Source organism: Juglans microcarpa x Juglans regia, chromosome 3S, assembly GCF_004785595.1.
Source record: "Juglans microcarpa x Juglans regia isolate MS1-56 chromosome 3S, Jm3101_v1.0, whole genome shotgun sequence".
Taxonomy (NCBI): Eukaryota; Viridiplantae; Streptophyta; class Magnoliopsida; order Fagales; family Juglandaceae; genus Juglans; species Juglans microcarpa x Juglans regia.
The window spans coordinates 3,861,450-3,933,538 of record NC_054599.1 but is presented as its reverse complement, the minus strand read 5'-3'; the positions used below and the strand labels follow the sequence as shown (position 1 = coordinate 3,933,538).

Here is a 72,089-nt window from a genome sequence, read left to right as displayed (position 1 = left end):
ACTGAGCACAGTAATCAGGAAATATCCTTCTAGATTTTAAACACACGACCTTAGAATAAAGATGCAAAATTATTGGCTTGCGATTGTCTTTTGTTTCTGTTCCAAGTCAACTCCAAAAAAGGAATATTATAAGCAGGACTAATCATAAAAAGAAATGTTTCTGTTAGACTAACTTGTGGCCGAGGCACCTTGTTTAATCCTGAGTAATGATACACATATAATCGTTTTTACGACTTCTTATAAATTTTTTTTATCAGTAACTTCTTATAAATTATATTTTAGAATGAGGGTATTAATATAATAAATTGATTTACTTTTATAAGTTCTTTTATAAAAATGCCCCACTTAAAACATAATTGTGGTTGTAAAAATTATTATGCCTATAATTTTTGTTACCTATAATAACTACAAGGCCAGAGTGAGAGAGAGAGAGAGAGAGCATGTCCATTTGTAAATGGCAATCTCATTCATTTCTTTTCAACTATGAAAGGAAAAATATATACAACTTTCTTCTTTCTTTCTTTTTGCACAATAAATACATGTATAGCCAACATATATTCCAGAGATGTGGGATATCTGACAGTGAGGGAAGAAATTGTCTATGGTGCCTTGTTATCATCTGTGTCGAGCTCAAGACCTTCTGCAGCTAATAGCCGACTGAAAGCCTTTTTCTTCTCTTCCTCTGCTTTCTTTCGCATCAAATCCCTTTTCTTCAGGACAAGTGTATGGCGCCTAAGGGTGTTGGATAAATACTCCTCGGATGCCTTTTTTTCCTTGGCCAGGATTCTCCTCTCTTCTTCAGGATCAACCTGTAGTTATGGTATAATTTTTAAAGATAAATGCAGTAAAAGGTGGCCAGGAAACATGGGTTCAATTAGTGAAAAGATAGATTCATTAAAGCTACTATTTCAACCGAGAATCACTAATGGATATTATTTTGGGATGTAGCCAAACTAATATGGTGCCATATGATGCCTATAACTATATTTTCATTATCCACCAAAACTTTTAATGTTGCACCATGTAACAAGATTTATTAAAAACTTTCGTCTGAATTCTAGTTTCTATCCACTTGTGGATAAATTTCGTTATGTTGAATTGCCACAAATTTATCCATAGAGAGAGAGAGAGAGAGAGAGAGAGAGAACAAGAACAAAGACCTAGGCAAATGAGCCATGAGAAGATAAATGTGAAGCCTCGATTTAAACACTTTCTGGACATATAGTTCAATTCAATACCTTAGAACGAGAAAGACGGCGAACATGAAGATTTAACTCACGCTGTTGCTGCTCAGCCCAAGCTTGAATGGCCATATCACCCCGCTGATCAAAAGCTCTTCTCTTTTTCATAAGCCACTCCATCCATGCTTGAGATGCCTGATATAAGAGTGAAATGAAAAACCATTACTAAAGCAGCTGAATTAAATGATAGACTGAATAATCAATTTTTTTTGTTTGAATAAAAGACAAAGTCCATTTGAAGACTGGAAATCCACAATATCTTGCAAGCTTAGTGGTGCACTGAATTGAAGCATAACATTGAACAAGAACAGTTCAAGTTAAACTTAAACTCGTTATGTTTTAGCACCAAAAAGAAAAATTCGATAATGTATTTACATGGTTTATAGGAGAAATATTCCAAATCATCTATTTCAACCGAGAGCTTAAAATCCTTAATCATTACCGCACAAGAATTTTCTGAAGCATAAAAGGGAAAAGTTATAAATATATGCATATATATATATATATATATGCATGTATATGTACTGTTAAGAAACTAAATACCTTTGAACTCACCTGTTTCCTAATACTTCAAGCACAGAATGCAAACAAAAGCTTAAAAAACTCTTAATGAAATTTTTCAAAACCAAAGCAAAGGCTGAATAATTTAGATTAATTGTGTATCATGTGTGACAAAACTGCAAAATAATAATAATCAAAGAGTTTACTAATGTACTGATCATTCTTACCAAAAAAATACAAAAACAAAAACAAAAGAGCAGCATGTGGATATTTGTTTTCAAAAGGGAAGTAAAATGTACGAGTCATATTAGTTAACAGTACCACAACGAGGGACTCATTACAACAGCTCTATTGGATCTATGTGCATGCTCCAGCTGGCTTTAGCGTGAAACTAGAAAATATATAATTCATAAGTCATTGGTTTGACCCATTCTCATGGTTAAGTAATGGCCCATAACTCCTCTGGTACTGTTTCTTTCACAAAAGTTATTGTGGAGACAGAGAGATCCTCCTGTACCATTTCTTTCTTCATAGTAATTGATGCAATAGTTGTGAGTGTGTGCAGTTACTATATTCCATACAAGCTGGGAAGTAGTATTATGCTAAACTAATTATAAGATAGCATTTTTGCAAGGGATGGAAGTAGCAACATAAGATTCATAAGAAAGACAATCACCAAGTATATAAAATAATTAAACTCAATATAACAGTTTAAAAATTATGACAAGTATTTATAAAAAAAATCTTGAAAAAGCAAGCTGAGCAATGACATATATATATATATGTGTATACACACACACACGCTATTACACATTATTCCTATAATACTGAAAATTTTAACTTTTTGAAGTCTGAAGTAAACTATGATCTGACACCGTGACAAAAATAGAAATTTCAAATCTCACCTTCATTGGATTGACTCGGTTATCCATATCATATTTCCTCCGCTCCTCATCATCTATGAGCAACTCATAAGCAGCTTGAATCTTAATAAATCTAGCCTCAGCCGTTTCCCCCTCCTCAAGAGTCCCTTTACCGTCATAGACTTGAAACAGGAAGATAACTGGATCAATACAGTGCCCAAGACTGGGGGCCAACTTTTACGCAAACGCCAATACACAACAGCTAATAGGAACTAAGCTTCAAAGAACAATCATGCTACGTCCATAATAAAATGACATAAGAAACCCAGATATAATGCATATGGAACTTCCGAATAAGTGAAATCATGATAAAGGACAAACCATCTGGATGATAATTTGGCCAAGCGCCTGTAAGCGAACTTTATCTGTTCTTCATCAGCATCTCTTTCTAACTCTGTTTTATAAAATAAAATTCAGGTAGAATTTGTCAACCACTCATAAACATAATAATAGAATAGACAAGCCAAAAGGTGTAAATATTACCTAACAGCAGGTGAACTCATATAAAGAGCACATTCACAAAGTTTTCATCATATGTCTATACAGCTATACTTCTTAAACGGATGGAACTTAGTTTTGTTGAGTTTTTGCAATGATGTTATCCATCCTTGTCATCAATTTTTCAAAATCTAATGATATAATAAGACATCCGAATTTCAGCAACTGATACATGCATATATATATATATCAAATCCATAAAAGATGTCATCACCTATGATCACGATCAGGAAACTTATAACAGAGTAACTGACTATTCCTTCGAACTCCATTTCTCTATAATGAAAGGAAGGAAGCACAATCAGTGTATGAAGATTTCATTTTTCTTGTCCTCTTTCAGATAAAAACCTTATCACATCTTTGAAAAGAACCCGCCATCTTGATAGGGTGGGGCAGTGTGTAGATATTCATAAACATGCATTCAAATCAGTATCAAATACGTATATATCTGTCATTTAAATATTTGGGTATTAATTATTATTGTTATCTGATATCCAACGAGCTCACTGAGTATATAAATAAAGCGCCGTTGTCTGTATAATTTCATCAAAAGAATCTGTTAAACAAGTTTTTTTTTTTTTTAAATATTTTCTTTTTAATAGGGTAAGCAAAAAACAAGATAATTAATTACCGAGAGTTTCGTACGGAGAGTTCTGATCGGTCCAATTCGAAGCCCTAACCAGGGTCCTCCTCTGTCTAAGACGAAACCAGGGCTCAGTCCCATTTGAACCCAAGGACTCGAACCAAGGAGAGAACGACAGCGGAGACGAGAATCGAGGCTTGTGATTAGGATTTCGAAACGAGGCCCTAGCTCGAGCTCGCTGTTTGCAATTTAGGAAGAAAGAGAAGACGACAGTGTGGGGCCGACAGATTGTTCTCAGATTGCTCATGTTTCTCAGAGTCTTGAACTCAGATATCACAGTAAAACGAGAGATTGAGAACCCACCCGGAATATAATAAATTAGGGTTTCGTTTTGGGCATTTTGTTTACTACAAAATGCTGATTATTTAGCATCCTAGGTTGAAGACGTTCAGGAGCTGTAGATATGCATGTATGTATATGTATATATGTATGTATGTATGTATATATATTAATTCCTATTTTATTTTTTACTTCCGTGCATGTTCGTTCAGTCTTTTTTATCCTTGCATTTCTCCATTTGTTTCCGTGTGTTGGGATTTTTTTTATCCTTGCATTTCTCCATTTGTTTCCGTGTGTTGGGGTTTTTTTTTTATCTTTTCGCTAGGTAGATATTTAGATGGATTTGTTTATACACTTGGATGGCTTTTCATTTGGCCTTTTGTCTATCTATTGTATTTGGTTTTCTCTCTCTCTTCCTCTAGGTTTTTATCTTCTCCTTCTTTGTCATTCTCTGCGTAGGGCTCTCTATATGAATTTGTTTGGGACATTTGGGTTGTTTTTCATTTTGTCTTTCTGTTCTCTGCATCATATGGCTCTCTGTGTGGGTTTGTTAGGGACGTATTGCTTTCTCTCTGTGTAGGTTTGTTTGGAATGTTTGGCTTGTTTTTTATTTTACCTTTTCGTTTTCTGCGTATGACTCTTGGTGCTTATCTATTTCTTTGCTATGTGGGTTTGTGTAGGACGTTTGTGTTTCTTTTCATTTTGCCCTTTCTGTGATGCTTGTTGAAGAGCAAGGATTTTTTCGAAAGTTGCGATTTTTTGTTTTGTGGATGTTTGGTAGGTCTTTTCGAAAGTTGCAATTTTTTATGGGTTTAAAGTTGTGGTTTTGTTTCAGTGTGGATGTTATTGTGGGTTCAAAGTTGAAGTTTTTTCTTACTGATTTTGGAAGAGTTTGAAGGGTTTCGAGTTTTTTTTTTTGGATGTCTTGTGTATTTTTTAGGTTTTTAGTGGTGCATTTTGGTCGGTTTGAAGGAGTTACAGAGTTTAGAAGGGTTCGAACATGTTGTTGTTTGGCTCTTCCGGGGACTTCCTGTGGGTTGAAGGTTGCGGTTTTGTTTCGGTGAATATGTTGTCATTTTCATTTGTTTTGCTTTGATCCCGTGGTCAATGATGTACTTTGTTTGATTTGTTTTAGTTTCAGTAAAGTTTACATTTTTTGTTATTTTCAGTTTGATTCCGTTGTGGGTTCAAAATTGCAATTTTTTGTGGGTTAAAAGATGCAGTTTTGTTTCGGCGAAGATGTTGTTGTGAATTCAAAGTTGAGGTTTTTTTACTAGTTTTTTTTTTTTTTTTTTTACTATTTTTGGTTATGCATTTTGGTTGGTTTGAAGGAATTGCAGAGTTTGGAAGGGTTCGAATGTGTTGTTGTTTGGCTCTTCTAGAGACTTTTTGTGAGTTGAAGGTTGCAATTTTGTTTCGGTGGGATGTTATCCTTTTTGTTTTTTTTCCCTTTGATGTTGTGGTCAATGATGCACTTTGTTTGATTTGAGGACTTTCAGTGGGTTGAAAGTTACGGTTTTGTTTTGGTGGAAATGTTGTCCTTTTCTTTCTTTTCGCTTTGATCTCGTGGTCAATGATGCACTTCGTTTGATTTGTTTTATTATCAGTAAAATTTACATTTTTTGTTATTTTCAGTTTAATTCCGTTGTGGGTTCAAAGTTACGGTTTTTTGTGGTATTATTGTAGTGCGTTGCATTTCCGTGTTCTTCCTGTATTTTATCCGTGGTATTATTGTGATGGTAGTTGAGTGTTGTTTGCGAATTTGATTTTTGGTGTAAGTTTTGATTCCGTAGTCGATGATGTACTTGTTTTTTTTACATGAATTTTTATGAAAGTTATGGGTTTTGTTGTTATTGTTGTTTGTAGATTTTATTTTGGGAGGAAACGTCGATCAAATATATGATTTTTTTGCTTTTATGTTTCGTTTATGTAATCAAAATTTGTTGTTGTTTTTCTTGGAGTTTAGGTAATTGTTTTAATTGTGGTTTTTGATTTTTTGATTGTTATATATATACTTATATGCTTATTCTATTAGTTTTATTAATATTTCTATCTCTTTTTTATTTCTACTTTTCTATTATTTTAACGTGAATTTACGAACTACAATATTTCTACAGTAATTTTACTGCTTCCTTTTTTTCCCTTTCGTGCATTTTACTCTGTATTTTTTTCTCGTTCATTTCCTATATGTTTCTGTCTGTGTAGTGTGGGTTTTATTTTGAATGGATGTACCAACATTTGGTCAGTGCATTAATAGTACTCTGAGTCCGTCGGTCACTGTTGATGGATTCGAGAATTGTTTTTTGGAGATTTTTTCTTAATAATTGTGTAGATATTTTTTATGCAGTTTTCAAGATTTGTTTTTTTTTTTTATATATTCAATTTAACAGTTTCTTAGTTTCTTGGTTCCTTTTGTTTTGTTAGTTTTACTATTCTTTTTTCGTTTGGTTGGTGATTCTCATTTCATTTTTATATGTAGGGGGACATTCAGTTTTTGAGATTTCAGTTCCCAAAACAACTTCTGAAATATTTTTTTGTCATTTTCTAGAAATTCCAACCATTTGAACTATTTGTCAGCTTGAGAGGATGGGTTGAGTCTTTAGGTTTTTGTGTCGCCAGTGTATTGGAAATGAGAAAAGGTGATCTGATTTATATTTTCTATGGAAAAGTCTTTTCTTGTTTTATTACTTTTCTTTTTGTACGTCCTTCCTTTTGGGATCTTTACTTTATGTCCACACTTATATAAACCGTTATATATCCTTTATCATACACTACCTCGTTCTTTTATTCTCTCTCGATGTTTTCTAATATTCTTTGATCGAGTGTTTTGTATTAAAAAACAAAGATTAGACTTGGAGTTTTGAACTACAGTGTTGTTACAGTAATTTCTTCCCTCTATTTTATATTTCTGTGCATTTTATACTGTCTTTTATGCCCTTGGATTTATTACAGTTTGTAAATACTTGTAGTTTTAATAAATGAGACCACAGTTTATCTCTGTTCTTTTTTGATATAGCTTCTGTTTGAGATCACGAGTTATTTTTGTTGTGTTTTTCATTTCTTATATTTTTGCATTTGAATTTTTTTTTCTAGTTTAACGTTTAGTTATGTTGTTTTATTCAGATTTGTAACTCTGGTTATTTGTGTTGTGTTTGTACCTTCTGTTGTTAAAATTCCTCAATTTTTTTTGTCAGTTGTCTATTGTGCAGAGTTCATTTCTAAATACTTGCAGTTTTGAAAAACGAAGTCTTATTCAAATTTTTTTTTTTTAACATTCCATTATTTATATTTAAGGCCACGGTTTATCTCTTCTTTTGTGATATAGCTTCTATATGAGACCATGAGTTAGTTTTGTTGTGTTTTTCATTTATTATATTTTTGCATTTGAATTATTTTTTTCATAGTTTAAATGTTTAGTTCTGTTCAGATTTGTAAGTTATTTGAACATTTCTTGCCTTTTTATGGTTGAAGATCTTTGTGGATGTTTCTATACATTTTTGTTGTTTGGCATCTTTGTATTGTTTTGTTTCGTTCGTGTTGGCTTAGTTCTGAAATTTCTTTCATTTCTTATCTGCTTTTGATTGCTCTAATTTGGTTATCTTTGCTGCAAGCAAGCTGGAAGTACTGTTTTTGTAGTCTATTTGTTTAGATTAGATGTTGTTGTTACGTTGAGATTAATGTTTTTGATGTAGATATTTTAGTTTGAATATACTTGAGATCTTACGGTAGACATTATGTTTTAATTTTAAATGTATATATTGGAGTAATTCCTAATTTTTTTTTTTTTTTATCTGTTTTGTTTCTTAGTTTCTGATTTACTATTGAAATGATTTTTATGTTTGTATATATTTAAGTTTTATTCCTTGGCATACTAAATTTAAGTTGTTGTTTTTGTCTAACATAGTTAGAAGTTTTACTTGGCTGAATGTTGGAGTTTTTATTTTTTTATACTCATTGTTCTCAACACGGTTTATTGTTGGGTTTGTTTGTTCAGAACAAAATATTGTTTCCTTCTTAAATACTTTTGAAATATTAAAATCTTTTATATTATTTTTTTTTAATTTTCTATCCATAGTTATATGTTGCAAATATGTATTAACATATTACATAGTTTGTCTTTGTTTTATAACTTTTTATTATCAATAGTTATAAAATAATATTTTACCCAAAAGGCATTGCCTTTTGCATAAATTTTTTTACTTTTGCAACTTTAACTTGCTAATAACCAATCAGAACTTTCCATGCCTTTGTGTGCTCTTTCATTGATCTCCTGCATATTTGGATAGGTAAATATAATTTTAGACATTATTATCTATGCCTCAGTGATATAATTATAATTTTACTAATCTTTCAGTTAGTTAATGATTTAAGTTGTGGTACTAACTTATGATGTGCTGGTAAAATGTATAAATAATCCAACTCTTATGCTAGAAGAGAGATTGTTTATCTTGTATTTTTGTGTAAAGGATTGGCTTGCATGGAACAAAATCTAGCTGCAAGTGTTTAGAAGTTTAGGATGTTTTCAATTAATATGTTATCAACATGTAAAAAATCTGTTTGGTAATGTTTTTTACTAAACAGATTTGTAAATAGAAGAAATATCTATTTTATTATCTATAAGAAGCTTACATTATAATTGAAGAGCTAACATTATAATGGAATCAGTTAAAACATTTAGGATGTTCCTCCATTACAAGAAGCTTGTATCTATTTTATTATCTATAAGAAGCTTGTATCACCAAAATATTTTTTCCTACTTAAATGTTTGACAAAACATAGTCAAACGATTTTCATTTAGAGATTCATTTTCCTGCAATGGAGGAATGTTCTCAATATTTTCTGTTATGCATTTATAATGACTTTTAGCAATTATAATGATTTTTGTTGCAATGGAGCAATTGCTTCTTTTGTTCAATGCATTTGTAAAGTTATATATTTAGTTTCTAGTAATTTTTCTTTTTTACATCCCAATGTACTGAATGGTTTTATTTTTCTTATTTTCATTTGTATTGCTAAATAGTCAATAGTATACAGCTTATAAAAAACAAAAAAAATTATTTAATATTCAACTTTTTTGAGTTTTGATTATAATTTTGATTTTTTACGTAATATTTTTTTATTCATTTCTATTTCGGATCAACAAATTACTCCAAAGTTATATATAAGAAAGATCTATACGTTGTATAGATCTGATACAACGTATAGAGTACAGTTTATAGGGACGTTTGTTTCAACAAAGCGCCTTTTCTTTTTTGTTTTGAACTGCCCGAACTGCTCATGGAATCATAGAATCTTTTGGTGTTTGTTGAACAAACATATATTTTTTCTTAAACATAATTTCATGAATTTTAAAAATTGTGATGGATTTTCAAAATAACATTAGAATCAATTTCTCATCGTTAAAATTGCTGTGCAAAATTGATAGGATTCAAATCGTATTTTAACATTTTGTACTCAACCAAATTTCTATTATTTGAAAAACGAATTATGAAATTACTATGTAATTATTATCTTTTATTGTGGGTTTAAATTTTACAACTTTACTTGCCGCCAATTTTAACAACTTATTTACTATTATCAAGGCAAAGCAACTCAACGGCTTAGGACAATTTATTTAGAAGAAATGTGTTGATCAGAATTAAAAATTAAAACAAATTCAAACTCAGTATATAGTGAAAATTGTAACCATCTGTTTAACACAATATACTGCTATTGTTTGTTGTTATTTTTAACAATACTAATTTAACCATCCAAAATAATTATTCAAAAATTCATTTAAAAAAAACATGGTCAATTTTATTTTTAATTTTGATTTGCTTGCATTATTAGACAATGTTAACAGAATTTTTTGTAACAATGTTAACAGAATTTTTTGTAACAAATCAAGTCGATGTGAATGCCAGAAAATTGTTGTATAAAGAATTCTCGGAGTTTTACGTTTAGAGCCAACAATATAAAATGTGGACTGTTCGAAAGAAACAAATTGTGATAGATCAAATTGTTACAACAAATTCTTTTGAATGAGAAATGTATTATCTGCGGATATTACTAAATAGTATTTTGGCCCATACATTTCATGAAGCAACTACCATGCATGGTTCATTACAAAGAGATAATAGTTTAGAAAAATGCTTATATGACGCCTCTCTCTATCAGATGCCTTTCAATTTGATAAGACTACTTGCGATAATTTTGTTTTATTGTAATCCCACCAATCCAAGAGATTTTTGGGAATGTTTTGAACAAGAGATGTCAGTTGATTTTTAATTAATTGAATATTCTTTATTGAATGTTAGAATAAAAGTTTTGCGCTCCATTTTCACAATACTTGAATCAATGGGTAGAGATATTAATTTGTTCCATCTTGTTGACCAAAACATTCATTTTAATGAAGATGAATTTTTGTCTAGAGAAATTGATGATGAATTGGCTGTTCCAATCACGGAAGAATATATTCTTGCATCAACACTACTCAATAGTTAACAACAGAATGTTTACAATTCTATCTTGGAAAAAGTTTTGTCAAATGAAACCACTGCATTCTTTGTTGATGGACCTGGCGGAACAGGGAAAACATTCATATATAAGGCACTCCTTGCGATAGTAAGATGAAAACAATTAGTAGCTCTTGCAACTGTTTCATCTGGTATTGTTGCATCAATTTTACCTAGTGGTCGAACTGTACATTCACAGTTTAATATACCGTTAGATGTTAACAAAAATGTCATATGTGGTGTTAGTAAACAAAGTGGGCTTGCAAGACTACTACAAAGTGCAAAGTTAATTATATCGAATGAAGCTCCTATGTCAAGAAAAGAAGCTATAGAAGCACTGGATAAAATGTTGAAAGACATTAATGATTTAGAACTATCTTTTGGTGGAAAGGTGGTTGTGTTTGGTGGATATTTTCACCAAATTCTACTTGCGGTTCAAAAAGGCACAAGACAACAACAAATTGATGCTAGCTTGGTTTCTTCCTACCTACGGCCAACATTAACAAAATTTCATTTGACTGAAATATGCATGTAAGATTATATTCAAACTTTTCAAAATATATATTGGAATTAGGCAATGAGATGCCACCAATCACAATTGATGAACATGTCAAAATCCCTGCAGCCATGTTAATCCCATATGAAAATGATGTCATTTCTTTGGATCATTTGGTGGATGCTGTTTTTCATGATATTTGTGATTATTCAGTAAATATTTTAACCATGATGAATCGAGTTATATTGATACCAAAGAATAGTTATGTTGATGAAATAAACACTCTGTTAATTCAGGAATTTTTCGGGAAGCTAAAACGATATTACAGCTTTAATGAATCGATTGATGCATCTGAACAGATAGTTATGGAAGATTTCTTGAATACTCTAATACCAAATGGATTTCCTCCTCATGAGTTATTACTAAAACAAAATTGCCCAATCATGTTACTTAGGAACATTAACCCTTCAGAAGGATTATGCAATGGAACACGATTTATCTGTCGCAATTTTGATCGTAACGTCATTCATGCAGAAATTGTAGTTGGTCGTCACATTGGGAAAAAAAAAATTTATTCCAAAAATCTCATTCTTACCAAATCCTGATGAAAATAGAGGTTATCCATTCAAGCGAACTCAATTTCCTGTTAAATTAAGTTTTGGAATGAGTATAAACAAATCACAATGACAAACATTGAATTTTGTTGAAATATATTTACCTCATCCAGTTTTTTTCGCATGGATAGTTATATGTGGCTTTATTAAGAGCTATGACTATTTTTACAATCAAGATTTTAATATGGCCAATCTCAACTAAAGAATCAAAAAGCAATTGCACAAAAAATATTGTGTATACAAAATTATTAACTTTGGCATCTTCTGATTGATATTATACAGGTAATCAAATAAAATTCTAAAATTCATTTTTAACCACTACTAACAAATTAGATGTTCATTACACTTTTTTTTTGTGTGTTACATATTTTACTAATTTCTTTTTGTCAATCAATAAAAAAAATTCTTTTTCTATTCCTTTTTAGTCTGCACTTTAATTAACTGTATATCTTATATCCTATACTTATACATTTAATTTGTTTCTAGGTTATCAATTTTCAACACGAGGACTATTTATACATCAATTAAAGATATTTCTCCAGCCACAAGGAACTGAAAAATAAAAATACTTGTGGCTGAAAAATCCCCCAAACGAACTGGACAAGACTCACCAGTGAAATACCAAAACTTGACATTGGTCGATCAAGAGGTACTTCACTTATTTTTGTGATTATCATTTTTTTTTACAATAAAAAAAATCATTATATTTTTTATATATATCTTTTACCTTCTATATAATTATATTTTATCATAGAAAGTAATTATTCATATTTTCTCATATGATACAGGGAAATCGTGTCCAAGCAGCGTTGTTTGGTAAAGATATTGATTCGCGGGATTATTCTTTGTAGATTTTTCGATCATATTATATTACAAATGCATATGTTAAGCCCTTAGATCCTAAATATAGGATTGAGGGTCATGAATATCAATGGATTATAAATTCTAAAATAATCATTGAAGAAGTGTCAGAGAATGAAGGTTAGGTAGGAATGCCAAAGTACAACCTCATTTCTATCGAAGAGTTAGATCCTTATAAAGACTCGATTGCAAAAATAGGTAATTTATTATTTTCTTTTGAAATTTTTTATTAACAACAAACTAATAAAAAAAATTTATTAGTTTATTGTTACTTAACTACATACATTGAAGATCTAAACTTTTTTTTTTCTCATTCTTAAATTAAATTTTCTTTTTAATTTTTAAGGGCGGCAATTAATGATTCAATGCTTGAAAGTATTATTGCAAAATCTTTGAAATATCCATCCACATCTTTATCATTGGTTGATGTTTGAGAAATAACACAAAATTGTGATGTTGCTGCGTTGTTGAAAAGTTTACAACCAATGGAGGTAAAATACTTTTCTCAATGCCATGTTTAAATTTCTGTTCATTCTCACTGTGTAAAACATTGTTTCTAATATAATATAGAAAGCAAAATTCTAGATCAAGGCAAAGATAAACATCACCAGCTTGCGTCAAATATTCTTTTACATGTCATGCATCAATTGTAACAAGGGAACTGAGCATGACCAAAATGAAAGCTTTCTTTGTTATCACTACAAACATCAAAGTGTTGCTCAGCCACAGTATATATTCTTCAAATTCAACCAGCAACAACACAAAAATTTCAATGTTGTCTCAATTGGTCCTGTTCAATATGGCCCATAACTACAATGACGATGGGAAAAAAACATATTTATAACTTATCATGTTATATACACTAGGTAGGAAGTAACGCACGAAGCACGTTGCCTAGTTGGGTGAAACATTTTTTTTTACAAAAATAATATGGTTTTAAAAAAATGATTAATAAATAATTTAATGAATGAAAATAAAAAATAAATTTTAGCAAATATAGAACGTCATCATTTATCTTTTCTTTGATGTCTCGATTTAATTTAAGGGCAACTTCTTTTTAAAAAAGTGATCAAGGATAAATTGACATGACATATTTTATATACACGGGTGGGTGTTCAACAATAATGATTCTAGATGATCAATAATATCCTTTCGAGTTATATGTTTATCTTAATTGGTAGTGACAATGCTGATAAATATTGGAGCCTTCCAACATGTCGGCCATCCTTGAGGGGAAAGTAGAGGTAAAATAAAAATCAGAAAGAGAAAGTGGTAGGCTTTTGACGATAGACTATAGTGCACCTCGTGTTGCTATCCAGTCCTCTCTCTATAAATCACAACATGACCAATTGCTATCTTTCGCTCAAATGCCAGACGCTTTCCCTCGTCATCTGCCTTTACCTCAACAATGATGATTATGTAATAACGGTTTATTCAACATACAGTTGTTGGATTCCACATATAGCTATTGCACACAATGTTAGAATAAAATAACTATATCGTCCACATGAATTAAAGAAAGTGAACTATTAGGCCGGCCCTGAGAGTTCTGTCCATAAGTGCATTTTATTTTATTTTATTTTTGTATGTTATTTTTTTTCTCTTTTTTATATCATTTTAAATATTTTTAAAAAAATTACAAACTCATTAAAAAATAATTTTTTTAACTAATAAAAAAAGTAATAGCGCCTTTATCTTACAAAATATTAAAATTTTCAATCAGATATAGGTCCGGCACCTTAATCTAGGTCAGGTAAAGTAGATCGATCGTGGTAATCAAGGTCAAGTTATCATGAGAAGAGTGAAATGTCCACTTTATTATTAATAATAATTTTTTGTCTCATGAGCATACATGAGAAAGACAACCAATGTGTGGCGAGCGATAAGATAATGTTTTGATGGTTTTGAAGCCCTCCACTCCAAGATTTCACAAGTATTTGTTTAATAACTTAGTAGCCATATGTATTAATATCGAAAGAAAGAGAGAAATCAAAATATTAATTAATAAATGGAGTACAATGAGTTTACTAATTCAGTGGCCGTATGTATTAATATTGATAGAGAAAGACAAAGACAAAGCTTCTATTAAGTGGTCCATTTAATGGGGTACATAATGCATGTAAAAAGACAAAAAAAAAAAAAGCCATAAAAAAACTTACCCTTGCAATGATTTAAATGCATGGGTGATCATGAGTGTAAACAGTAAAGTCCATGGGTTGCAAAGATATGTATCTTCATTTTCATAAGCTTTTACAAATATGACTAATATGATTATAAAAAACAAAGCAGGGCATTTCTTATAGCTAATATGACTAATGTAATCTGGCGGCTCGAGGCTATAAAGCTTTGTCGGGATATGAGTAGGACTCATGGCGCCTGCTGCACTATTGAACAAAAAAATGCAGCAACCCGATAAATATTACAAAATCTAGAGCTGCTTGGATTTACCCTCTTGTTTTCTTGTTATTATTGCTTAGATCATGAACCCCATTTTAAAAAGTGAAAAATAAATAAATAAATATATATATATTTATCTGAAACAAATCACTAAGTATAAAAAAATAATAATAATAACAAAATTTGTTGAGATCCAATTAATACCCAACTTTGGGTGAGAGTATCATTTTTCATTTAATAATACATACTTTTTCTATTTAATTATGATAGTACATAAAAAGAAAGTCATTTTAACTATATTATCTGCTTAATTGTTTTTAAGCACGTTGGATACTACACAAGCTCTCAGGTTTGGTTATCATTTCATTGTTTTGGCAAATTTTCTATACATTCAAGAACATCTTTGGGCAACTTCAATATTCATGGCCCCGCTCTTTGTATAAAAATGGATATGTCAAAGCTACTTTTCTTCATAATTAATTTTAAAATGATTACTTTTTTTCTCTTAAGCTATGCCTAACATTTTTATGTGTGAAGTGTAAGCTTTTGGTCCCAATTAGCCTTTTAATGATGTCTATCAAGCGATTTAATTAAAAAAAGTGACATTGATATCCAACAAAAAAAAATTAAAAATATACAAACTTTAACATATAGGCAGACAATTGCTCAATTACTTTCGCTCTAAGTGATTTTTTGAAGTAATTATATTCTTATTTTTTGTCATTGGATATTTGATAAAGAGATTATTTTAAATGTATTTTTTTAAAAAGAGAAATGATAGTTTCGTAAACCTCGTACATTCCATTTAGAAAAAGTAAGCAAATTAAAATATATAATAAAGATACTTTCATCGCATTGAGAAGGTGATGACCAAGGATTAAAGTTGTTGTAAGGGTTGATTGACAAGCATTAAAGTTTTTGTATGGTTCGACAACATTTATCTCACTCGTAGCAAACTTATTTGACCAAATCAATCTGCTGCAATACCGTATTTTATGTCAAGACGACTGTAAAGCTTTGCTCCATGATTTCGATTAATGATGTTGGAGTCTTCGGAGGCGCACAATCGTGATTATACCCCACGGCCTCTAATTGCGTTGTTTCTTCGATAATCTCAATGGCAGTGACCGGTCGAACCAACCTAGTAATCCCTTTGCAGAACCAAGGGACGTGCATTATGGCTGGATTGTGATGCATCTATCTGGGTCGGGGACAAGGAGCTTGGAGATCAGTCGCTTCGACTCTCACGAAAACCAAAGGGGGAACTTGAATTGGGATTTGAAGACTTTGCTATATATTTTCATCAGATTCTCATCCTGAAACGGAAGAAACCCATTTCAAAAAAATCTACGCTTTGTAAAACGAAAACCCAAAGCACACAGACCAATATAATTATCATTATAAAGAAAGAATAATAAAAAAACACGAGCAAACAAAAAATTACAAAACAGATAGAGGGATAGGAGACAAAAGAGCGGCAAACCCATGGGCTGAGGAGGAGAGAGACGAGATCTCTCTGTGGCAGTCTCGTGCTCACAATTTTGAAGACCTATGGAACTGTTTCTCTGATCCATATGAACTCTGCTTCTGATTCTGCTGCTTCAATTTTGGTGAGTGGTTCGCGTTTGGACCATTTACGCATAAGAGATAAGGGTGTTGGGGGCTAGATCGCACGGTGCATCTTGCTGTGTGGGTGATGGCGACACTTTCATGGTGGTTTGAGCCAAACCAGAGGCTAGATCTGCTCCAAAAGGTGATTTTCAAGTCGATGGGTCTTCCTTACGGCGAGTGCGTGATGCCACCCCATCAACAAAAGATCTGTAGGAACAAAAAATAAATAAAGAACAATAACAAAACGATGGGGAAAAAAGAGAAATACAATGAGATTTGTTCAGATATGTAGGAAATGAATAAGATCTCTCCATTTCCCTACCGATCCGTGATGGACAAATAGATAAAGATAGGCAAAGAGCAAGAACATGCGAACGAGAGAGAGAGAGAGAGAGAGAGAGAGAGAGAGCAAAGCTTAAGAAAGAAACAAAGCAAATGGGTCAAAATTTAAACATGCGAACAGAAGAAAGCAAAATTGATAGATAAAAAAGGAAAACAACTAAAACATGACGGCAAAACTGGAACAAATAAAATGGTTAAAATTTTACTGTAGATTCCTGAATCCTAACCAGCAAGTTCTTCATAGTCGATCTGGGCATTTTTTGTGAAGACTATAGAGAAAAGAACCTGCAAAAAAACTGCAATCCTCAAACCAAGATCAAAACATGAAAAAAAAAAACCTACAATCCTCAAACAAGCTTCAACGGCATGAAAAAAAAAAAGACAGGTAGCGTGGTTCAGTAATAGAGAGAAAAAGAGGGAGGAAAGTTAGAGAGAGATTTGGAAGATGGGGTGTTAGGAGAGAAAGTTTTGTGAGAAAGTGGTGAGGAAATGAGAGAAGAAAGCAAATCTGATGGATAAAAGACAAATCGATAAAAGTGAAGAATCAGAGGGACAAAAAGAGGAAACGAATAACGGAAAAATAAACAAAGCTGACGGAAAAACAAGACAAATGGACGAAAAAACAAGAAAAATCGTTATTATCATTATATAGCCACTTATATAATAGAAATATATATGTATATATATATATTTGTCTCTATTATATAAGAACCTATCTCGCGTGAACAGTAATGAATGGTAACTTTCTTGTTTTCCGTGTGTCGTCTGTATAGTATATGTACTTCTTTCTTTATTCTTTTGTGTCCGTTATATAAGGATATAAATGTCTTTTTATTTAGTATGTCTTTTAATTATGGAAAAGGGGATGGATTGTGTCGGTGATTTTATGTACCCGAATGCTTGTATCAGTGTAATTTGTCAGTGATTTTATGTTCCCGAATACTTTGTCAGTGTAACTTTTTTTTATTTACTTCTTTTAGTCAGTGTATCATTTTAATTATGGTAAAGGAAATTGCTTGTGTCAGTGATCTCTGTATGCTTGTATCAGTAGGAGAAGGAAATTTCTTGTGTTAGTATCTCTCTATGCTTGTGTCAGTATACAATTTTTTTCTTTTTCTCTTCTGCCGGTTGCATCAGTGCAAGCGTATAGGCAATTGTGCCAGTTTACATCCTTAAATATTTATAAAAGAACCGTGGTTGCCAAGGAAGAAGGAAAAAAAAAATCACAAATAATTAAAAATCTAGATCTAGAAAACAAATAAACAAAACAAAGAAAACATTAAAAAAATATTGTAAAAAAAAATAATCAAAATCTAAAAAACAAATAAAAAATCACAAAAATCATTAAAAAAATATTCTTAATCAGTGGGTATAAAAAATCTTCATCATTACTAGAAAAAATAAAATCAAATTCATGCATGTCTTCTGCCCGTTCATGGTCTTGTTATTGGGTCAGTCTTCTACCAACACTTTATTTATCTGATACTCCAAATTGCACTTTCCTGCAAAGTAAAATAAAATAAAATAAATGTCAGAGAGATTTTTAAGAAGAATACATCTAAGTGGGTAAAAAAAACTTTACAAAAAAAAATTGTGCCCGTTACTAAAAAAAAAAAAAAAACATATGCATGCATGATTTCGAGAGGTTTTTTTTTTTCCATATCTTGTTTGGAAATTTTTCTTTTCTCATGCCTGGTTTGGTTGGTTTTGCAGTTTTTGATTAGTTTTGCAGTGGTTTGATTGGTGATAGAACGTCTGGGAGGAGAGGAGACATTGCACTTTAAAAGATAATGTATTGTGTTCATCTTTAGGAAAGTTCTGAAATCTTTAGTGTTTTCATCTTGTGTTCTTTATTTGCTTCTATATATTGTTCCTCATTGCAGGTGGTTTTTTGGAAAACCCTTTCTGCATTTTTTACTTCTCATCTCTTCCATTTTTTCTTTTATTAGTTTTTAATGTTTAATGCTGATTTTTACTAGTGATTTCCTTTCAGTTTCTTTCCCAGTTCTTCTAAAGTGTTCTTAGCTAGGAATTTCCAAAACTAGAACTTTTTAGTGTTTGATCATTTGAGTGCATGGTTGTTTAGTGTAGTGTTTTTTTTATGATTGTTTAGTTTAGTATTTTTTGACTTCCTTTGTTTTTGTTCTTTGGTTACTGGTGCTTAATATTTTCTGTGGATTATTTTTGGTGGTTTGTTTTCAAGTCTTGTTGGTTAAGGGCTTACAGAGCTGGAAGTTCTAGTTCTTATCTTTGTAAGTGTATGGTGCTATTTATTTTCTCGCGGCATTTTATTTTATACTATTTTTTTGGCTTGGTTGATACTGTGTTCAAAATATACAATATATGCGAAAATCTAAATGGAAATCATGTTCTGTAAGTATTTAAAAGGAGTTTGACAGATAGGTGGAGATAAAGAAAAGGCATCTAAAAACCATATTTTTTATTTCTTTTTTCTTTTTTTCTTTTATTATTTTTCTGTTTCTGGCTTGGTTGATACTGTGTTTAAGGACACTACTGTTTTCAAACAAAATATACAATATATGCAAAGATCTACATGGAAGTTGTGTTCTGTAAGTATTTAAAAGAAGTTTGCCAGATAGGTAGAGACAAAGAAAAGGCATCCAAAAATTATATGTTGTATTTTTTTTTTCTATTTTTCATTTATTATTTTTCTGTTTGATACTACTGTGTTTCTAGCTTCGTTGGTCTTGTGTTTAAGGACACTACTGTGTTCAAAAAATCAAACACAATATTAAGTACACATAACCTAACAGAATTTGTGAATGTATTGGAAAAAAAAATTGGCAGATATGCAAAGATAAGGAAAATGCATCTGAAAGCCTTATCTACAAAAGAGGATATGTAATAACAGATAATATATTGGTGATAAATCAAACAAAAATTACTAAAGAAATACAAAAAAAAAAAAAAAAAACACATTGGAGCACACTTAACAGATAACTGGTTTAGTTCAAACCTAACACAATGTACAGTATATAGAAAGATCTAACAGAAATTGTGAAGATGATTTCTTCAAAAAAAAGTTTCAAAAAAATTGATAAATGCTCAGATTTATAGTAAATGAAGATGATTTGTTCATTACTCTACATGAAGAAAAAAAATAGCACTCAGATCTTGGAAAAATTAAATTACCAATTACAACAAAAAAAGTTTAAAAAAAAAATTTCTTTCAGATCTACTAAGATCTGTAAGGAATGAAAATGGTTTCTTCATTCGCCTACACCGAAAAAAAAAATAATCTCCACATATATGATCCACATATATGAAAAACAAAATAACCCGATAGGAAAGTACAACAAAATTAGAGAAAGAGAAAAAAAAATAAAGATCAAGCGAAAAATAATAATAATAACACTAAGATTTGAACAAGATCTCTTCAAATATATGAAAATCTGTTCAGATCTATAGGAAAAAAAAATAGAAATAAAACAAGTTAAAAAAATCTACATCAACTCAGATCTGTAGGAAATACCTCTTCATTTACCTACGGATCCATGATGGAAACAAAAACATAGATAGTTGTGAAGAGCAAATGTGGCCAAAAATATAAAAAGTGAGAGTGGGCTTGAGGGAGGTAGACAGAGAGCGATATATATCAGACGGAAAGGGAAGAGACGAGAGAAGGAGAAGAAGAAAGATGAGAAAAAGAAAGAAAGAGTGAGTGAGAGTGAGAGTGAGAGAGAGACAGAAAGATGATTTAACAGAAATTGTGAAGATTATTTGTTCAAAAAAATTGATAATTGCTCAGATCTATAGCGAATGAAAATGATTTGTTCATTACTCTACACGAAAAAAAAAACAACACTCGGATCTTAGAAAAATTAAACGAACAATTACAACAAAAAAAGTTAAAAAAAAATCTTTCAGATCTACTAAAAAAAAAAAAAATCTTTCAGATCTACTCAGATCTATAAGGAATGAAAATGATTTCTTTATTCACCTACACCGAAAATATAAAAGTCTCCACATATATGAAAAACAAAATAACCCGATAAGAAAGCATAACAAAATTTGTGAAAGAGAAAAAAAAAAAAAGATCAAGCAACAAAAATAATAATAACACTGAGATCTAAACAAGATTTCTTCAAATTTATGAAGATCTGTTCAGATCAAGAAAAAATAGAAATAAAACGAGTTAAAAAAATCTACATCAACTCAGATCTGTAGGAAATACTTCTTCATTTACCTGTAGATTCACGATGGAAACAAAAATATAGACGGCCGTGAAGAGCAAATGTGGCCAAAAATATGAAAAGTGAGAGTGGGGTTGAGGGAGGTAAAGATATATATATATATATATATATATATATATATATATATATATATATATATATATATAAGATGAAAATGGAAGAGACTAGAGAAGAAGAAGAAGAAAAGTAAGAAAAAGAAAGAAATATTGAGAGTGAGAGAGAGATGGGAAGAAGGATCCGGAAGAAATAGTGATGGGGCACATGTGTTTTTATCCCATTAAGATATGAAAAGTGAGTGGGATCTGGAAGAAAGAATGGGTGGGCTGGGCTTCATGGCAAAATACGGGCCTAGATAAACTAGGCCGACTTTTCTTTTTCTCTTTGGGCTTCAAATGAGAAAAAAATACATTGCTAACCAATATTGCACACCACCAGAATAATCTTTAATTATTAAAACTAACAATAATAATTTTATTAATATAATTATAAATCTTCATAAAGTGCGAAAATATATTTTATTAATATAGATATAATGTTTTCTAATGTATTTTTTTTATAGATTTGTTACTTTTGCTCTTATTTTACTGTTTGTCAATCCGGTTGTTATCAATTTCCTTTATTTGTACTGTTCTTTTGTTTGTCCTCTACTTTCTGGTATGTTCTCTTCTATCTTATCTAAAAAAATTTTATTCAATTTTTTTTATATTTATATAAATGCACCTATAGTCAAGATAAATTGTGACATTGTATGTTTGTTGTATGAATATTTCCTTTCCTTGTGATATTGATTTCTTTTAATAGATTTGTTCTATTCTAAGATTTACTATCTCATTTGCTTCATTTAATATGATCTGTATGAAATTTTTTAGAATTAATTATTTGCTTCACTAAAAATAAAATAGAATGTAGGAAACTCATTGTGAAAAAAGGGCACAGATTGAATCATAGATAGGGGATTTATGAAAATCAAACCTAATGTGCAACAATACAAAGATCTACAGGGAATCATGTTTGCGCATAAAAGAAATTTCCATACAAAGATCTACATTTTTTCTCATATGTCTTAAATTATTGATTGAAATCAACCTTTTTATGAAATATATACTATTTTTTTTAAATTAATTATTTCATCAAATTAGACAAATATGATTTACACGTTGTTCCGACCTAATATTTATATATAGACACACGCACACAGACGACAGACGCATTCTATTTTAGGACTTTTTTGTCGTCTTGTTCTTCTGAAATGTTTAATTTTTTTTGTTGACGGTTTGGATTCCTTTGTAAGATACGCCTCAATATTACCGTTTTGCCCATTTCCTCATCACACTGCAATAACAGAGCAGAACTCCCAACGAAGGATTGGTTGTGTTGTGTACATATTGGGATGGATCTTCTTCATCTTTAAAAGAATTAACTCCTGGGTTTCTTCAAACCTCGTTTCGATGTTTCTAATGCTTGCATGTAGTCCTCTCTCTCTCTCTCGTTTTGATCCGATTTATTGCTCTTTCAGAATACTTATGGTGGGTGCTGTTTGAGCCAGAAATGGTGAATTCATTCCGCAATGGGTTACTGAGATATTAAGGACGGAGAAAGAATTGGAGAATGTTCCAGATTTGGAGGGGTTGACAAAACTCGTTTCTTGTGAGTGAGAGTTATCAGCCCAAGGTGCAGTAGGCTCAGGCAAGAGTAGAAATCGAACTGATGCAGAGGCAATGCCGGCGTGATTCCGTTAAAGACAGATTTGAGCCTTCTAGGGACTCTACTCTTTTTAGTTGCGCCTATGATAGAGTGTTGATTAGTATATGTCTATTCCATGTTCTACTAAGAAAAATAGAAAAAAAATCTTGTTCTGTTCAACAGTTTCTCTTCTATGTTTGCTGAATGACCAGCATGCTCGCAACTCTTGTTCTTGTTTTTCGTTTTATTCAATACTCACATCATAGCTTACAACACGCATTGTAGGGAAACTCGGATTTCCTATATTCTACTTGATACACAACCTTGAAAATTATATTTACACCCTATCAAGTTATCGAAACTGATTTGAAACAAAAGTGCGATATTCATTCCTTTTGCAGCTGAGGGTGGCAACAACAACCTATATGTAGTGTTACCTAAATTAGGTGATTCTAGAGGTGCTAGCTACACTATGCAGGTTCACGAGGACGAGCAGCCCAAAGTGAACTGAGAGCACGAAGACGATGAAAGTACTCCCCCAAGGCGAGCAAGCCTCGAGCTGTTTGGTGGGTTGTTAGGATGCGAGACATTTGCTGCAGAGTTTGTTGCCGAAGATGATCTGCCTGTTTTGTAGAAGAGTCGAGTGAAAAAGTCAGTAATTCAATTAAAAAAGGTACTGCACATATAGAAATGGTAATCATTACAGAAAGTCTAGATACAGAAACCTTGATCCTAAACCTTGAATATCTGTTTCATCATAGTTAGATTCTCAACGCAGGTTTTGCTTTCCCCGAATGATTAAACATAATTGAGCTATATAGTTAACATTATCGGTGGATGAATATATAGAGTAGCTTAGGCCTTGTTTGGATATTTGAGATGAGAAATCTATGTATAGTAATGAAATGGTTTGAGTTAAAATATTTTATGAGGTTTTGGAAAAGCAAAGAGAACAAGTTGAATAAAAATATTATAAAGTTAAAATATTGTTAAAATATAATTTTTGTTTTGGAATTTGAAAAAATTGAATTGTTTTTTGTGTTTTGTTTGGAAGTTTGAGAAAATTGTAATGATTAGGTAATAATGAGATGAAAAAATTGAAGATTTGAAATTGAAATTGTAATGATTAGTTTTTTGATGTTGAGATGAGATGAGATGGATCGGGACCATCTCAACATCCAAATGTGGCCTTAGTCTAAGAGCCCAAAGGTCTGGCAGTTCTGTATTCATTTAAAGACCCAATAGTCTCTCACATCTTCAAGAAGCCAAGCTTGAATTTACGGAAGCTTTCTCGACATAGTGAGTTAGCTGTGCTATATCCAATTCAAATTTCTGAGGTAAACTAAAATTATTCAGCACTGCCATCTTTAATATTACCTGGTTCACAAATCCCTCTAGTGCTTCCAACTTCTCCATTTCGGCAGCCATCTGTGACCCATAATTACCTGCAATTACTGATTGAATTCCTATGCTCTGGGCCAGACTCTGCTGGAGTTTTTCCATTCCTTGTGAGAGGGCGTCTTCTGCTTGCTGAGATGACTGTCGGAGGTTGCATACATTCAGAACTTGTTGATCAGTCATAGGCTCAAATTGTGGCCTGATGATCTGCCAAAAAAATGAATCAAAGTGATGTAATCATATCAGATGTGGTGAAGCAATTCAGCATAATATCAAACTGTTTCTACTTGGCTAATGTATATTCTGGAACATCAAATAGTCAATGATAACACAACTAAACACTTGTTAAAAAGAATTGACGGGAAAAAAAAACTATATGCACAACTCATGAAGCTACAAAGTAAAGTGGCATGTCCTGCTATTTGATGGTGTAAAAATTATAAGGCACCACCAACATCCATAATGTCCGAAATGCGATGCTTTTCTGCACCATCTTACTCTTACTAATTATCATTCAACAGCATTGGACAGTAAGCCCTTTCCCATAATATGCTAGATGTTGAAGAATATGTGACAACTTCTCCTTGCAAACTTCTTCTCAAAATGCTAGATGTCGGTGTGCTGCATGAATTTTTTTACCCTTTCCCATAATATGCTGGGTTAATGTTAGATTGTCGATACATACAGTCCTAGCACAGGTTTGGACATTAAGCCACCATGGTGATAATACAGATAATGGTTTGTAAATAGAGTCAATCAGAAATGTTAAAAAAAAGGTAGATGAAGGTGTGATTTGTTTAAACAGTAACACATAAGCATCCATTAAGCACTGAGATATTGAATGAACTACTTATTACGTTGAGAAGCTCCGATGGGCGGAATCCTCCAATCCAAAGAAAAAAGCGTTCTGTAGATGTTCTCCACACACCGGACATCAAATAAAATACATCAGCCTTTGCAGCATCTGCTTTCATACGAAAAAGACTATGATAATGGTTCAAGCCACTCTCTACAAGCATACGAAGTTCTATTTCAGTTATATGAGCTTGCAATGCACTTCTCAGTTCACAAATCTGTCTATTTTGCTCTTCAACCCAGTGTGCATATTCCATCTCAAATGCAGCAATGCCTGCAAGATCCATAGTTGAGAAAAGGTCAACTAAAAAGTTGACTAAAAAGTAATAAAAAAGAACATATCACAGCATGTCAAATTTCAAATGTTATGTCCTTAAATAAAAACATATATACATTTTTTTTATTCATTTCACTTAATACACTCAGAATCACAAGGAGAGTTCTACATTAGGTACATTAGTATATATTGCTATCAAGTTACTATTATTGTCATATAATGGTAATTACCAGTAGTTGGAATCACAAACCTGAGTTTACATTTCCAGAAAATCCTACATGACTTGTATCTAGTGCACTTTGTACGTACATACCCTACAATCAGGCATTCGGTGACAATTAGATAAATACTGAATTTCAACTCATGATCAATCAACAGAGATATTAGACGACAGGGAAAAACCAAAACTGGTGGGCTTCACCTAACCTGCTTCCTAGCTTTCTCAAGTTCCTGCTCCAGTTGTGCCAGCTTCAATCGACTTGTTTCTAACTGTTGCACATAGGCCTATGGCAAAAATAATCAAAATTTGGAACCTAATGAGCTGTCTAAGTTCCAACTATGAAGTTATTACACAAATGCATTTTTTCACCTTTTTCCGCAAACGACTTTTACGAGCTGCTTCACGATTTTGTGCCAGGCGTCTCTTTACCTGTACATAGATATGTACATTTACATTTTCCCACTTAAATAAGATATTAATTGCTCAATATCACAACGTGACACTGACGTGCCCACAAGTACCCTTGTCAAAGTGAACACCACGTAATTGAATTATAATCAAGCGTGGTAACAAATTCTTGATAAAAAATCCATACAAGTAGCAAATTCTTGTTTGGCACTGGAAAAAGTACAACTTTTCCTTAATGAAATTCCATGCACAATCAAATGCTCTCCTAACTTGATGATAATATTGTGCACTTTGCTTGATAAGTATGAATATAGGCAGATATATGGTTTACTACCTATAAAGTTTGGGACATGGAGAGAGGAGAGAGAGAGAGAGAGAGCACATGGTGCAATTTCTTCACCTTATCAGCAGAATTGTTTCCTTCATCATTTCTGGAAGGTCCCATTGATTCTTGAGAAATAATTTCAGACTACCAGATCATTTCAGAAAATTGTTAAAAGTTCAGTAACAGATAAAAGAACTCTAAATCAAAAAACAAGGAGTTTCAGTTTCATGTTTCTTCACCTTGTTGTGCATTCCAGCATCCACCTGTAGAACTGTTGAAGCACCTGTATTTGGGCTACTATCACCTTTGAAGGTGTCTCCCCACACGCTAACCTGTTGGAACGGATTATATATGCCCATCCTTCTCGAGGTGAAAGGTTGAATTGATGCAGAGCTCATAACCTTTGATTAACAAGGAAAAGACAAAAAAGAAATATGAAAACTTTTATTAACTCTCCTGCAGCAGCAAACATTGTTTCTAACTAATGAAATGAGTGATACGAATATTTGTAACAGTTGTCTGTCAGTGTTTTCCAGAACATAAATGATGATTCAAGAGTTTGGCCATACATGGATAACTAGGCAGTATTTCTGATCGAAATTATCTCATTTAAACACAGCATAAAAGTGTAAGTGATATACCCAGCCTTGTTGAAGAGACTACATAATGAGTGAGTGTCTGCAGACAATTTTATTAAATTGCCTACTGAGACACCAGGAGACTTGTAAATGAACTTGCAAGTTTGTTATTTTCACAACTCATGAGACATTGATAAGCAACATAAACATTTGAACTTTTAAAATTTTTACTGTCAAGACATGGAAAGTTTATGACAAAATTGAAACCAGAAGTGGAGAGCCTAAAGCATCCACTGATATAGATCATTGTTGCTTTTAGATTGTAAATTTCCTTATCTCAGGAAGCCAATTAAAGAATTGAGGATGAATCCCAAAGGTCCATACTTATCGCAATCATTAGAAAAAATAATGCTCGCAACAGAAAGATGTAAAGAAGATGATCTGCCCACAATACCCTATACCAGAACCTAAGCTTGCATTTACAGTTGTACTCCATGCGTTTCAGCATCTAGCAAGATAATGGTGAAGTATCTCTTTTTTCATTCTTTAAAATATCCCTAATATAGGCTAAGAAATGCAGATCAAAATTGGCGAACATCAAATTTGTAAAAGCGGTTTCAAATTTAAGGGGTACTCAGTGAAGTTTAGTGGATAATGTTTTGTATTTAAATATTTTCATCTAATGTGGCACAGAGGGAGTAAATCTTTGTCATGCTTGTGCATTTGCCTCAGTTCAAATAGCTGTAAGATCTCCCTGAACAGTAGAAGCCAATTTAATATAATTAGTACCATTTAATAAACCCCAAAAATCCATCAAATATGTTGATTCCCTCACAATTTACATAAGGTTCTTCAATATACCTGGTTAAGTATGTGCAAAATAAGTGGCGGCAAGCATTAACATAATAGTCCAATACAGGTAGCGGGAAGCAAAGCAGCTCCTATGTGGATAAAATAATCCACATCATACTTATTCTGCAGGAGGAATAGATGCAAGAGTTCACCGATTATTTTCCAAAGGAAACAGTGGTTCTCCCATATTGGCAGTAATTATGGTTTAGTACTTCTCGTTAGGTGCCCTCCAAACATGATTAAAATTTAAATGACTGAAAGCTGAAGGTTTTTGTGCCTGGAGATTTAAATCCATTCTTTGATCACATCTCTGTTCCTAGAAACCATATCACCTATCAATACATCCTATAGTTGGTAACAGTCAAGGCTAGTTACCAGACCCTGCTTTTCTTCTCCAATGCCAACCTATGAAAATCCCATTAAAGCTTCCTAAGCCTCCACTGTCTTGCCTCAACATGAATCCCGAAAATGCGAAATGGAGATCGATATCTTTGATAAATCAGATTCAAAATTAGCCAAAAACTAATGATACTTGGCTAAGCTTTTTCCTATCTTCTCACACAAACTTCCTAACAATCTAACACAAAAGTTTCCTCCTTAGAATATCCAATAAATGTAAAAACATGTATTGATCTCACATAAACCAAACTTCCTAACAATCATTTGCTAAATTTCGAAAAAAGTGCCTCCTTTCAATAAATAAATGCACAAAGGCGCCCACAGCAAACTAGAATTGTTCTCCAATACGGGGCTGAAGCCCGTCATCTGTGTCAAACCATCGGACTGAATTAAGTAACTACGTCCTATTTGTTGGTTCATAGCCAATTCGACACTATTCTAGATTCTAAACATAGAGCAAAATGCATGAGAAAGATTTGTTAGCTTCCTATTTCAATCAGCCCCAGGACAGTAGATTAAGAACAGTCCGCGCGCGCACATCTACACATGCGAGCAAGACAGACTATTCTTATAAATCTGTAAATTGCAAAGCAAAAGAGTAGCAATTGGCACTCCCTCCACTATATAATCAAAGAAAAAAAAAAAAAAAACTGAAAACATGTACACTATTCAGATACGATTCATAAGAACACGTTACCAACGTGTGCTTACCCTTCACAGCATTCTCCAGATAACCTTTTGCAGCAAAATGGCGCCAAAATCCACATGCCCTTCAACAAAAACTGACCAAAAAAAAAACTTTTCAAATTAGACACAATTCTACCGAGGAAAAAACATATTTTTCTTTTGAAAGATCCAGTTTCAGTGTCAGGAGAGGGGGGGAAAAACAGAGCAAAAGCTGAATATGGTCGGTACACAACGAAGAAACAGACCTAGTTTTGATTGAAGTGGAAAGCTCCAAATCCAGCTCAGGAAGCCCTAATTTTGTACTTCAAACTGTATTTAAGCTCAGCTTCAGCGAATTTAATAACGTTTTTCCCCGGAAACAAACAAGAACCAAAAGCTACACATAAGGACTACAGATTAAAGAAACCGAACCGAATTAACTATATGCATAAGGACAAAACATAAAATATGGATAACAAAATATTTATAAGAAAGAATAAGAATGCAAAAACTAATGGTTCAGTATTTGAACGCCACAGTCAACCGTTAACGTCCCTCAGGTCGCTGCGTTCCCACTTAAAAGCAGAGGAACTCGGCGAAAGTCTTCACACAAAGAGAGAGAAAGTCAATGATTGAAAATCAGTTAACCTTCGCACACCTCCGCTTAACGTGCGCCCACCATAATGTCACGCATGAGTCCATGACAGCCTTGGATGACATCATTAATCGATGGAAGGGCATCTCCCCATTTCAACCATGCTATGATTTAGAACTTTTTTTTTTCCCTAATCAAATATCTATTTTGAAATAAATACGATATAAGTAGGTCAATGTAAAATAAGAAATCCCACTTAAACCACTATAATATTTAGAAAAAAGTTTTCATTTTTTTAAGAAGAAAGACGATATATAAATTTCTTGATAACTCTCATTTATGACGAAAAAATACCTTATATAAGAGTAAATTTGGTGGTTACATTCATAATTCTAAAACCAAACTCCTAAAAATTATGTAAAAATTATTAAAAATAATAAAATATTCAGAATAAGAATTTATAAAAAAAATTAATTAATGCCTTAACTTGGAAATATTTGCACGATCCAAATTAAAGGAAAAAAAATGATGAATGAATTGTTGAACTCATATTTCTCGAGATCGTATTGTAATATGTGAAGATACATTATAGCTGACTATTTTGACCATATGAAAAGATATTTTTATTTTCATTGCTTCCAAATTCACATTTGGTAATGGAAGAACATAGATGAATTGCTTGTAGAATAAAAAAGACATGATCTTCGACAACTTCTAGGTGGTGCATGCGATTGTATCGCCACATTAAGAAAAGGGCAAGGAGATATCTTAAAGATTTGAAGTTTCTGATTCTAGTGATATTATGCGTAAAATATTCGGAACTAAGAAATTAGTACGATTGTGACAATTCGAATATATATAGTGTATATACAAGTTTTAGATATATAAATTTTGTGCAGTCTTTTATAAAAAATAAAAATAAAAATAAGACCTCATTATGAAAAAGTATGAAAAATTACTTTTATTTATTTATTTTTGTGGTCAATTTTTTTTATAAAAAACTTGTGCGAGACTTATGCCTGTTATTTGTCTACTCATTTTGACTGCTTATGTATTTATTTATATAAAAAAAAAATTTTAATAATTGAGGAAATGACTATTAGTATATTAATTTTTTTTTCTTAAAAATATTTAAAGATGTAAAAAAAAGGGGGGGGGATTTATATATACATTATTTAGTACAATTTATTGTAAAGTATAATTACGTGGATGGTCTTGATTGGTGGGAGAGCCCGACTTGGAAGGTGATCATGCACAGGTAATTTTTGTACGCATGCATGCAAAGTAAAGACCCGAAGTATATAATGATGCAGAATGTAGGTTGTTCATCAGTGTCCCACGAACTTTATGTAGGTAGGTAAATAATTCTAAATTCAAAGTAGTTTTTCTTTGTCCTCTTGAAGCCAATTAATTAATATATTATAATGCTGCGAATATTCGAAAACTCCATTTTCAATAACAACTTCCTTATCTCATTAATTACTTAATATATAATTATTTAGAATTTTAGAGCTTCAGAAAGCAATACAATAAAAAGAATATATAAACAATAATAATATACGTACTTATAACTTTATTTGCAAATTTTAACAAGAAAAATTTGAGTTTTCATATATATTTTTTATAGTTTATATATAAATATATACATATATATCAATTATTTATATCTATATAAGGATTAAAAAAATACCAATAGAATTAAATCATGATTTTCTCTTAATTAACTTTCTGAATACATAAAAATATTCTCATTACAATATCAAAAACAATACTTCAAATTATAACAACTACAAAATTATTGAAATTTGTATGAGTCAAATAAAGTTTTATAAAAATTATATCGTTTAATAATAAATTATAATTTTATATTCACAAGCAACGTAACAAACGAAACAGATATTGAATTTTTCCGAATTGATTACAATCTTAATGACCAAGAAGGTAATTAGTATTTAAAATCAGTAGTAGCTAGTGATGATACCTAGCTTGTACATGATCTTGAGTTCATGAAATTAACCATCGTTAAGTCAAGACTCAAAGAGTAATGTCTTCTACCTTTTTTAAAAAAGGGCATGTATAAGCCGTGTACGTTTTAGATCTGCACAAAATCATTTTCCTAAAGTAAAAAGTGAGTAAACATCAATTTCATGCAAGCAGAAATTGAGATAATTGGTTTGAGGTCTTGTTTGGATAGTGAGATGAGATGGAAAAGTTTTAAATGAAAGTTGAATGAAATATTATTAGAATATTATTTTTTAATATTATTATTGTTTTAAAATTTAAAAAAATTGAATTATTTATTATATTTTGCGTAAAAATTTTAAAAAAATATAATAATAAGATGAGATAAAATCGTTTCTATATCTAAACAGAATCTAAGACGCATGCATGCATACGTGTGCGCGTATGAGTGTGATATATATTATATGCCTTGCCGTAAGAAAACAAACCACCTAAATTAGGTTTGGCTAGCTTTTGCTTTAGAGGTTTATGGGTGGAAGATATATTGTGATCTTCTTTCGCCTTTTGCTCTCTGATAAGCTAAAGGCCGCCTCTTTTAACTCCCCCAAGTTCCCACTTCCCACCACTTTAGGAGTCCCAAGTGATCATGCTTAATCGCTCGCCAAACAAATCTGAAGAAAATAGACCAAAAAATCTCATTTAAATGAAAATGGAAAAGAAAAAGGCACTAAGTTTGGACAAACCTGCTCACTTTTTCTTTTTTATTAATTTCATATTTCTAGTTTAATTAAAAGAAGTATGTCTTTTTGTATTGGAAAATAATTGACATAAAGTACATGCATGCAAAGTGTACAAAGGAAAGAAAAAAGAAGGACTAGTAGATCAATGAATCTCATAAGAGAGTATATTTTACTAATACAAGTAAGTGCATAATGGAGAATGTTTACAATCGCAGTCACTACGTGTCACTGGCTAAAACTATATAATTAGATTGAGAGACCCTTTTCTTTTCCAACAAGAACATAAACCCTAGTATACCAACTACTTCCTCGTCACTTTTAATAGGTCCGATGTCAAAACCAACTTATGAATTGAAGTGATTTTGATTTTTAACTATAAGAAAAAGTAACTTTAGTGCTGATAATTGCTTATAGAAAGAACATGACCAAGAGATCATATACTCCATGAAACTTGCTTCTTGACGAAGGGTTCTTATAGTATTATGTAAAAAAAAAAATTAAAAGTTGACTGCTACAAATACAGAGAAATTGTACAAAGTAAATCCATAAATTGATGTGACTTCATGGAATCTGTTAGATCTATTTTATAATAAAAAATAATTTTATAATCTGGTATACTATATCAAACTACATCAATTTATGAATTTACTTTTATATAATCCATTTGTGGCTAAAGTATTTTTCAAATTAAAAAAAATCCAAAATTTGTTAACTGAGTTTTGGTACTCGTACCACTATTATTATTAAATTTCATGTTTGTTTTTGGTTGAACTCGAGCCTTATCTCTAGTATGAAAAGACGAAAAATCTATATAACCTTCTACTATTTACATAATCTCCACAAATCACATTTTTTTTTTAATTTTTATTATCTTTTTCTTTTACCAATATTTAATATATGAATAATGAATAGAAGAATTAAATTAGTTTAAAAAAAAAGAAATTAAAAAAAATATTAAAAATTTAAAAATTTTAAAAAATATGGTGTGTAGAAGTTGAAAGATTGTGTAGCATTGCTCGTACACATTGACACTACAAACACAAGGAGGATGACAAAAGGTAAGTTTTATGTGCTTTTCCTACCTAGTTTTCAACATATATATATATATATATATATATAATTCTTCTCATCAGCAAATATATATTCACCACTTCACATCCTATACCTTATAAAAAATACCTCTACATCTTATGAACAAATTATAAAAAAAGATATTTGGAACCGCCGTGTAGTTGTTTTGAAAAAAATAAATAAAACATGACCCATATGAAAAAATTAATTTTTTAATAGTAGATCTCACTCTTTTTCAAAATAATTATGTGGAGTCTACTTATATATATATATATATACACACAACATACCAAACGGTAGGACACCTATCCGGAAATCTAAAAACCTAATAGCAAAGGAGTTTAGATTTTGCAAATCTAGTATAAGCTCTTTGAAAAAAAAGTAAACCCATCATAAAAAAAATGAATCTTTTTTATGTCTTTTTCCAAAAGACTTGTATGTCTGGATCATTTGCACGAATAATTTTCCTATGAACAAGTGGTTAACAAATTATCCAATGCACAAACATACAGAAAAAATGAACAATCATGCTTGGTTGTCATATGAATAATCAAAGTAGTACCCGTTTTCCTCTATTCTATGCTAGTTTTAGTACTTGTTCGTGAGGACAAACTATACGAACCATTTGTGGTGTGGCATAAAGTCTTAAAGCAATTTAAAAGTGGTAATACCAACAAGTGGGGAGTCAAACACACGTAGGGAATTTTCTAAGGCCAAGGACGAAGGGGATTCTCAAAGTCCAGAGAAAAAAAAAAAAAAAAAAAAGGACAGAAGACACAAAAAGAAGAAGGATTCTCAGTGTTTTGAGTGGTCATTGTGTTCTAAAAAACAAGTGGAGATGCTGAAAAGACCTGTTCATTATTTATAACAAGGAATAAATATGAAAGAAAAAAGGGTAGGAAAAAATTGGACAAACAAGGAAGTTTAGAGGTAATGGGTGATCACATCACCCAAATAAATTTGTCTCCATTGCACTTTTTAGGCATCGTTTAGATACAGAAACGATTTTATCTCATTTCAATATTATAATTTTTTTAAATTTTTACATAAAATATAATAAACAATTCAACTTTTTTAAGTTTTAAAATAATAATAATATTAAAAAAATAATATTTTAACAATATTTTATTCAATTTTTAACTTTTATCTAAAATTATCTCCTTTCATCTCACTATCCAAACGAGAACTTAATAGATGGGGAACGTTGCAAAGGAAAAGAAAAATTATACTTAATAATTTTTTTAATAAAAAATAATAATTTAAATTATTTTCTATTATAAAAAAAAATATTTACACTTCTACCTGTAAAAATACCTGTAAAAATAACTTAAATCAAGGAAACCACAATTTTGCCATTTTTGTCGGTTGTCTCTTCCCCTTTAATTATTCGATTGGGGATTGAGCCCGGCCCACAAAAGTCCGATTGCCGCTTGCATTGATCATCCTCATGTGATGTGGGGTTCACATGTTAGATTTTATTAATTAAATAAAATAAATTATTTATTTTGGATATTTCAAATTATAGTATATTTATTTTCTCCTCTGTGTGTGTGTGTGTGTGGTAGTATCATGTAGACAAGCACTTTATATAAAATAATTCTCACTATAATATTATCTTAAAGTGAAGAGTTTCACAAGTCGCTTGCAAGTATACTCGGCACTTCATAGACAAGAATTTTCTCTCATCGGTCCGAAAAGATGCTCTATATTACATTTAAAAAAAAAAAATTCATTATGGTTTTCATTACGAGTAATTGTAGATACAGTTTTAAAGTATACAAGCCTTATGTATCAATTTTGAAAAGAAGTAGAATCTATTATTAAAAAATAATTTTCTCATATGGATTCCAGATTTATTTACCTTTTTTTTTTAAATATCTAACACATATCGTAGGACTGCAAATACCATTTATCTTTCGTTATCCATCCTCTCATACACTAGTGCATGAGTTGATTTATTATACCTAATAATTATAAAGACAAAAAAAGTTATTGGATCAAACTTCTCTACCCAATTTGGAATAGATGGGCTGACAATTAGCTGTTGAGTGTACAGCTCGTGGTGCTTTCCAAATCCAATTTAGTAAAAGGATGGGCTAGATGGCCTTTCCTTATCTTACTCGTAGCCCATGGGGTTCTTCTTTTCTCTATGGCGGCTCCGATTTCTTTTTTTACATCAAAAGTGGATTTGACGATCACACTGATAGAGCCTGCATTGTCGATTTGTTGGAGAATGGTTTCCTTCCAAGTCTCCAACAATCTATGCAGATTTTGAATGGCTGAGAGAACGATGGTGTCTCCAAATAAAGTTCAGGAGCCACACTTTCCATCTCTTCTGGGCTTTTGATGATGTGCACTCAGGCAGCTGGGAAATATAGGCAATCCTTTTGAATAGTATGAATTTGGATGAGTTACCGAAGAATGTGATGAAACATTTATCACACATTTATTTTCTCTCTCTTCCAGCAAATAATGTTATTGCAATCCCCAGTCACTTATACAATCAATCAAATTGTGCAATAAATCCCACATGGAGACGTAGTGATCCTGGGGCAAGCATTATATACTAGACATTCTGGGTTTGAAACTCTGTATTTATACTTTCGGAGTCATCGGAGAACTATGTTTACCTTTTTGAAACCTTCAGATGATTTTTATTTGAATTATCGGAAGTGCACTTACGAAAAACTCCAATTCGAACCAAAGTTTTGACTTTGATCAAAAGGCTAAAATCATAGGATGATTAAAAGTGAATTTAAATTTAGAGCTGGGGGATGAACTTTGATAATCACAAAGTCAAGTCGGAAATTAGGAGATGAACATATTGTTGGGGTTGGTGGTGAAGCCTCAGGAAGAATCATAATATGGAATGGCAAATTAAAGGTGACTTTAGAACAAATGCTGGTGAATTTTGTCGCTTCCTATACATTTACCAAGTTTTTTTTTTTGTCACGCCTATTCGGAGCTAGTGTGAAAAATAGTCCTTTATTCTCATCTGTAAAGTGTAAAGGCACCCTAGTTTATTAAAGTGAGTCAATATTGCAAATACTGCAATGCATTGAATCGAATTATTCTTTCCTAAACCCCACTTATGAAAAAAAGGGAGGGGATTTTTAGCATACAAATGAAGAGAGTAATGTTAGATATAATTTTAGAGCGTGTAAGTTCTGTGTACTCTTTTAAAAAAGCGGAGTCTATTATTAAAAAATAACTTCTTTTTTTTTTTTATGTAGATTACAGATTTGCTCACTTTTTTAAAGACCTACATGAAATTTACACACTATAAGATTACAAATATCATTTCTAAAAAATTAATAGATACACGAAATTTTTTTCATGAGGCACATTTTTTTTTTTAAGTAAGCTTGAATATTATAAATAAAATATAAATTATTACAAACGACTAAGGAGGGTCTTTCCCACTATCGATATACAAAATAGTAGAAGGAATAATTTATAATGGAATGCTACCAAACAAAGAGTTTGTAGCTGCCTGTTGCGCAACCGAGTGCGCAAATCGATTTTGGGATCGATCAATCTTGTGAAAACTCCAACCCATGTGAGATTTCAAAGAGTTTGCAATATCTTTCGAAATTGGTGCTATTTGCCAGATCTGTTACTCTTTATAAATAGAAGAAATCACTAACTGAGAGTCTCCAGCTAGAGAGATAAATGGATAGTTGAGGTGTTCCGCCATTTTAAGAGCTAACTTTACCGCAAGTGCCTCTGCAATCACCGGGGTAGTAGTAAAATTTGTTTCGGTCAAGATTTTGATGACTTCTCCTGTTGAGTTTCTGCTTACAGCCGAAACCAAGGAGAAAGAATTCCTGACTGCTACATCAAAGGATATGCATATTTGATTTGTGAGAGGTTTTTACCATTCCTTCACCACGTTGGATTCAAGTTTTTCTTTCCATGCATGCAGATTTTCTTGATAAGAGAGATTCAACTATTGTGAAAGATTGTGAAGAGAGAGTTCCTTGTGATTATAGACTTGTCATCTCAAAGCCTCCAGATAAAATCTAGGATCAGATCAGCAAAAATTTTGAAGGGGTATTCTTCCTGGGAGGTAAGACTGAGTTTTTTCTAGGGGTATAAAATAAATTAGAACTAATCCTTCATTGAATTTACCGCTAGGGAAGATAGATTTAAAGGCCATCTGCTACAACTCCAGAGAATTCTTGTTATGGGGCATTTGATGAATAGGTGCATGAGAGTCTCTTCTTTCTCATCACAGAGTGGGCAATTTATGGAAGGAATGCTTGGAATGAACCTTTTAAGGCGCTCTCTTGTTGGTAAAATATCTCAAAGTATCTTCCATAAAAGGAGCTTGTGGCCGTCATGGATCCTGAGTTTCTAGATTTTTCCCCATGAAATATCCGGGATTGCTTCTCTGGAGTAGTTGGCAATAGTTGATACAAGATGGTGGGCACTTTTAACAGAGAAAATCTCATTTTGGGTTTTAGTTCAAATAGCACAATTTGTAGTATGATCGGAGTTGGGTAAAGGAATTTTAAGGATTTCCTTTATGCTTTCTTGTTGGAACAAAGATGTTAACATTGGGATATTCCAAGATTTATTATTCTGAAAGATCAGGTCAAAGACCTTGAGGGTAGTCGAGAGATCGACTGTGTGGGTGAGAGGGATAGGTTTAAAGTTTTCCAGAGTCGGAATCTAGAGATCTAGCCAATCTCTCACAGACAAACCATTCGCAATTTTGAAACATGCACCTTTTTTCAGTAATGGTCTTGTCTTTAGAGTTCCTTTCTAGAGACTCGAGTCAGTTACCTTTTTGGTTGCTAATTCGAAGACGCTTTATTTCAAATATTTCTTGGATAGAAGCTTGTGCCAGATATTGTTGCTTGGTTGGCTCATTTCCCATCCTGTCTTCACTAACAAGGCCACATTCATATTTTCCATCAGTCTTAATGCCAATCCACCATCATTTTTCAGTTGACAAATGGATTTCCATGATTTTAGGCAGAGTTTGTACTTTTGGTTATTTGCTTTCCCCCACCAAAAATTTTTGAAATTAGTGTTCAGTTTCTTGCAGATTGATTTTGGAAGCATGTGCGTTGACATTTGATATGTGGGGATGGCGCTTGCTATTCATCTGATGAGCATAGTTCTACTGACTTGAGAGAGCATTTTTTATTTACATCCATCCAGCCTTTTATTAATTTTTCCCAACAATTCTTTGTAGTCCTCTTTCCTGGATCAACCAAAAGTTGTCAGCATGCCCAAGTATTTTATTTTTGAGGTCGACTCTTTGTATGGCATATTCTTTGAGATTACTCTTCTTGTTGCTTGACTAGTATTTTGAGTAATGTAGATAGAGGATTTGCTTTGATTGATGCGTTGGCCAGACCAAGCTTGATACTTATCTAGAGTATTGTTGATTGCCTGAATCGACCTTCCTTTTGATTTTGCAAAGATAATTAAATCATCTGCAAAAAGAATGTGAGATATTGGGGGACTACCTTTGCTGATTTTAATACCTTCTAGCTTTTGCAATGCTTCTAATATGACCAATAGCCTGAGAGTACCTCTGTACATAGGATGAACAGAAATGGCGAGATGGGATCGCCTTGCCGAAGACCCATTTTTGCCTTGAAGAGATCTTTTGGGGAACCATTGATGAGAATAGAGAAAGAAGCAGTAGAAATGCATTCTTTAATGAGATTTATCCAAGTTGAGTTGAAACCCTAAACTCTCATAACGACATAAAGAAAATTACATTCAATAAAATCGAAAGCTTTTTCCATGTCTAGCTTTAAAGCTATCTGACCTTTATTCCCCTTGTGATGCTTTAGGTGATGGAAGATCTCATGAGCTATTATAGAATTTTCCTTGATATTGCGACCAGGTACAAAGGCTATTTGGAAATGGGAAATTATAGATGGAAGGGATTTTTTCAGCCGATTTGTCAAAATTTTTGTGATGATTTTATAAATAACATTTGTCAAGCTTATTGGCTGGAAATGTTGGAGGGAGACGGGGTTTACTATTTTTGGGATGAGGGCTATGTGGTGTGGTTTATCTGTTTCAGAAGTTTCCCACTTCTAAAGAAATTTTGAACCTCCGCGACCACATCTTTTTTGATAATATGCCAGTAATGTTTATAGAAAAAAGCTGTCATCCCGTCTGGTCCTGGTGCTTTATGATTTGGAATTTGTTTGAGTGCACTAAGAATTCCCAATTCCGAAGGCATAGCTATTAGGAGTTTATTTTCATCCTAAAAAATCCGTCTTTTGAAAATGTTTTCTAGATGCTCCGAGAAAATAAGATTTGTAGAGGTATAAATGGATTTAAAAAAAATCTATAAAAGTAGATTCAATGATATCTTGATCCATTGTCCAAATACCTGGGCTTAGCTTGACTGAGTCGATCTCATTTCTTCTTCGACGGATAGTCATTGACAAATGATAAAACTTTGTGTTTAGGTCAGTTTTGGTGAACCAATTGATTCTTGATTTTTGTCGCTAAAAAGTTTCTTCATTTTTGAGTTGTTCTTGAAGCTTGTAATGAAGAAATTTCTCTCTCTGTAAGCTCCATTGATTCGGTGGGTTACTCTGGAGTTTGCTTAGCTCTGACTCAAGATGCTGGATGTGGGTCTGGATCTTCCTAAAGTGGATTTTATTCCAATGCTTGAGTACTTTTTTTGTTTCCTTAATTTATTACACATAATAAAAGCTAGATTCCCGTAAAATTGATGGTTCCATACCTCTTCAATTATAACATTGTTGAGTGGCTTTCGAGTCTAGAATTCCTAAAATTTAAAAGGAGAGAGATTCTTCCTTATCTTCATAGTGTTAAGCAAGAGAGGATTATGATCAGAGGTTGAAGAAACTATGTGTTGGATAGTGGCATTTGGAAAAAGTAGGCACCATTTTGCATTGGCTATACCACGGTTCAGTTGTTCTCTAATCATTGCCTTTCCCATCATATTTATCTTGTTGGCCTAATAAGTCATTGAAATCACCTATGCAGAGCTATGGACCATTAAAAGTACCGTGAGTTGAATCCAAATGAGTCCAGAATTTTGTTTTTTGTTGCCATTGTGTTGGGGCATAAACAAAAGTTCTTAACCAAGGATTATTGAAAGAATCAAAATAAACCAAAATAGAAATAGCATTAGCATTAATATGAACTATTTCTATATCCACACCCAGTCGCCATAATAACAAAAGGCCTCCTTTTTTTTTGGAGGCGGGGGCGTGTACAAAATGGTGGAAACCCAGTCTATTTACAATAATAGAGGTGCTATCATTAGACACCGTAGTTTCTGACAAAAAGATAATATCCGGATTAAACTTATTTATAAAAGCCCTTAAACTTCTTATTGCTTTTGGGCGGGCTAGACCCCTACAATTCCAAACCAGTGACTTTATGGAAGAATTGGAGGCATGGTAGAGCCCGCCTCGTCAGCTTTCTTGGATTTTCCGAGTAGTGTTGCCTTGGATAAAGCTATGGTGTATGTCTTTGATCTTGCAACTTCCTTTGTTTTTTATTCTTACCAGATGATGCTCCTTTTGTTTTAATAGAAAGTAACAAACCAGCCGCCTCTTTTTCCTCATCTCCAGCTTTTTTGATAATGTTGCCTGTCTGTGGGTTATCAATCTCAAGTATTTTCTGCACTTTAGTTTTCGGTGGGTTAGAACCTTGATTAGAAAGAGGAGCCACCCTTTTGATGGGAATTAGTGAATTTGAACTGTCTTAACCACCAGCTTGAGAACCAACTTGTAGCGAAGACTCAACAATTCGAATGTTGGGCCTTGAGTCTGCCCAGGGAGCATTTAGTATAACTGTATGATAAGTAATAGAAGACACAAAATTTAATTGTTTTGGTTTTGGGTCCAACGGGCTTGATGCATTGAATGGGGGACCAAATTTCCATTTGTTATTTTGGGCCATACCTTCTAGTGGGCTTTTCATGCTCTCAGCCGTCTCATGTGGATCCTGTAGAGAAAGACCAGTTGAAATCTACTGTGAAATATTGTTTCCCACCAACGAGAAACCAGTCAGTTTAGTTTGTATAAAGACTTCCGCATTTGTCTTCAACCAACTAGAGACCCATTCTTCAGTGTTTATAGATGGGAAAATATAATATTCTTTGAGCCTGTTCCCGTGAGATTACTACAGAAGATTTGTGGATTGATTGATTGAGAATCCTGTGCCTCTTGAGTGATTGATGGATCAAAGTTTGGTGGAGGAGAGTTAACACCTGGAGTGAATAAGGGAGTTTCGGTTGTTGGAGAGCCATTTATTTCAGTTAAGGGGCTACAATAGACCACAGTCGACGAGGCCATCCTTATCATCCAATCCAGAGGGAATTCGCACGCTGGAGCGCCGCTGTGAGCGCCACTATGAGGGCCACTGTGAATGCCGCTATGAACGCCGCTGCCAGGGGCTGGGAACATATGTGGAGATGTCAGTTTTGGCCCCGTTTACTGCTACCTTGTCGAAATCTGGGAGGTGAGTTGATTTTTTGCTGGGTTTTCCGCTAGAATGCCTTTAGATTTTCCACTGGGCTTGCCGCTTGCATCTGCTTGAGATTTGAATATATACTCGTTTGGGTTTTTGCTAGAAATAAGCTCATAGGGAGAACTAACTCTAATCGAAGGTTTGAGTGAGTAATCTCTCTGTAGGGTCCGATTATCTGCTTGATGAAAACCCAGTTTTTTTCCAACTTTCCTCTAACGAAAGAATTTCCTTTTACAGAGAGGTCTTTTTCTGTTAGAACAGCTTTTCCTTTCCCTGTGAATCATCTGTTATTGGTTCGTTTAAAGGTAACATTGGTAGAATGAGGGCTGACGAACCAAAACCCCTATTTTCCAGCATTTCAATGTCTGGAAGGCTTCCTCTTTCTTGAGTCCTTTCCTCTTCTGGGGAAAAATCTATAGAGATTTTAGGGACTCTTTCTTGACCTTGATGAATAGGATTAGCTGACATGAAAATAGGAGATTTTGCACGTAGCCAAGACCCAAAAGGCATATGTTCCTGTGTTGGACTTTAGAGAATTGCAAAAAATTTGAGAGTGTCTGATCCTTCCACAGGCATAAAAAAAATCATAAAGACGTTCATATTTAAACGAGACCCATGTGTTAAAGTTGTTGTCCCTTGGTTCCCATAGTCCTTACTTTAGAGGTTTGGTGATGTCTAAGTCCACTTTTATTCTGATAAATTTCTTACAAGCTAAACCAAAAAGAGGATCAACATTCACACCAAGGAAGGTTCCAAGCGCATTCCTTATTTTATAAGCATTTTTTTTTTTGTCATATGGTTTCTGGTAAGCTCATGGATTTGAATATGGAAGGGTGATGTGTTGAGACGAATTTCTTTCCATGTAATTTCTGCAGGACAGTTTTTTAGGATAAGGAGATGCCCTTTGAAGTTCGAAGGGATTTGGCTTAGGATTCTCTTCTTATCACCGGCATTTTGAAAAGTAAAGAGAAAGGTGTTTACATCAAGATCTTCAATGTGAAACTTACTAAAGAAGCTCCAAGCAGCTCTGAAAGAAGCATGTAAGGAAATTCTCTTCAGCAGAAGAGTTACAACTATTCTACCAATGAGAGCTAATTCAGGATCACCATTTGCAGGTTCATTTTCAGGGGATATATTTAAACTTTCCCAAGAAAGGGCTTCTATTTGGTGAATCAGCTGCTCCATATCCATAAAGGGAGTGATAAGAAATTGTGAGAGTATGTAGAAAGTTGTTGATGATCACTACTGAGAGAGGCAGAGAGAACGGGTCTAAACTTTGTGTTGTCTTTTGCTTTCGTTTGTTCTTTTCATGTGGCACTTAAGAAGCAAATGGATCTTATGACCTCCTAGAATTAGAATGAAGAAATATTCTAAATATAAGCTCCACACTTCTGCATACTATTTAAAAATATGTGATTTTACATTTTTATCCTCATAGTATGAAATATGAAAATAAAAAAATAAAATTACATATTTCTAGTGTGAGATTTCTGTATAGCACGACTTTATAATGAATTACATACTATATAGGATTTGAGCAATACTACAATTACAACCTATCTACCATTCATTTACAACTTATTAATAAAAAAATACTTTTTAATAATTTAAATGCATCAAATCAAAATCAAAATCAAAATATATATATTTAAAAATATATTATTTTATTCTAAGATTGTAGACAAGTGGTAAAGTAGTAGGTGTTTTATCATTACCGATAGGGTTTTGCGCTTTTCAATTGCTGCTAAACATCTGATTCGCTATGATAAAATAAAAGACATCTAAATTCGTTTGATCACATACTTATTTTGCCTATCTTAATTCTGTGTTTGACCAAGACTATAGATTATGCACTCCTTTTTTTTTTTTTTTTTCAATCATTACTAACCTATATCAATTGCTTAGTAAAATAAAACAAATGGGCATAAAGTCGGGTGTGATAAAAGAAGAAAAAGATTTTATAGTTTCAAAAAGATTTTATAAAAATAATTTATGATTTTATATAATACATTTAAACTATTTTATAATAAAAATAATCTTACAATATTATAAGATACGTCAAGTTATGTCAGTTTATAGATATGTAATCTCTTCGTTGACTAAAGTCTGTTTTATTTTCACAAATCTTATATCATCTAATTATTATAATTTTTTAAACTTTTAAATAAAATATAAATAATAATTTAAATTTTTTAAATTTTAAAATAAAAATAATATAAAAAATAATATTTTAATAATATTTTATTTATCTTTTAATTTTCGTTTAATGTCGCATAACGAAATGAGACGTAAAAGGTATCCAACCAAAATTGGGGGTAGAATGGTCAAATGATGGTTAATTAAAGTGGCGATAATCTGGAATCGAATCCTCCTTTTCTCCCCAATCGACCTCTGTCATCTGCAGTCAATTGTTTTTTTTTAGCTCTTTTGATTTTGTAATGTGCCTTTCAGCTCTGCTTGTACTGTAGATACCTCTCTCTCTCTCTCTCTCTACCATTATATCGGGCAACCGAAGCATTGTAGTGTCCTCGGCTCTTGCCTTGTGTCCATTATTCGGCCTAAAACTGACCGATATTTTTCGGGCGCTCTCTCTCTCTCTCTCTCTCTCAGGTCACAACACTTCTCGAATCAAGGTAGGTACGCTCCTTCTTCCTTCTTCGTACGACGACGTTTTCTAAATAGAATTCGATTCCTCCTTTCTTCTCCTTCGTCCTTTTCTTAAACTTTCACCTCTCATGTTGCTTCTTTCTCCTCTCACTTTCTTTTTCTTTCTGCACCTCTTGGTGCTTTCCCACTGATTCTCAGCTTCTTGGCTCGTTTCCTTCCATTTTCCCGGAAAATCTCTTGTTTAAAACTGCGACGCCTCGCCTCAAACTCCTCAGGTAGTTTTTCTTTTTCAATGATTATGCTCCTTCATTCTTTGTCTTCTCATTTATGAGAATTGTTTTTGGGAGGGAGGGTCGCTTTGGTATTTGAAATTGAACTTTTTAAGGCGGAAATCGAACGGTGGGGGCCGAACAGAGAACAGATCTATTGTTTAGAGGATGATGTTTGTTTTGTCCGTGACAGGACGAGAGAGTTCCGTACAAATGGAGACCAAAAGCAGCTTTGTTGACGCTATGGTTACCGTTAACCAGGGTTCGTTGCTAACGTGTGCTTGGGAAACTGTAGGGCCTCTACTTTTCTGGATTTTTTTCAGGGTGCCTCAGCTTCCTTCAGCTCGAGTGAGTTTCATTAATTACTACTCTTTTGTTTTTAATTAATTTATTTTTCCACCAAAAATTATGAAGGTTAAAAATGAGTTGGTAAATAAAAATTCTATATTTTCTGATTCTCATCGGAATTTCGAAGTTGAATTCCTTTTTTTCTTTTAATAAAAAGTTAAATAATCGTTTTGGGGCTTTTGCTAACATACGCAGCCAGCGGGTCGAGTATTAAAATCTCACTGGTTATAGTTGGTTCTGTGTGGGCCCTCTCGTCCAGGAAATATCGAACTAATATCAATTGAAAAGTCAAAGAAAATCTCGTATGTTTTGGTTTTTCCTTGGAGGTAGATTTTTTTTTTTTTTTTTTTTTTTAATTTGTCTGTGACTAGCAATATTCAATTAAATTGGATGATTTATAATTTCAGTAGAGGTTATAAAGATATCTTATAAAATTAAAATGCGATTAGATATAATATGTTAAGTATTCTTAAATAATTTTAGAATCTAATACATTAGAGTAAATTATATTGATTTATAAATTTTAATTGTTTAAAATCTTTTATGAATCAAGTATTTCTCATCCACTTTTATCATGGACGGTCGGTGAGTGAGGCGTTGTTCGGATTTAGTAATCATTGCAACTTATTTTATATAATCATTAGCTCATTTTATTTAATAATCACAAATTTTTTAATTTTTAAATAAAATATAATAAATAATCTAATTCTTTTAAATTTAAAAATAAAAATAATATTTTAATAATATTTTATTCAACTTTTAATTTTAATTTCATTTAAATCTTTTTATACTTTTGTGGAGTACGGATGGTACTGCCGACACATGGTGTAATGGGTTTTTTTGAAGGTGACATAGTTGAATGCTAGTATTTTTGGAAAAAATATCATTTTTATAATTTTTCAACTTCTCTATTTTAATGTAAAACTCTTTTGTAAATAATGAAACTTTCTCTATCTTTATTTAACAAAAAAAATGCTTTGATTTCAAACAGATCTAGTTATAAGTTTATAACATAGTTGTATATATAAAGTTGTGCTAGTAAATTTTATCTGGAAAAAAAAACATATATTATACACCATACGTACGTATCCTCTACTGACGGCCGAAAACCTTTCAATGAGCATACATATAAGAGTAGTGCTAGGCTGCCGTCTAGCAATTACCGTTGGGTATGCCGCCTAGCATAAATTTGTGTTTTTATTTTTTTTAACATATTTAAATATTTTTAAAAAATAAAAAAAATACCAATACATTAAAAGTCAATTTCTTAATCATTAAGTAAATATATATATATATATATATATATATATATAAGAGCGATCAAATTGAGGAGATAAACTTATAGCATACTAACATTTCTCTACATATAAATAAGACTCATGTAAATGCTTTCGACCTGCACACTGCCTCACATTGTGGTACGCATTTCTGCCTCATGCATGCTCTAATCCTCGTATCTCAATCCATTCTCTGTCTAGGGTTCTGCTCCATTCCTTGCTATTATATCTGAGAGAATTCTTGAATACTGTGGAAATATCGTAGATTGTCTTAACATGTTCTTTCTGTATCCCCTTCTGCGGCAACATTGTCTTATATGTTTGGAAAAAATAAATTAAGCCGTTTTGCAGACCGTTCATGTGGCTCTTGATTTGACCAAGATTTGTGCGGGTGGGTGGATACCAATTAATTCTCAAAACCCATTTTTTTTTCAACTTTTTCGTGTATTTTGCTAGTGGTAATGGAGTAATTGTTGAGGAATTTCACTCCTTTCATTAAATGTACGTTAATATAGTATTTGTTTAGACAAGAAAGGAAATATTAACATACTTTTCATATTTCTCATCTTAATTTCATATTAACATGTTGTATTTCTGCCGCAACATTGAATAATTCTTGCCACAGTTCCGGTTTGGGTGTCAATTCCCCCACACTTCTTCACCATGGCAGTGATGGCACTAGGCATTTGGATCCATCACAATGCAAATCAACACCTGTTTAAGCGAATTGAATCACATCCGCTCAAGTTTCATTGTGAAACCACCTAAAATATCTGAGTCTGAGATTTCACTACCATGATACCATTTCTTCTTAATTGTCATTGACGTGGCTATCAACACTGTTCATGGTTTTGATTTGGTTATATACCTTGGTAATTCCCCCAAGTACCAACATCTTTGGTCAAGTAGTTTTGTTTCTGTACCATTCAAGCATATTGCAATCAATCTACTTGCACATGCAATGAAACATGTCTGGTTGGTTACGTTTTTCTTCCTATTGCAAGTTTGTTTATGAATCATTTCAGGATCCTTCTGGGTTGTCACCAACTTCAAGATCCAAAAGTGAAGAAGTTGATGGCGGGGAAGATGGAGGTGATGACAACAAGGGCAATGGTGATCATGATGGCGACAAAGCAGATGGTGACTTTGGAGAAGACAAAGAGGAACTCCCTGCAGAAGAGGGAGGAGGTAATGGAAATAATCCGAACAGCAACAGTGACAAGTCTGAGAAGGGGCATGATGAAGGCCAGGCTGGTGGAGCTGGGAACGAGAATGCAGATGGGGAGGATGAGGAAAATGACAATGACCATAATGATGATGGAGATGAAGAAGAAGAAGAAGAAGATAATGAAGAAGATGAAGCTGGGGATGAGGAAGAGGAAGAAGTTGTGGAGGAAGAGGAGCAACCAGAGGAGGAAGCAGAAGAGGATGAGGAAGAAGAGGCCCTTCAGCCACCAAAGAAGAGGAAGAAGTAGGAGGAGGAAATTCAGGGTTTATGTGCATATTTCAAGCATGCAACATAGCTCTTAGGGGCAAATTAATTATGATGGTTGCAACTCGGGTACCTAATCATTAGGTTTTAGTTCTGAAAACTTTGGATGTTTGATTCGAGGATATTGGTCTCCTGGACATGTTTTTTTTTTCAAATATTCTAATTTTAAGTGACTCTGACCAATCACGTTTAAATTTCGTATCAAAATATTGCCTTCTAACAATTGAAGGTAAAAAAGTAAATTTATTTAATTTTAAAGACACAAAAAATAAAATAAAAAATATTTTCTTTTACTTTATAGAGGAAGTTTTTTTTAATAATCCTTTTTATTCATCGATTCTAATCTCCATTCTATTTTTTATTAAAATTATCTTCAGTTATATAATAAATATAAATATAAATATAAATTTTTCGTTTAGACCAAAAAATAAATAAAACTTAGTTTATTCGAGGAGTGTGTCAAATCTCCTACAAAACTTTGAGGTAATGAATGCCAACTAATCTTGAGGGAAAATAATATTTTTTGTATTTATAACTGTACTGAAGGTATGCTGTACAAAATTTCGAAAATTTGACTCCAATCCCAATTTCGTTCTGACAAGTGGGAGTCGGAGTTGGAGGTTTTTTTTCCAAAAAAACTGGAGTTGGAGTTAGAGGTGGAGTCAGACCGACTCTAACTTCGCTCCGACTCTGACTCTGACTCCAACTTTGCTCTCTTAACTCCGCTTTCACCTCTGATATTATGCATGTGTTATAAAAAGTATATATATTTTTCTATGCATTCATCATATATATTTTATATAACTATAACTTATATAGTTATTTAAATTCAATAATAGTATGAGCTAATTATTGTTCCTAAAGAATATACTTATACTATAATATAAGTAGACTAAATTGACTAATAATAGTGTATGACATATGTAAACATCTATTAATGTATAATAAACTAATGTAATAACTGTAATACTAATGTATATTAACTAATTTATAATGAAATTATAATACTAATGTATAATAATATTTAATATTAATGTACAAACACTAATCTATAAATTTATAATAACATGTAATACTATTATACTAATATATAATACTAGTTATTATACTTTAGTTATTAATAGGAATAAGTTAGACACTAGTTATAGTAAAAGTATAAGAGTTAATAACATCTAATACTATAGTATAATAATATTTAATTGTCAATAATCAATACTATAGTACAAGTATAAATACTAATAATTGTATTTAAACCCTATAGTACCAGTACATTTATAATAGAAAAATGCTATTCGTAACCGGTTAGAGAAACCGCCAAGAAACCGCGTCGGACGTGGTAAAAATGAAACGACCACGTTTCGTTCAACTTATCAAAATGCACGGTTTCTTCTTCATCTTGTTAGACCCAAGAAGCCCCCATCTCCATGAAGCCACATAAGTCTTCGTCTTCTCCACCCACATATGAAATCTACGAACCCAAAAACTCACATAGCTCTACATCAAGCCCCTTCGTCATCTCTTCGTCTTCCTAAGCACTTAGATCTGAAATCCCCTTCCCACCAATCGAGCATAGTTCGCTGTTGCTGTTCTCTTACTTCTCTCCGCTCCTTTATGATGAACTCCACCTTGTTGTTTTCTCCAACGTCCAATACTTAAACAGGTAAACCCCAAAGACAAACATGCTCAAAGACCAAACAAAAGAACCCAGAAAAGTGAAGTAAGAGAAAAAGAAAAAGAAAAGTCAGAAACAGAAGCAGTAAACAGAAGCCAAGATGCAGAACGAAGAGGGGGTTATAACCGAGCTTTACATTCCTAAGAAATGTTCGGCTACAAATAGGTTGATTACATCAAAGGACCATGCTTTTGTTCCGATCAACATTGGGCATTTGGATGAGAATGGCATGTACAATGGCCATTGCTCCATCTTTGCTCTGTGTGGATTCGTTCGTGCTCAGGGAGATGGTGACAACGTGCTGGATCGTCTCTGGCAGAAAAAGAAAGTCGAAGCTCGAAAACAATAAATATAATTGATTTCTATTTTTGAAGTTCTCCTTGAGGATAGAAAAATGTGGTTGAAGGATTTTGACTCCTTTTAGTCAGTTACTATTGAATATTGTGACCTCTTTGAGCTGCCATGAATCAAAATGTTTTATATTTCTGTACTAAAACAAAGGACACTTGAGAAGGAAAGGGAGAGAGCAAGGGAGATTGAGAGGGAAAGGCTAGAGGAGGGTGACGTTGTTCTTGCTTTAGCATTGGTCTTGGTTGGGATGTTGAGGAATTGTAGGCCTGTGTTGCTTGGATTGAGTGGACGGTGAAGAAGATGAAAATGGAGTGACATCACTGGCATGGGTCATTTGCCTCTAAATTTTACTTTTTGTTTGCTTTTCTGCTTTTTGTTTTTAATTCCACGTAAGGCATATTATCTCTCGGTCGTCCCTAGTAGCACTGTTTATAATAATGTATAATAACATTATAGACTTATAGTCTACTTGTAATGCCAATGTTTAATAACACCAGTATAATAATTATATTTAAATTCTAGTCAATATAGTACAAGTCAATTTAAATAATAATTTTTATTAATAAATACTAACAATTAAATTGGAGATTTGCTATAAATTAACAACTGTATACTCTCATACCTCACACCTGACATGTTTTTTTTTTTCCTCTCAAAATGCATAGTTTGAAGACCTACCCAGCCATTTGAAAGGTTGCCGCTCAACCTCCCATCCTTCTCAAACTACCCACCATAGAGAGACCTCCACTACATGATCCTCCACGTCCAAACCGAGAAGAAAGTTACAGTCGGCCAGTCACTAGCAACCCATTATTGAAACAAAAGCACCTTTCACGACAGCACCACACCCTTCTCCACAAACGATTTCCTCCTTTGCCACTCCATCCCTTGCACTGCACATCATGGTTGTATCGCACAACACGAAGTTTAGCAGCCCCACAAGACATCAATACAACCTCTATTATTGCACCACAAAAACAGAGCACGACACTTCCACCAAGCACTAAAAACCAGAAAGCCACAACCCTCCGCAACTGTCCGTTGCTTCTCCTCGTCAATAACCTCTCTCCTCCACCGCGTGATGCTCCTTCACGCAAACCTACAACCACTGTCACGCCAACTGCTCTACCACAGACAATATGGAGCAGCGACGAACCAACGTGCCCATGGTTGCTGTGAACTAGCAAACCTCCACAGAAACTGCTACAGGGAGCTTCCAGCCACCCCAGCTCCGTCGCAGCACATTCCCTCTCTCGGTAGGCCCATGGTGACTCACATCTCTTCCTCTGCTCCTTACTTCTCTCTCTCTCTCTCTCTCTCTCTCTCACACACACACACACACACACACACTCTCTCTCTCTCTCTCAGTGCTCTGTCGCCGTGTTTGCCACTGTTGATCTCAACTCAGCCACCCACATTGCCCCTGCCTTCTTCCGCACGGTGTCCTTTGTTTTTGTTAGGGGAGCTTTCAGAAGGGAGGGGGAAGAGCAAGGGAAATCACGCGTGGTTGGGGGGTGGACTGAGAGAACCGGTTCACTTTAGTTAGTGAACCTGGTTCACTCGTAAGGTGTGGGGTGTGGGGTGTGGGGTTTGGCACAATGGCTGATGAGAAGATTTTCTCATTAAATTGAGTGTGAAAAAAATTATAAAAACCATAAATAGAATAATAAGTTGATAACATATAATTAGACACTATAATATGATAAAATGTTAAAAGTATAATATGAATCTATGATAAGTGATAACATATAATTAATAATAATAATTAATACTAACAATTATAAAAATCATAAATAAAAAAACTTAGGGTTAAAAGCCTAAAATAAAGATTAAGATCAAAATTAAATTTAGTGCTTTATAAAATAGGGTTTAATTTAGGATTTAGGGGAAAAAAAAAAACCCAAAATATAAGGAAAAAATATTGGGTTTAGAAGCTCAAAAGAGGCAAAAATGGAAGCAAGCCAGCCCAAAAGGTGAAACCCAGCCCAAATTCAACCAAAACGGCGCCGTTTTGGTTAGATTGTGTAAGGCTTTATTCTTCCTTGTAAAACGGCGTCGTTTTGTCAAGGAAAACGTCACCATTTTGACCAAATATCATCTAATTCTATTCCCCCCACCCAACCCCGCGACCTCATCCTCATAATTTTCCAAGAGCTTATTAATATTCGTGCAAATTTGAATACTTTTTGTGACAATAATAATCGATGCTTGAGTTCAATAGCTTTTAGAATGAAGACAAAGTATGATAAATATTGGGGTGATCTTCAAAAGATAAACTGGTTGTTGTTTGTTGTTGTCATTCATGACTCACGATACAAATTGGTTACTCAAGGATTTGGTTCAACTAAATATTGGGCGATAAGAGAGGTGAGGAATTTGTTGCACTCCTCAAGAGGGATATGAAATATTTGTATGAACAATATGTTACGTTTGGTGGTGGGTGCGTAATTGGATCTAAGTCAACTACATCTCACACTCATAGTGAAGGTCGTGCATCAATGGGGAGTACCTGTACAATTGATCCCTTGGCCTTTTTGAAAAACTTCTATAAAGAATGAAAATCAACATCTTTGTTAGATTGTAAGTCGGAGCTAGAACGCTATTTGTTGGAGGATGTTGAGGTTCCTACAGACAGTTTTGACATTTTAATTTGGTGGAAGGTCAACTCTACCAAATATTCGGTTCTTACTCTAATGTCAAGAGATATCTTGGCTATTGCGATCACCATTGTAGCATCTGAGTCGGCATTTAGCACAAAAGGCAGTTTCTTGGATTTGTTTAGGAGTTCTTTGGCTCCTAGAACTATAGAGGCTCTTGTGTGTGCACAAAATTGGTGGAAGTCCACTTCTATATGCTCAAGTAAGAATTATTCGTATACCATTGATGATGCAAAGAGCTATAAGTTAGACTCAGGTAATGTATTTAGAGATTTTTTTTAGTTGTTATATATGTTAATTTTGTCATTTTGTGATAATAACCTCCTATACTTTAATATCTTAATGTAGAATTAACCTCTAGTATGGCGAGCTTACTTCGTGAAGATAATTGACAGATTGAGGTTTGAGTTACTTACTTGGTAATAACACTATCATATTTATTAGGGTAAATTATATATGCTACTATATTTTTGTCATTGAGTTGTGCTATTTTGTTTGAACTTCACTGAAGTAGTCACCCTTTGACATACAATTTAATTAATTGATAGAGGTTTTGGTGAATGATGAATTTGTGTTGGTAGAGGCTTTGGTGAATGATGAATCTGTGTTGGAAAATGAATATGTGTAATGTGTAAAGGCTTTGGAAAATGTGAATTTGTTGGTGAATTTGTTGGTGAAAATGAATCTGGTCATGAACTTTGTAATTTGGTCATGAATTTGTGCAACTTACTAATATGATGAACTTTGTAATCTGGTCATGGATCTGTATAACTTACTAACTTGGGATTGTTTTGAATGATTAATCTAGTCACCCTTTGACTTTGTAATTTTCCTTATTAATATGATGCAAAAGTTGGGATCATTTTGAAGGATTAAACTTTGGTTATAAATTAAAGTTAGGGTTGTTTTCATTACTAATTTTTTTTTTTTTTTTTAGGCACAACTTAAAAGTTGGAACATTTGGAAGTTTGTAACATTTAATTTATTTTGGTTCATTTGTTGGGCATTTAGAAGTTTGTAATTTAATTTATTTTGGTGTATTTGAAAGTTTGTAATTTGTTGTTATTGGGAACATTTAATTTAGCTGGCACTTGGAAAATATTAGATTTCTTTTGTTGTCAAATGAAAACTTAGAAAATATTTGTTGTTGTAGTGGTAAGTAAATATTATTATTATGGGTGTGGATAATTTTGGATGTTTATTGTAGTGATTAGTTGGATGTAGATAATAGATGATGGGAGTACTTGTAACAATAGAACTTTCTTTTTAATTTTTCTTTTTAGTTTTTGGAAGCATGTTAATATGTTACTCATTTTTATTTAGTTTTATTTTTTGTTATAATTAAAAGCGAATTATTTAGTTTAGATTGTAATTTTTGAAAAAACTGAAATTTGAAAGCTCACACAATTTTTTTTTTTTTTAAAAAAGCATCAAATATGAAGTTAAAAAAGAAAAAGAAAAAGAACAAGCTCAAAATCCGACTTTGCTCCAACAAGTCGGAGTCGGAGTTAGAGCTAAGGATGTACATTTCGGAGTCTGAGTTGGAGGTCAGATCTGACCTCTGACAAAGGCCCAACCCACGTACGTCCAACTTTTCAAATTTTAAGGTAAGTAGTAATTTCACATAGTATTAAAGTAGGGTTTTAAGTTTGAACTCTACTTTATACTCCATTAATTCAATATTTCACGTGTTGAGCCCACTTATTGAAGAGAATTTAGACCTACATGTGGTTGAGAGTGTTAATAATATAATATACTAAATCTACATTTTCTCACCAGTTTAACATTTTTCTATGTGTATTGACCAAGTCAATGAGCACTAGCTCCATACATGATGCAAAACGAATCCTTTAGGGTAATGTTGTTCTCATATTGATGCTATGCACCTCTCCTACCAGCTAGGGGTAAAGAAGTTTCGGTCCTGACTGGAAAAACTAACAGGATCGAATCGAAACTGTTAGTGGTTAGTTTCGGTCCCATAAATGGTGGACCAAATGAGTTTCGATCTGGTCCAGGGGTCTGTAATTTTTGGACCGGACCGGACCGAAACCAATCGAACTATATTTATTTTTCAAAAAATATTTTTTTTATATATATAATATTTTTTTATATAATAATTGTAATAGTTAATTATGTGATTTTCATCCAATCTATTATCATTGATCATATAAAATGTTAAATAATATATGCTATCAATTAATAATATATCATAAATCATATGATAATTTATGTCATTATATGTAGATACATTCATACATACTCTACTATTTACACTTAATTAAAGTAATACTAATTAGGTCTTTTTTTTAAATACCTAAGTTGCAAGCAAGCATGACTAATTTATATATATTGTATATTGAAATTATTTGATATTCTTTAACTATGTATAAAATGTAAAACATTATTAATAATTATGCATACTAAAAAGTAAAGTCTAGGTTAGTAAGTAGTAATTATCAATATCATAAATATAATTATAGTGAAATATTTTCTTAATGAGTTAGTTACATAATCTACATTAATAATTCACTTAATTTTAATTTTAGTAATTTAAATAATTTTTTTATTAATTTATTTGTAAAAAAAAAAAGATAAAACAAAATAACTAGCCGAACCAACCGGACTGGACCGATTGCTACCGGTCTGAAAAAATGAAGGGTTCATAATCCCCAGGTCAAACCGGACTGATTTACACCCCTACAGAACCAGTAGAGTAGGAAAAAGCAAATTATGCTTATGTCAAGTGTGTAGTGCAGAATATAAAGGGGAGAAAACACAGAGGATCTTGTTTCCATGTTATATTATTATGTCGGAAATTTTTAGGTGTGTTTTGTTAAGGAAAGAGTTGGAAAGAAGTTCCGGGGCCTCTTTGTTTGGTTAGAGTTTAGTTTCTTGATAGGGATTTTGATTTCTTCATGTCCATTTTTATTCTTTTGCACGTATCAGTTGGCTCTTCCTTATACGGAGCCTCTTATAACCTTTCCACTTGTTTGTATTACATGATCTGGGCCTGCACTACGATGCCATTCTCCGGGGAACATTGAGGAAAAGTTGGAGGTAGCTGCCTGTTGATTTTTGAGAAATGGAGGAATTATTGTTGATCTGAATGTCAGGGTTGCATTGAGTGTGTGATTAGCCTTTGAATAGCGGACAAAAATACATGCGCTCGAGAACTTTTTGCTTTAATTCTATATTCTAATCTCTAAACATATTAGAGAAGTGTTAAGTCTACAAAGAGAATAACAAAAGACTATCTTTCAAGCCATGGTCTGAATACCTCCTAGCAGCATATGCATACACACCTGCACATACTCTCTCCAAGTATAGAGCCCTGTCCTCAAATGCAATTCACCTGTTATATCATCCTGAGGTTGGTCATGATAAGTTGTGAATTTTGTTATTAAATTACTGTTAGCTGAATCAATGCTAAGGTATACTGCAGATTTTGGCAAGAATGAGCATTTGCCAGAGACTACTTAGAGCCGGCTGACTCAGAAGTATTACTGGACTTGCTTTTGCCAATTCTCAGTTGAAGACATTAAATGCATGCCTTATTTTTCAACCATATAGACAAGCCTCTGGTTACCAGGTCATGTGAAATTTCATTTGTCTGTCAAATATAATGGTTGCCATGCTTTGTCTCTCCTAGAGTCTAGAATGTGTAGCTCTTACTTATTTTAAAGTTGATGGGAGAAGAGCAGAGAACAATATACATACAATGAAGAGATAATTGTTCTCATAGTTTCTTTTCTGTTTTACGTGTGTTCTCTGCCATAAGAGTGTGAGGCTTAGGTGTATTGTGCTTTGGATTTATCAGTTCCTTTTTTTTTTCCAGAAAATTGTTAAAAGCCATCCAAAAATATATTCCCATTATATGAAGTCCGTTTTAAGATGTATTTGAGAGTAGGATGGTAATATGGAGTGATCATAATTTTTTTTCCTTTCGAACAGTTTCTTACACTATAACCATTGGGTCTATCTGCACTTCCAAATGATGCTTTAAACCATTGAGCTGTCAAAAGTTTAGCACTCTAATACGCTTGCTTTTGCTCGAGAGAGAGAGAAAATCTGGCCGCAGTGGCTGTACTCTTCTTTCATACATGTACAGTTTCATACAATATAAGAGGTTACCCATTTTCTTTTACTGCATCTTTCCCTGCTGGATGCGATTATTGCGCCCATATATAAAATTTTTACAGCAAATAAAGAAAAAACAAAGCATGTTTTTGCAACTTCTGTTCATAGTCCTTTACGACCCTGAACTATTCCTTCATTACCTGCCAAGATCATATACTTGTCTTTTCTAGTAAGACTGGTGCATTCGAACCCTGAAGCTCTGGCTATCTCCTTTTGCACGTGATTGGCTACATCAAACTTGGATTTCCCACCAACCTTACACGTGTGTGAGCCCGGCAACTTCTCAAGAATTCTCAAAGTGTAGGAAGAAAACGGATTCATCAGGTAAAACACAGGGTCTAAGAATTTAAACCCACTGGCTGTTGTTCCATAAAACATACTTACCTGCGAATCTATGGCTACAGGAACTATGTCATCTGTCAGCTCTGCAAATAAAGGGCTAAACCTTAGTAAATAAGGTTCCCTGCAAGTGGTTCCTTCAGGGCAAACCACTAGGTCACCTTGGCTTAGCAACTTTTGCATTGCAGCTCTATCTTTTTCCCGGTCTCTTGTTAAGTTGACGTTCTTGATTGGAGAAACTGCTGCATAAAACCTGCTTATGCTGTATGTGACCGCAGAGGGTGAATTATTCAAAACAAGATCAAGAAAAAGTGGATCGAGCAGAGTTCTGTGGTTGCAGGCATAGAGTACGCCATTGGGTGTTTTTTCATTAATATTGGTTGAAGGAGTAGGGGAATTGGGTCTTGAAACAGTGGTTCTTATCCCAGTGAAGGCCAGTATTGGATTCAACATACAGTTTGGTAATGATCTGCCAGAGTTGAATCTGATGAGGAAAATGAAAATCCCAAAAGGAATCCACATCAACATAGCTAAGGTGTCCAGTTGGGTTGGCCTGAATGCCAATCTTCCATCATGGAAGATCAATGGCTTTGGATATTTCACCCTTGGAAGGATATGACAGTTCCTCTTCTCAGCTCTACTCACCAAGTAAACCTCCTGGTGAAACACATGCACATGATTGTTAAGAACACAAGTATCTACTAGGACTATAAGAGATTTCTAAATTGAGATGGCTCAACGTGATAGAGAGTACCTTGCAATGAGTAAAGGGATGCTGATCAAGAACCTTTCTGTGGCAAACACTAGCAATAATACCGGAACAAGTTTTCTCCTCACCAAGAATCTCATTTAAAAGAGTCCCATCTGCTCTCTTGTCTTCCATTAACCCTAAAAAATACCCACAAACCACCTTTAACTCTCTCCCCACAACAGCGTCAACCCCTAAATAGTCTTTCAAAAACCCTTCAACCATGACTGTAGGTAAGTTACTCACTGCAACCTTTCTCCCAGAACTCATCACCATTTCAAAGCCTTCACATCCAACATCTTCTAAGAAGAACTTGGGCAAAACAGACGTTCCGATCCTGAAGCTCTCTTTTCTGATCCCAAAGAAGCACAAGAAAACCTTAATCTTCAGCCCCAGCTCTTCACCAAACAAACAAACCAGAGGGTACAAAAGAAAGAAAACGATAGCTCTCAAGAGTCCTCCAGCTTCAAAGGCCACCAGCATGAAGTACGGAAAAAACGAAGATGATCTCAGCAGCGTACCCTCCGAGTCAAAAACCAATGTCTTGTTTGTAAGATCCTCTGCTCTAAGGACAGGAGAGGTGTACGTATGATATTTTAACTTGGGAAAGACCCGATTCAGTGGCCCTCTCAGAAGTCCAAACAAGAACTGGGCTTTTTGTGGCATTGGTTTTCCAGCCATTCTTTCTTTATTTTGGCACTCGGCTACGATGAACCTCTATCCATATCACTTCGCAATTTAAGTGAGACTGGTGAACAGAGGAAACAAAGGTGGGGCATGTACAAAATCATTAGATGGACCACCAGGTAGAATGTTATGTACCATTTCTTAAAACAGTTGAATTTACAAGAAATCAATTGAATTTTATATTAATGGAACACACAGTTAGGCTTGCTATCAACCCTAAATGGGTGATGATTTGAATCCTTTGCCCAACCAACCGTTGGGGTCCCCCTCCTGTTCAACTAAACACAATAACTTCAATCACAAATAAACCACTTTGAAGATGATGCATAGAGACCACCAACAACTATATGCATGGGTCTTCAATGTTGAGGTCTCAATCTTCATAACTGAACCCACAGCTGCGCCATAGGTCTATCTATGATCGTTAGAGACCCAACGTCGTGGATAAACTCTTCAGAGAACCATGACCGCATCGTGGGTCTTAGTATATATATAATTTTTAATATATGAGTTTTGTTCTTGTTGATGAGTCACATACACCATTAATGAGTTAAATGCTTATAAATTCGGTTACTTGTGCTTAAAAAATAATTTGAATGGATTTGAAAATAAATATTAGACAATTTAGAGTTAAAATGTCTAGAATATTTGCCTTCTCTCCTTTATCATATATATATCATCTTCTTTCTTCTATATCTAATTCATTACAAATATTAATTGAAGAAGGCTATGCTTAAAAAAAAAAACCAAGTTTCAAAATATAAACTCTTAAATAAAAAATTGATCATTTTTTCTCAAAATTAAAATTTTAATTGAAATTTTATTTTTAGGTTTTATTTTTGTTTTTATATTTATTTGTATTTCTTAGTTTTTTTTTTTTCATTTTTGTGATATTTTCTTACCTTTTTATTCTATTTTTATGACAAACGTGGCTCACACATGGCCAGTTAAAGGACATGTGCCAAAGAATGATTGGTCATGTTGCTGTAGAACTAATTCTAATGATTTGCTAATGGATTTCTGATACAAGAAGAGATTTGGTCATGCTGATGTAATTAAAGCCCATTTCAAGAAATGCCTACGATTTCACTTCACTAGGCTTGGTTGGATAGCAAGATACTCTTATATTATTTTAATATTTAAACATTATAAATATAAATATTTTTTAATTTTAAATTTTTATTTTTTTTATCTAATCATTACTTAATTATTACAACTTCTCTAAACTTCCTAACAAAACATAAAAAATAATTTAACTTTTTCAAATTTCAAAATAAAAATTATGTTATAACAATATTTTAACTTTATAATTTATTTTTATTCAATTTTTTCTCTCTCCTTTTCCAAAACTCTATAACACATCTTAATTCAAACTATTTTACTACTATTTACAGATAATTTAATTACTATTTACAAATTATCTCATCTCATCTTGCTATTCAAATGATTATGAGGCCTACCTCTCTTCTTGCAAGATAATCCAAAATGCAAGATGCTAGCATGATCATGACTATTATCGTTTTGTGATCTTTTTTTTCTTAGAAGATATAATTGGAACATTCTCTTATTGAAAGATCAGGAAAAATAAAAATTCCTAATAAATGGTGAGACACCAACCAACTATTGCATATAATTAGGGGCTAGACTTTTGGTTGGGGGTTAGATTTCCAAATCATAAATTAAGATAGTAGTCATATTCTTCGAACACAGATCATCCTCAGGATTAAGATGATGTTATTTTCATTTAACGAACTCTTCAAGGCCAACTCTCACCTACCTCTTTTATTTGGGGAGCTTCTTCTTCAGGAGAGGATCTTCTGTTACTGTTAGAATATAATTAAATAATTAAATTTCACTTCGTACCAAATCTACCTATTGTTGAACATCGCTTTATTTTTCTGTTGCAATAGAATTGTGTGTTTGATTTCTTAATTTATTGCCTTATGTTTTTAAACATTCATAGAAAAGAAAAGAGGAGAAGAAATGATTGATTCTGTACATACTAGATCATCCAATCTAAAAAAATTCCAATTGTTTCAAATTTTCTATTTTTGGTGTATTTGAAAAATTCCAATTGTTTCAAAGTTTTTGAAGTGTATTTGAAAAATACATTAGCTATATATATCATTTGAACGCAATCCCCAACTAGTTAGTGCTACTTAATTGGTGTTGTAAAAGACACCTCTGGCAAACCCCTCTAATTCTTCAATATTGCTTGATTTCATAATTTCTTTTTTTCAAATTTGTAAATAATTTTTAGAAAATGAAATACATACAATTATTTTTATAATTATTTATACAATTATATTTCAAGAGTAATGTTACGTACAAACTCTAAATAAACAAGTTCCATAGAAGTTCTTTGTAAAAAAGTAAGTCTCACTAATAAAGAATAGTTTTTTTACACTTTTTCAAGGTGAGGTTTACTTTTTTACAAGGACTTCCATGAGGTTTATCTATTTAGAGCTTGTACAAATCATTTCTCCTATAAAAAATTAGTAAAATAGATCGCACGCGTGTTAAGAGTATCTTAACTCTTAAGACTGTGTTTGGATGCTAAGGTAAAATTAAATGATCTGAGTTGATCTGTGAATAGTAGTCTCTTGTGGGTCCTATTGAAATGTATTTGCATGTATGGCTACATTTGAATATTAAGACGATCTCAGATAATCTGTGAATAGTAGTAAATAGTTTGTAAATATTGGTGAACTGTTTGTGAATAGTAGTGACTACCCAAATAAGTTAAGATATGTATTTGTAGTGACTACCCAAATAAGTTAAGATATGTATTTAAATGTATAAAGTAGACTGAGAATGATTTAACTTTTTATAAAAAGTTAAAAAAATAGTGAATACCAAAAATAAATTGAGGTCTAGTTTGGTTATCTCATCTCATCTCATATAATCGTTATAATTTTTCTAAACTCACACACAAGATATAATAAACAATTTAGTTTTTTCAAATTTCAAAATAAAAATTATATTAAAAAATTAGATTATAATAATATTTTATTTAATTTTCAGCTTTTATCTTATATTATCTCATCTCATCTAATTGATATAACTGAACTAGAACTAATTTGAAATAGAATAAAGTGATCTTGTAATCCAATCGTGGCCTAATAATTGCGAAAAAACAAATATATGCTAGGTTTAAGGCTTAAACGTACAAATATCTTGTAAAAATATGATTTTTTTTTTTTTTTTTGCAAGGTCTCAATGGGAGGCGGAGGCGACCAGTGTAGTAATCTTTTTTGGCCGTAATTATAGGAGCCTATTTCCGTTGTGAAATATTCAATTTGAGCCATAGCTACTGCTCTAAGGGTGAGCCCGTCACTACAGTACCCCTAAAGTATCCAACTAATCCAAAGCTCACTCCATGGCCTAAGGATTAGGCTTTACTACTACAAGTGGTTTTAGCTTAGATCCTCTCGAACTTCTAACCTCGAAACTATGAAATACCAGCTCGTACTAACTGAGTTACTACCTCAGTGGTGTAAAAATGTGAATTATATTGAGTAAAAATAAAATTTTCACACTTTCTATGATCCATTTTTTTTAAATTGTTTTTGCAATTGAGACTTAAATGTATTACTTCGCCAAAAATTAGACTAAACTCCATGTCACTTGGCATCAGTTACCACTTTAAGAGCACTGGCATTAGCTTAGCCAAATGCCAGTCAATCAAAAAAGAAAAACTCTACTCTCACCCGAGGTTGGGAACCCCCGCGTACACGTCCATCCATGTGTAAAAATAAAACGGGGTGTTTTGTTGAATTTAGCTAGGTGAAACGCAGTAAGCTTAAGAAACTCACGGAGACTGATGTCATCTTCTTCTTCACATCTTCTTCTCTTGTACCTCCACAAAGAACCATGAAGCTCATATTCTTCTTCTCGTTATCTATTTTGAATTTTTTTTCATCTTCTTCTTATCTAAAACGACGCAGCACTCCCTTTCGTATACCCATGAAACAGATTCAGACGAAACACGAAGATAGGGACTTCTCATCTACCGGTTTGCATCTTCTTCTCATCTTCTTCGTCTTCGCTATTACATAAAATTTTAATTTAGATCTTTCCTAGACTGATCAATCAGATCTATCATACACTACCCAGATCCAAAATTTCTCAAAATATCAGACATTTATTTTTTCGGCGAAACTTGAAGCTTTATTGCTTCTGTGAGCTTTTTTAGTAATTGTATTTTCTCGATAAAACTAGAAATATGTTGTCAGATGGGATGGAAACTTCAAGGAGTAATATAGTGGAGAAGAAAGGCTATGAGCGGGGAATATTGAAGGATGATGCAGTGCATGTTCCTGGGTCGAAGAAGCCAAATGTAACATCCCCTTCCCGTAGGCTAGGACTGTCACGTACTTTTCATAAAAATAAAATCCAGCAAGAGATCTCAAATTTCATAAATGAAATCAGCAATTTATTTTGTAGAAAATGTCTAATAAAAAGTCTTTCAAAAACATTAAATGAAATAAACTAAATGAAACTCATGTCATAAAAACATGTTTTATTTTAGAAAGTCTGAACAAAAATTTAATGCTCCTTCTACTCCTGGCCTACCTGCTCGTATTCATCATCATCACATGGGTGGTTTAAAACATGAAAATAAACAAAAATGAGTCGAAGACTCAGCAATGAATCAATCACAACGTAAACATACTAAATATAAGGTTTTCATAAAAACTTTCATGCTGAGAGTTTAAAATCATGACTATTCATACTGATGCTTGTGCTATGCATGACTGTTTAACTGAATTAACTGATTGATCTGACTGATCTGATTTATCTGACTGGCCAACACACTTAACCCTGTGTGCGAGGTTGTGCACCGGCCCCACATCCCGTGGCCGCAAGGGGAGCCGCTGATAGTATTCTGGCATGCTATGGTGGACCACGACTGAGTTGGTGGCTTGCACATCCACCCTGAAACTGAACTGCATTGAGACCATGCATCTGAATGGCCATCTTATTAACTGATCTGATCTTATCTTTCACTTGGATTTAAGATGGTTTATGTGTTTTATACACATGAGATGCATGACATACTACATACATAATCATAATTTCTGAATTTAAACATGATGCGGAATGACATGATCGTATGCTATGCTGAATGATATGTTTGCATATAACATGAGTGGTGCATAAATAATTGGCTGGAAATGAACTGTGATAAACCTAAGCTTGTGATCAAATTACTTACCTCGCTGCGTGTCTTCTTGAATAACACTTCGTAACTTGAAACCTATATGAAATAATAACTATCACTAAATTAGTTTTGAATCACATAAGTACTAATATCCTACTTAATTAAATCTACAATCTAAAAGATAGTGTTAAACAATTCAATAAATCCTGGTATCTAAATTACTTAAAATACTTATTTATAGTTTAGATGAATACTCAACTATTTTAAAAAAATTCATAAAACTTAAATTCTTAGACTAAGTTTCAGTTCTTAACATAATTATTAAATCTTATAAAAAACCTAATAAACTTTATTAAATATTCTTAACATCATAATTTTATTAAATTCTTAACATAATAATTTTATTAAATTCTACTAAATAGACAAAGGAATATTAACAAAATATTTACAAAACATCCTTATAAAAATAGTATTTGATTAATATATTTATTTAAGAAAACTGACTTTTGAGAGAGAGGGGTTCTGCGATCGGAAGACTTACCGAGAGAGGTCTGAGTGCGACGGTGACTCCGGGTGGCTGGGAGAGACAGGCGACGCGACTCGGAGTTCCTATGGTGGTGCGGCACCGAGTGAGGGAGAGAGAAAGAGAGTTTAGAGAGAGAAACTGCAAGACCGAAACAAAAGAGAGGGAAAAATATGAGGTTGGCGGCGGTCGGCTTATCGAAAAGGAGTGGCTGAGCTGGAGCTGGGCTGATCGGCACCTTTTGTGACGCCGGAGAGGGAGTTCGGCGCCTCTGAGCAGCGTGGAGTTGCTGCGAAAAGGAAGTGGGTGGCTCACGGTGTTTTCGAGTTTTCTCCTCTTGTACACGAGGTAAGCCAGATTTATAATGGTAGCTGATAGAGGAAATATAAGGAAAATTCTAGAATGGTAGAGACGTGCAGAGTGGAAATCGTTACTCATTAACAGAGTCAGTTTCCACTAGAATTTGAATTTACAAAGCTAGGGATGAGGCTGAATATAAGGTTAGAATTTCAAATTCGACAGAAAATGGGATGAAACTTACGGATTTGTGGTTTAAAGTGTGCAAAATAGAAGCTAAAAACAAGAGATAAGGTTCGGTGGAGGTAGAGAAAAATATAAACTTTAAATTTCAAACCAACTCTAGTGAACGTAAATTTGATAAAATTTAATAATAATTATTAAAACAAAACTCTAGTAAATTCAAATAAAATTATAATAGTAATTGTTAAAAAATAAAATAAATATAAATTCTGATAAAACTATAATAAAATAAAAATTTTCCAGGAAATTTACTGATGTACCCTAAAACTAAAACTAGTATGTTACACCAAAGTTGCTGGCTTTAGCGATGCTTGTTATCTATAATTGTTTTCACTGAATGAGTTACTCTTTTGGGAGTCCATTTCTTAATGATCAACTATATGTGCAGTGTAATTGTGGAAGCTATGAAGGTGGATAGTTTGTAGAGACTTTGCTCATTTTGGAGCCTCTGACTCTAGTTGCAATTAGCTTAACGAAGCATATTCATTCCTCTGACAATAGCTTTGAAATGCCATAATTCCAAACAACATTGAGTGAACAAACATATTCCACACAGAATGCACAACGAGAAAAATAGAGACAACGTCGGGACTTATTTCTTCAACGACACGATGGAGCTTATTTCTTTGACGGCACCCAACGCTGGTAGATGCAAAATATGAGGAATATGAGGAATGGTCAACGATCTTCTGCGATGGGTGTACGATGGCACAGAAGACCTTGCTTCTTCTACGATGGGGGATCGATTTTGGCGCTGGATTTGATTTCTACTTCCAAAATCGATTTTTTTTTAAATAATAATATCAGTTGATGTGGCATTGGCCATCTCAACCGATTTTCCAAAAGGTACCCAGCAGCGAGTATCTGTAGCAGGATTGATAAAAAAATATGACTCATTTCCCTTTAAAACTGCTACATTAGACTAGTCAAGACTAGTCAAAAGGAAGAAGTTGAGATGTTGATTTATAGTAAATCCAAAGGGAAAGTCATATTTGGCGTTAAACTGTTCATAGGCAAATAATTATTTTATTCCAAATATTGGTCCGTACAACAGCTCCAATTTCATTTCCCTCGTGAATCTACTCCTGAGTCTCGACAGGTTAGTAATTATTAATAAAAATTAAATTATTAATTAATATATAGTTAGTATAATAAGAAAATATGAAAATATTTTTAATAAAAATATATTATTATTAAAAAATTAATATATTATTATTATTTTAGCTAATATATTGATAATCCAGGCAAAAGGCAAATCATGTGATTTTAAAAAAAACTTGACTTTACTTTTGACTAAACCATTGCCAATACTCTAAGAAAGTAGGTTGACATTTCTACTAATATGTGTTCCAATATTTTCTGCCGCATGTACTAAGCCCTACTTATAGAATCTTTGGTCTATGAACTCTACAAACAAAAATTCTATGTATAGTCACGTTTATGTACTTTTTGTGCATTCTACTAATGCGATTGACTGCATCACTTTTTTTTTAATATAAAATAACTATTTTAGCCATTCATATAAGTGAAATTATAAAAAATATGTAAAAGTGATTATATATAACAGAACTCTTTAGATAAAGCGTCACGACACATCGAAACTCTCGAGCTTACTGATGAATAATGGAGTAGTTATTACTTGAGATGGGAAATGGGTTGGAAGTTGGATTGTTCCTGCATCATTGCTACTGCTAAATTACGACGATAAAGACATGTCATAGGCCTGAGGCCATATTGTTGTTCGTATGAGTCCTTGTTCATGTCGCCTCACCTAACTACAGGTAAGTTGAGTGAGTTTGCAACTTCCAACTGAAATTCGGTTGGAAAACAGCTACATTATTGTACACGTTTCCAGTTTCTAAACGTATGTTTTACTTGATGTTTTCAGCATTGATATTGGTATTGCACAAAATGTTGGCCTATTATAATTGCATGTTTTGAAGTTTCCTTCTATGCTGTAAATTTTTTTCTTCAGGATAAAATAGCAGCACAAGTCTTACAAAACACGTTTCTTTCTTGGTTGGAAGTAGTTGATTGTTGCCTTTATACTTTTGCACCAAGCTTGAAGTTGATTTTATACTTAAATTTTGATGCGTTGTGTTTGGAAATGAAGTTAATTTAGATTGATGGATTTGTTTTATGTATTTTAGTGTATATGTTGTTGGAAATCATAAAGCTAAAAATAAGAAAGTATTTAAAAAAATAAATATAAATAATATGCATTAAAAAAGTAAATATATTATTATTATTATAATGATTAAGATAATTGATCCAATGTGGGACTCAAGTTTTAAATTGGTAGTTAAAAAGCTAAAAAAATGACACATCAACCAAAGTGTCTAGTTTGGATACTCAGATCTTAGGTATTATAAGAATATATCATTACTATCATTATTTTATTATTATTTTTTATCTACTTTTCACTACCATTTAATATTCTATCATTATTTTTTTATTATTTTTTCATAACTATTCACAGAATATCTTAGAATATCTTAAGTTTGGTTGAGAGGTGGAATAATCTTGAGGTTTTTAAAAGTGTATTTTTTAAAAAAAAAATGGAATTTTTAAGTTGTGAATGAAACTATAGACGAATCTCGAGTTACAGCTTATTTGGGGATTCTTCGTTCATTGCATTCTAATTTCTCCTCATACTGCGAATGTTCTTCTTTTGTAGTAATAATAACCAATTGATATGCCGAGGGGAAAAAGAAATAGCATATTGATATTCGATGGATGTCTCGACAGAAGAAGAGAAATTTGATCCAGTGGTTGATTACTACTACATATGCATACATAGCAGCATCTTATTACTATTTCTTTCTTTCTTTCTAGGCCTCATAGCAGCACCTTTAAAAACATCCCTAGCTTAAACAATGCATGGTTAAAATACATTGAATTACCCAAACTCCCCATGCATGTAATGGTAAAATACATCCCTTTGAATACCAATGCTTAATAACCTCCAGTCCAGGGTGCTCCCTCTGTCAAAAACAAAAAGAAAAAATAGAAACAACACACAAAAACAAACCCTCAACTACAAATCACATATACAAGACTTTTAGTGTTTCCCCAACTCCAAAATGGGACCAAGCCTTCACCACTTGCAGCCCATCCCTTTGCATAAAAGATCAACCGTCTCTCATATATATATAATTCCATTTGTCTCAGCAAGATATCAAGTTTGATTAGTCATAGAATTTTCTCAAGAATGATGCACCAGTTTGATTTGTCATAAAACCGATCAACAATGACTACATTGTCCATACCAGATACTAACCTGCAGAAAGGAACATCAAACAAGAAGGAAGAAAACATCATCAATCATGCAAACAAAAGCATGTCAAGGCAACGATGAACAGAGGGAAGAGTAAAATGAGATTCTAAAATCATATAAAAGCAAAATAGTTAATACATTCTATACATAAATCTCAGAATAGCACTAAAAAAAGCCGGGGAAAACAATGGAGAATTATGGCCAGTTGCACACTTCAAAATAGTTAAAGTGTTAACTGGAACTTCCTAGGATTTGTTTAAAGTTTCTTCAACACTGATATCAATGGGACTCTTCTCACGTTAGGACTTTCAGTTAGCACAATTGGCCCCCTCCCTGTGCAGTAAATAGTCTTAATGGAACAAAGTTGCATAGACATAAGCATTGATGTTATGTGATCGTGGAAGGGAAATCTGACTTTCAGCCACACATTCCTAATCATATAAAATGCATCTTAATCTCCCACACGCAGATGAGTACTAACTAAGCATAGTAAAACTGAATTCATCACTAAAATCTCTTTTATACATGTCCTCTTGCGTTGCTCCCCATATCTTGCCTGCTTCACTCTCCATAAGCAGGTCAATGTTATCCCAATATATTCTTGCGATATGTTAAATCAGTAAGTATGGAGCAGACAATACATTGTGATCAGGGATCTATATTATACATTAAAATCAAGTCCCGGCAGGCACATATTCTATACCACCTGGCAACATATCAGACAATTCAAGTAAGAGGAGACACTAGGCCAGAAATCCCTTTTTAAGTGATTCAGAATCAATTGATAGAAAATCACACATAACAAGTATTTATACGAAAAATGACTAATGTTAAAAAAAAAAAAAAAGTTCAAGTCCAAATGAAAACAGATAACAGAAAGTAATAAGCCACCTTTCAAGCTCGCCTTCACTGAAAACATGATAATATCTGTTGTAGACTACAGCACCCTTCTTATCATCTTTCTTAGCCAGACCATTTGCAAGAGCAGAAGCAGAAACACCACTTACTTCAGCACGATGATAGGGTAGGTGCCAAGGAACAAAATACTCCTGTTGACTGTTGGTATTCTTTTCATGTTTAAAGGCAACTGAATCATTGTTACTTTGAGATGTAAGATGAATGATTTCATGCATCTTCTCCATTGAACTCTCCTCGGAATCTTTCACATTCTCTCCTGAACCATTCTCCTCACTTTCAGGGATGCTTTGTAACAGTAAGGATGAAGGGCTACGAGCATGAGGACTACCTGGTCCTATCCACTCTTCAGCATACTTTTCTGTAAGTGGAGTCCATTTGGCAACCAATGATCTATCCTCTTGTTCTGCAGCCCAAACAGTTATCAGAACCAGGCCTCCCTTTTTGACAACTCTAACTAATTCTTCAATTGCTTTTTTCTCCTAGTCTCTGTACTTAGATGATGTAATACAGCAATAGAGATTGCTGCATCACCAAAATTAGTTCTGTATGGAAGATTTACTGCATCTGCAACCAGAACCTCATGCCCTCTATCCGCACAAATTTTGATAAGGGGAGCACTTATATCATTTCCTATGAAAAAGCAATCAGGATTCAGACCCAAGTATTTACCATTACCACATCCTGCATCGAGAACGAGGGATCCTGAAGGCAAAGATGATAAAAAGGTGGCCACTTTTGGCCACTTCGCAAACCGGGTTGAACTGAAATGGGGAGCAATAGCATCATACACATGATGCACAAACCTCTTTTCGATTTCAGGGGTGGATTGTACATTTAAGGGTGACTTTCCCGTATTCTGACCAACAGATACAATTTGTGGGATTTCAGATTTTCCATCAGATACAACGCTACACAAACTAGAAGCACCTTTTATATCAACGTCTCTCATAGTGCTGAAGATTCCTGAATAAGGGAGCCTATGAACAGAAATGCGTACACTAATGGCCTCCCGGGATCGATAAAAGGACCTAACCACGCTTAAATTCTTATAAAGCATGAAATAGAAAATCTTAATGCAATCAGAAATGACCCTGCCAAAGACCAAGGATAATAAGTGACATTCATGTCACAAATTTGAAGAGATGAAGTTTCAGGGACCTAGAAAACATATAATAGAGGCATTTTAAGTAAATATGGAATAACTGTATCTTCAACAAAACAGTATTTGAATCCTGTTGCATAAATTAAATGCAAAAGTAGATGTCTGGCAAAACTGGGGAAAAGCAGAAAAATCATTATAGGGCTTAAAAACCATAACATTCCTATTCTTAAGTGAGCAGCATTCCAAAAAAATTGAGGGGAAGGCAAAAAGTGATTAGCACCTTAGCCATCCCCAAGTACGATCACTCATTTCAAAGTACGCCCATCACATGATTTAGTGGTGAAGTAATCAAGGACCACACAGTTGTCAAAAAAGGCTTCATTCTTCCATACTGAAACCCCACATGCTACACTCATAAAACATCATTACCCAAGCTGCTGTGAGGATTGCAAGGTTATTCATAGTTGAGGAAGTATTTTATTATGTTCTCAATTTCCGACCATGTGAATACGAGATAGCTACTTTATTTATTTAAATTTTTTTTTTTTTTTTTTTGCTAAAATGAATAAGTTTCCCAAAGTTGTTCCTTGTCAAAACCGAGATTACGAATATCTGAATTCACAATGTTTTATTTCAATGAAGTGCAGGTTTCCATTTCTTCACCTGGACGAAAAATACAAAGATCGAATTTTTTTCTCAAAAAAGAAAGAAGGTAAAATTCAGAACAGTTATCTAATTTTTTCCAGCAAGGCCTCTCAGACCTCAGCAACCATTAAAAGCTTTACAAACATCAAGAAATCCATAACATGAGAACAAAATTAATCATCCTAAATCTTATTCTCTCCATTGAAGTGAAATTATACACGCAATATCTTCACATACGCACACATTTACGAGATACAATTTCAAATTTCACAGCAGGAGAGAGTAGAAAATTCAGCTGAGCGCTAATTGAAAATGAGAGAATTCAAGCATACAATCAATTAACACCCATATATGTATAAATCGAGAGAGTAGACTCTGACCTGATCGAATAGCCATAGAATCTGTAGGGTACAAAGGGTTAGGGTTTTGAGAGAGAGAGATAGAGAGATTCAACTTGTTCGGAGGAAGTAATAAGATGAGGAAAGGCTTATGTTAAACAACATGAGCTTCTCCCTTCTTACCGACGTTACCGTCAGATAAGCTTATTAGAACATTGACAATGGCCTAGTCAAGTGAGTTGAGGTTAATCTATATTGGACTAGTCCTGATTAATATTTTACAAATATTACAAATATATTTTATATATTAATTAATAATTTAATTTTTATTGTCTAAAAAAATTATTTAACATGATAACTTTATTTTTACTATCCAAATAAAGGAAGAAAAAAAGAAGAATAAAAGAAGAGAAAAGGAAGGAAGGGAGAGAAGAGACGCGGGAGTAAGTAGGGGTGATACCCGCCCCCTACGGGGCGGGGCCACCCCTCCCCCGCCCCCCGCCCCCGCATATGCGGGGGTGGGGAATTTCTCCCCGGACCCCGCCCCCGCATGGCGGGGGCGAGGTCCCCCGTCCGTTGGGCCGGGGTGCGGGGGTGGACCCCCACCCGTCCGCACCCCCCGCCCCCATACTGGGCCTTTGGCCCAGTACATTTTTCTGGGCCCTAATTGGCCCAGAATCGGTTTTTAGGCCACTTTGGGCCCAGAATTCGTTTTTGGGCCATTTGAGCCCATTATTTAGATTAAAAAGTATATATATTTAAAAACAGGAAAAAAAAATATATATATATAAGGGATATATAGAATCATACATTGAACTATTACGTTATTAACTAATTAAGTAGTAATCATCACTAAGGCAGTTAGGCACTATGCTAAAATATTTTGTTCACAATTATACAAATTAAGAGAACTAATAAACTATTACACTATTACAAACTCCTCTAAAAGAAATAAATATTACAAATTATACAATTAACTATTGTAGCAACATTACAATTAATGTTAAATGAATAAAATCATAATTTTTCAATTTGATCAATTTTATTTTGGGGTGGAGCCGTAGCGGTGAGTTCACTGAGTGGTGAGTTATGTCGATTGCTGTGAGACTGAAAATCAAGATCATAAAAGTCAATAAGTTATAAAACCTGAAATATTAATAAGTTAAAAATAAAACAAATTAGAATTAAAAAGTTATAAAAATGAAACAAAATTTTAAATGCAAAAAACAATTATGGAAGAAATTGTGCAAACCATGACAATGGTGGGTCCAATACAAAGTCATACTGCATCGGAGGTAGCCGTAGACGTCGTCTCATGTATCACTATAAGTATTAAATTTGAAATCAAATTAATGAATACCAATTAAATGA

The 72,089-nt window shown here is 33.1% G+C and overlaps 4 protein-coding genes, 1 long non-coding RNA gene and 1 pseudogene across 5 annotated transcripts; 2 read left to right on the top strand and 4 right to left on the bottom strand.

Moving 5' to 3' along the window:
- Positions 1-447: 447 nt before the first annotated feature.
- On the bottom strand, positions 448-4,198 carry LOC121257736 (annotated as a pseudogene).
- Positions 4,199-23,025: 18,827 nt separating this feature from the next.
- LOC121258100 (transcription factor TGA7-like) lies at positions 23,026-29,406 on the bottom strand. Its single transcript, XM_041159466.1, has 10 exons — positions 29,042-29,406; positions 28,821-28,891; positions 26,520-26,681; positions 26,356-26,424; positions 25,917-25,976; positions 25,754-25,831; positions 25,578-25,641; positions 25,053-25,324; positions 24,175-24,402; positions 23,026-23,420 (listed from the first exon to the last, which is right to left on the bottom strand). Exons 3-10 carry the CDS (start codon positions 26,676-26,678, stop codon positions 23,268-23,270), a joined length of 1,083 nt encoding a protein of 360 aa, XP_041015400.1. The 5' UTR covers positions 26,679-26,681; positions 28,821-28,891; positions 29,042-29,406; the 3' UTR covers positions 23,026-23,267.
- LOC121258102 lies at positions 23,337-24,490 on the top strand. Its single transcript, XR_005939338.1, has 2 exons — positions 23,337-23,470; positions 24,280-24,490. It is a non-coding gene; the product is annotated as an uncharacterized LOC121258102 (long non-coding RNA).
- Positions 29,407-49,206: 19,800 nt separating the features above from the next.
- On the top strand, positions 49,207-49,641 carry LOC121258138 (40S ribosomal protein S21-2-like). Its single transcript, XM_041159512.1, has one exon. The coding sequence runs from the start codon at positions 49,393-49,395 to the stop codon at positions 49,639-49,641; it is 249 nt and encodes an 82-aa protein (XP_041015446.1). The 5' UTR covers positions 49,207-49,392.
- Positions 49,642-56,359: 6,718 nt separating this feature from the next.
- Positions 56,360-58,343, bottom strand: LOC121257080 (probable glycerol-3-phosphate acyltransferase 2). The gene is made up of 2 exons (XM_041157956.1): positions 57,531-58,343; positions 56,360-57,433 (listed from the first exon to the last, which is right to left on the bottom strand). The coding sequence occupies exons 1-2, from the start codon at positions 58,203-58,205 to the stop codon at positions 56,540-56,542; spliced, it is 1,569 nt and encodes a 522-aa protein (XP_041013890.1). The 5' UTR covers positions 58,206-58,343; the 3' UTR covers positions 56,360-56,539.
- An 8,867-nt stretch (positions 58,344-67,210) lies between these two features.
- Positions 67,211-70,883, bottom strand: LOC121258122 (tRNA (carboxymethyluridine(34)-5-O)-methyltransferase-like). Its single transcript, XM_041159497.1, is given in 4 exon segments — positions 67,211-67,718; positions 68,607-69,102; positions 69,105-69,724; positions 70,761-70,883. Coding segments are annotated over 3 exon segments (1,170 nt in total). The 5' UTR covers positions 69,691-69,724; positions 70,761-70,883; the 3' UTR covers positions 67,211-67,630.
- Positions 70,884-72,089: the final 1,206 nt, after the last annotated feature.

Coding starts and splice junctions, on each gene's coding strand:
- LOC121258138 (XM_041159512.1), top strand. CDS start 49,393: ATGCAGAACGAAGAGGGGGTTATAACCGAGCTTTACATTCCTAAGAAA.
- LOC121257080 (XM_041157956.1), bottom strand. CDS start 58,205: ATGGCTGGAAAACCAATGCCACAAAAAGCCCAGTTCTTGTTTGGACTT. Junction 57,434..57,530: donor ATCCCTTTACTCATTGCAAG/GTACTCTCTATC, acceptor GTGTTTCACCAG/GAGGTTTACTTGGTGAGTAG.
- LOC121258100 (XM_041159466.1), bottom strand. CDS start 26,678: ATGAGCTCTGCATCAATTCAACCTTTCACCTCGAGAAGGATGGGCATA. Junction 25,642..25,753: donor TTGAGAAAGCTAGGAAGCAG/GTTAGGTGAAGC, acceptor GCCTGATTGTAG/GGTATGTACGTACAAAGTGC. Junction 24,403..25,052: donor GCCCATCGGAGCTTCTCAAC/GTAATAAGTAGT, acceptor TTTTTTTGGCAG/ATCATCAGGCCACAATTTGA.